Genomic DNA, 60,948 nt, shown 5'->3' on the forward strand with positions numbered 1-60,948 from the left:
TGTACTGAGTGCACATGATATGGCCAGCCACTATGCTGAGTGCTTTCCATGTGTTAAGTCCTTTAATCCTCCTGAAACCTAGGAGGCAAATCCTGTTATTAGCATCCCCGTTTTACAGATGAGAAAGCTAAGGCATGGAGACTAATTTACTTGTCCAACATCACAGAACAGTGATAATGAGGATTCGAACTAGGCAGCCTGGTTCCAGCGTCGAGGTCCTTAACCCCTTCTTAGTTTTGTGATAATAAAACCCAGCTGTGCTCAGCAGCCTAAATAAAGAGCAGAGAAAATGCTTTATCCTTCAGAAAAGAACAAGACTAATTTTTTCTGGAAGCATGTTTGTGAAAAGGAGTGATCAGTCTCTAGCTCTAGTGCCTGCACAGTCACTGCCTCCTAGTTGAACAAGGAAACTGAGGGAATTGGGTGTGAATTCCACTGGCTCCCACCTGCAGACATCTCCATTGGACCACCCTCACCTGCCTCCTCGGGCTCAGAGAACTGGGTATCCCCTCGCTTTAGGTGATCTGGGTCCCTCTGGCATGCTCCGGGGGCTGGCCTCATCGGATGCGTGAGCCAGGGTCCTGGCAGAGGGAGCTGGCCACTGAGCACCGCTAGGGCTTGATGGAGAGACCGTCCCCAGGGATGTGGGCAGGGTAGGAGGGGGCACCTGGGCACAAGCAACAGCAGGGAGCCGTGGCTTACTCTAGGCTGAGGGGTAAGGGGCGTGGGGAGAGGTGACACTGTGAGGAGGGGCTGCCTGAGAGAAGGGGGGCCTTAAAGTCAGGCGGAGCAGAGCTGTGTTTGGGGGCACAGAGGACAGAGGAGGGAGGGTCTTGGATAAATGGAGGAGATATTCCTTCACTCCTGTATTATCAGCCTCTCCCCTTTCTTTTTTTTTTTTTTAATTTATTTTTGGTTGTGTTGGGTCTTCGTTGCTGCGCTGGCGATTTTTCTAGTTGCAGCGAGCAGGGGCTACTCTTCGTTGCGGTGCACGGGCTTCTCATTGCGGGGGCTTCTCTTGTTGCGGAGCACGGGCTCTAGTCACGCGGGCTTCAGTTGTTGTGTCTCGCGGGCTCTAGAGCGCAGGCTCAGTAGTTGTGGCGCACGGGCTTAGTTGCTCTGCGGCATGTGGGATCTTCCCGGACCAGGGCTCGAACCCGTGTCCCCTGCATTGGCAGGCAGATTCTTAACCACTGCACCACCGGGGAAGCCCGAGGGAAGTGTTCTTGACTAGTGGTAGTCACACCAATTGACCATGTGATAAAATTGCACATATCTAAATACACACATACACACACACACAAATAAGTGTGTGTAAAATTGGTGAAATACAGATAAGTTTGATGGATTATATCCATGACAACTTCCTGGTTGCAATATTGTACTATAGTTACTTAAAATGTTACCATTGGGGGAAAATGGGTGAAGATCTCTCTGTATTATTTTTTAAATCAGTTTTATTGAGCTATAATTCACATCCTATAAAATTCACCCCTTTAAAAATATTTTTATTTATTTACTTATTTATTTATGCATTTTGGCTGCGCCAGGTCTTAGTTGCAGCACGTGGGATCTTTTTAGTTGTGGCATGTGGACTCTTAGTTGCGACATGCATGCAGGATCTAGTTCCCTGACCAGGAATCAAGCCCAGGCCCCCTGCATTGGGAGCGTGGAGTCTTACCCACTGGACAACCAGGAGGTCCCAGAATTCACCCTTTTAACATGTACAACTCAGTGGGTTTTAGTATATTCACAGAGTTGTTCAACCATCACCACTGTCTAATTTTAGAACATTTTCATCACCCCAAAAAGAAACCATGTACCCACTGTAATCACTCCCCATTCCTCCTTCCTTCCTAACCCCTGACAAGCACTAATCTACTTTCTGTCTCTATGTATTTGCCTATACTAGATATTTCTTTCTTTCTTTCTTTCTTTTTTGGCAGCACCACGGCATGTGGGATCTTAGTTCCTTGACCAGGAATCTAACCCGTGCCCCCTGCGGTGGAAGCTCGGAGTCCTAACCACTGGACAGCCAGGGAATTCCCTATACTAGATATTTCATAAAAATGCAATCATAAAATGTGTGGCCTTTTGTGTCTGACTTTTTTTACTTAATGTGTCCTCAAGGTTCATCCATGTTGCAGCAGGTATCAGCACTTCGTTTCTTTTTATAGTCGAATAACATTTCATTGTATGGATCTGTTTCCACATTTTGTTTATCCATTTATCAGTTTATGGACATTTGAGTTGTTTCCATCTTTTGTCTATTATGAATAATGCTGCTATGAACATTCATATGAGGTTTTTTTCTTAATTTTTATTTTATTTTTGGCTGCGTTGGGTCTTTGCTGCTGCGCGTGGGCTTTCTCTAGTTGCGGCGAGCGGGGGCTACACTTCATTGCGGTGTGCGTGCTTCTCGTTGCGGTGGCTTCTCTCGTTGTGAAGCACGGGCTCTAGGTGTGTGGGCTTCAGCAGTTGCAGCACACAGGCTCAGTAGTTGTGGCGCACGGACTTACTGGTTTCGCGGCATGTGGGATCTTCCTGGACCAGGGATTGAACCCGTTTCCCCTGCATTGGCAGGCAGATTCTTAACCACTGCACCACCAGGGAGTTCCCTCATATGAGTTTTTGTGTTTGCAGTTCTTTTAGGTACATACCTAAGGAGTGGAATTGCTGAGTCATAGGGGAACTCTACATTTGACCTTCTGATGAACTGCCAAGCTGTTTTTCAAAGGGTCTGCTCCATTTTACATTCTCATCGCCATACGAAACTTCTGATTTTGTCACATCCTTACCAACATTTGCTAGTGTCCATCTTTTTTATTATGACCATCCTGAGTGTGATGTGGTATCTCATTGTGGTTCTGTATTATTTGGCCTTCTATCTTCCACTGTCATTCTTTTCCCCAGCCCCCATCTCCTGTCCTTTGTCCCCCACAGTCCCATGTGCATGTAGGCAGCTATTAGAGCACTCAGGACACCGTGTGTCACCTGTGCACGCACTGGACTCCCCTACTAGGTCCAAGCTCCTGGAGCATAGGCTGCCTCTTGCCCACGTGCTTGGTCATCCATCACATTGCTCAGCACACAGCAGTCACTTTAGGACTGTTTGTTAGATGAATGCATGGGCGAACCTCCCCAGAAAGGAACACCGGTGGGGTAGGAAGATAAGGAGCCTCACCTAATGGCAGGTGGCCTCATGGAGGCTACATGGAGGTGGAATGGAAAGTGCTTTGTGAGCAGCAGAAAGAGGGACAGTTGGAAAAGAAGAGGGAAGAGAGGAAATGCCTTGGGGCTACCGCCTGGGGACTGAGAGCCTCAGGGACTGCAGGACAGTCTTCCTCCACTGCTGTCCCGGGTGAAGAAGGAAGAAAGCGGAAAAGTAAGGGAAGATACAGAGAATGCAGTCTGCCTCTGCTGTTCCTCCTTTGCTAAACTCAGCACCTAAATTCTAAATTTGGAAGCCCTTTATTTACTGAAAAGATGTTCAGGAAGAACGGCCTCAAACACTTGGCACTTCTTTTCTCCTTGGATGGAAGGAGAATCCCTCTGAGCAAAGGTTGGACAATGGCTTTGCTGTGTCCATGGAAACCTTTCCCTCTGGGAATAATGCGTCTTCCCGATTACATGGGTATTTTGAGTGTTCTCCTTTTCGGAAAAGTTTAAGAACAATTCATATAAATGCAGTCTTTTCTAATTATAACTTTATACTTGGGTAAAAGTTCATTCATAGCAGAGCTGAAAAAGAATAAATTATAGGACTCAAAGACAGAGAAAACTCCCTGAAAGAAAGTTTGAACTTACTTAAGAATAGTTGAGTGAAATTCATTAGTTTTCTTTTTGCTTATATCTATTTTATAAATGTTTTAGAATGAACATGTCTTTTTTTTGTAATGAGAAAAAAAAAAACAGTACTCTTTTTTAACTAAAAGAATTGCTGATCAGTGAACATGGAGTAAAGATTATAAGTAAAGCAGAGGAGCTGAGGCCACCTTACCCAGATTGGGGGCTTATAGGATAAGGGAGTGTGTGTTTTCTATGCTGCATAACAAATGACCACAAACTTATAGTGGCTTAAAACAACTCCCATTTATTATCTCACACCCTGTGGGTTAGGAGTCTGGGTGGGCACGGTATAGACTTGACCCTCTGCAAGGCTGTCATCATGGTGTCAGCCAGGCGTCGGTTCCTCTGGAGGATTAACTGGCAATGGATCTATTTTCAAGGTCACTCACCATTAGCAGAATTTAGCTCCTTGTTGCTGTAAGCCTGAGGACCCAGCTTTTTGCTGACTGTAGGCTGGAGTCCATGCTCATCTCCAAGAGACTGCTCACAGCTCCTTGCCACGTGGGCCTCTCCACAGGGCCTCTTACAACATGGCAGCTCACTTCTGCAAAGCCAGGAAGGGAAACAGCTAGCAGGAATGGAATCTTACATAACATAACCTGATCAGAGACTAACATCCCATCACCATCATATTCTAGTGGTTAGAAGCATCCCACTCAGGAAAGGGGATTGTACCAGGAAGTGGGAATCATGGGGATGATCTCAGAGTCTGCTACACAAAGCTCAAAAATTTTTGTGGGAAACACATCCCCTTGTCACTCAGCATTCTGGTACATTCCAAAGGCTGCTACTGTAAGCACCCATGATTCTCCGCCTGACAACTTTCCTTCCATACCACCGACAGACATCCTGGGGAATTAATGTCGCTAGAAGCCAATGACGGATGGGAAGTGGAGGCTCCCCCGCTACTTTTTTTTTTTTTTTTTTTTAGATTTTATTTATTTATTTATTTATTTATTTATTTATTTATTTATTGGCTGTGTTGAGTCTTCCGTTGCTGTGCGTGGGCTTTCTCTAGCTGTGGCGAGCGGGGGCTACTCTTCGTTGTGGTGCAAGGGCTTCTCATTGTGGTGGCTTCTCTTGTTGTGGACCACAAACTCTAGGCACGCAGGCTTCAGTAGTTGTGGCTCACGGGCTCTAGAGCGCAGGCTCAGTAGTTGTGGCGCACGGGCTTAGTTGCTCCGCGGCATGTGGGATCTTCCCGGACCAGGGGCTTGAACCCGTGTCCCCTGCATTGGCAGGCAGATTCTTAACCACTGCACCACCAGGGAAGCCCCTCCCCCGCTTCTTAACCCCTTGGGTAGGAAAACCCAGAGGCGTGTTCAGTACTGTCTCCCAGAGTCCCCAGCAGGACTGAGCCCCAGTTCCAGTCACCACAGAGCTAACATGCTTGATAATGTTCTTTCCTTGGCTTCCCTCTCTTCCCTGCCTCCCTTCCCCACTCCCAGTCTTCCTCAGATCACCTCTTAAGTAAACTAGTTGCACTCAAATCCTGCGTCAGTGTCCCATTCTGGGACAACCCAACCCAAGACAGTGGGAGTCAATATTAGACTGGGTGGCAGAGGAAAAGAATCAGTTACAAGTTGAATTTAGTATTTTACCTGGAGTGTGTCGTAGTCCATTTGGACGGCTGTAACAAAATACCACAGACAGGGTAGCTTATAAACAACAGAAATGTATTTCTCACAGTTCTGGAGGCCAGGAAGTCCAAGATCATGGTGTGCACAGTTTTGGTATCTGGTGGAGACCCACTTCTGGGTTGCAGATTGCTGACTTCTTGCTGCGTCCTCACGCAGTGGAAGGGGTGAGCTGGCCCCCTGGAGTCTCTTTTATAAGAAAACTAATCCCATTCATGAGGACTCCATCTTCACAACCTAATGACCTCCCAAACGTCCCACCTCCTAATACCATCACCTTGGGTACTGGGCGTGAACATGTGAATTTGGGGGGAGGGACACAAACATTCAGACCGTGGCAGAGTCCAACAAAAGGGACCTGAAATCAGCAAGGACTTGGAATTAGAGAAAGAGCCTAGCGGGCCTGGGGGTGGAAAGGAGGAAACTGAAAAATCAGACACAATCCTCAATAAGTTAGTGCAAACATAACTAAGCTGGGCATGGTTACCTTTCCCATCTAGAGACAGAAAATATCTAAGATTCATCACAGTGTAATAAAGCAGGTTTTTGCACCCTAAACCGCTGCTCCTGAATGGGGCAATCTGGACACATCACAGAGGAAGGGCACAGAAGAGACAGCCAGGTTTCGGTCCTCTGACAATTAGCAAAGTATTGCCACTTCCTTGTTAACTGTACCCTGATTTTCCTTGCAAGTCTTAAAGATACCTCAAAATCAATATGTCCCAAACCAAATCCATGATTCTCCTTGCTACACTCCTGCTTTTTTTTTTTTTTTTTGGCTTGTGGAATTCCAGTTCCGCGACCAGGGATCGAACCCCAGCCCCCGGCCCTGAGAGCGCAGAATCCTAACCACTGGAGCGCCGGGGAATTCTCACCTGCTTCTGTCAGTATTCCATATCACGACCCACCCTGTTGCGTGGGCTAAACACTCAGGCATTGGTCTGGTTCCCTCTTCTCAGAATCCATCACCAAATCCTGCCCTTCTACCTTCTCAATTTCTGTTGAGTCCGTCCATTTCTCTCCGTGCCCACCACTCCGACTGCCTTAGTCCAGCCCTGCCATCTCTGGACTCCCAAACTGTGTCACTTGCTAATGGGCAATCCGTCAGGAAGGAAGGCCCCTCCTGCAGCCTCAGCTCCCCTCCTTAGGCCCCCATTCCACGCACCCAACCCCAAGATGCACACACTCTCACAGTCCCACAGACCATGTTAACTTTCTGCCATGCTTATTTCAAATCTTTTCCTTCCCCTTTAAAATAAATCAAACAGAAAACAGATGTGGTTGAAATTCTTTTGAACTTTTCCCCTCCCCCTCACCCCTATTCTCTTTCCCTTGTCAGAGGCACTACTATCAAGAATTTCATTGTGTTTCTTTCCCATTCATGATTTTATGCTTTTAATATGTAATGTGTGTTTAAAAAAAAATCAGTGGTTATGTTCCTTTTGTTTTTTGAAATTATGTAAGTGACACTGTATTGAGGCTAGAGGCAGGAGAAGACGTGAAGCTTTGGGGGCAGAGGATCAACGTGTCCCTGAGTTTTTACCACAGAATTAACTGGGTGCCCAAATGCCTGAGGCCTTCTTTGGGACATTTTCCCCCCTTACACCTTCAGCCTGTTATAGAGGAGAGGATATGGTTAAATCAACCTCAGCTTTGTTGCCTCCAGATACTGAGGGAGGGCATAAAAAGGATGCAAACTCTCTTCCAGGTGGTAATGCCAGCCAATCTATACATTCACTCCAGGTTGAGAATTATACCTTGCCATGATAAAGGGTCCAAAGAACATTGTCAAGGCAGTGTCTTTGGCCAAGAGTGAAGTTACTGAATCTTAAGGGGCAAGGGATCTTATGGCCTCATGTTGTCAACATACTTGTCAGCTCTACCTAGAACTGATTTGGTCCAATGAGCTCCATCACAGTGAAATTTAGAACCTGCTAATACCACAGTGGGATGGACAACATAGAATTGTTGTTTGTTTATCTATAGTATCTATACTTTTGGGGGGTGAGGGAGGGGTGGAAAATGAGGAAGTGGAAAGGACGTGACCTTTGAAGTCAGACAGACCTGGGTTCCCCTCCTGGTGCTGCCTCTTCCTGTGTGTTGCTTAAGCTTTAGTTTTCTCTTCCATAGCACAAGGAGGAAAATCCCATTATACGAAGCAGTAGAGAGATTTCAGTGAAAGCACTGAGCGCTCTGGGACATGATCGGATCTCTTTTATCTGAATTTGAAGAGAGTGAAAGTTCTGGTTCTGGGTTGTGCCTGCGAAGGGCAACATACAATGTGAAGGTCAAATTTGGGCGACCATTCATCAACATGGTCAGCTGGTCTCCGCCACCTTCTCACGGCCTGCCAACAGAGGGAGCTGGCTTTGTTTTGATCCTATGGAGTAACCACAATGATGGTTCAGCGTTTGCAAGTGGCCTCCTTTAGTCCTTCACTGTATCACCTTACCAATCCCAGACCCACAGGCTATCATTCACATGTGGAAGGAGAGCAGTTTTCTGTTTTCAGAGAGCCATGAATACCATAGGCTCCAGGTGACTATTCAGCTCTGAAGTGTCTAAGGTAGCCTGTTAAACCCTGTCCTGAGTGAAAGAGGCTTCAGACACTGCTATCAGACGTGTCAGGGATCTCTTTCTTCGTGTGAACTAGATTGGAGAATCAGAATCTCTTCTCCTTCTCCACAGCTGAAAGAGCAGTTCTGTCTACCGGCCTCCAGAGCCTGTCGTCAGGCTACAATTTGGCCTTTCATCTTAGGAAGGTCAGAATGGGTAGAACAGCTGGGTTCTGTAATTCCACCCCCTGCTCCATCTTCACTCATGTGTAACTTTAGGCTGGATAAACATTGCCAAAGGAAACATACATTATTCAGGGAATGTGAGCTTGTAGGTCTCACGCCCACAGCATGTATCTGTATCACACACTCACCGAAGAGGTGTGTTGCTGATGATGAGTCGGCCATCTTGTTTCAAACAGTAAGACGCTAACAATAATTGGAGGAAGATGCCCAAGTCAATTCTGTGGATTTTTCTCCTCCTAGGAAAACACAAAGACATTTTGGTGCACAGAGTTCAAGGTGATCACTTCTCCACCTAACCTATTCTTTAAGTCCTTTCAAGCTGGTTTCAGAAGGCTTTCAGTAAGTCACCCAGTTGTGGGTGGGACCTTATCTCCTGGTAACTACTCCCAGGTACCTGAAATACCGTTTGAGAGCAAGCAAGACATGTTCCCAAGCCCCAAGGGCTTCTTTGAGGCTACAGTTACACTTCACTATGTGCTGATCACACATGGATTTTGGGTTTGACATATAAACCTTAGCAGGCTGTTGGTTAGTGATTCAGAAATGTGAAATCATAAACTGTACGACATTTATCTTTCCCTTTTTGGTTATAGCACTGTTGCCCTGGAGCTAAGGTGGCAGATATCAGAAATGTTTTACATATAGTCCATGTCTTGTATTGTGTGCTCATTCTCAGATTCGGGCTTTGGCGCAGATTTGCTAAACACGCAGATGCCAATTAGGAAACTAAAATCCAGTCATTACTCAGAGATTAAATATTTCAACAGTGCCTCAAACTATAATTAAAGACAGTAAGCTTCGTTAATGGGAGAACAAAAACACAGAGAGGCAGACAACTATTTTTGGAATTGTTCTTATCTTCAATACAATCGACACTTTATCAACTTGTTTACAGTATTTCCAAACTTACAAATCAGTCTGAATAAAGTGCCATAAAATAACACATTTGTGAAATGGCCTAGGGAGAAGCAGGGAAGAAGCAGGCAGAAGAAGAGGTGATGAGAACAAGACAGAGGGATAGAATTCTCCCACAAACAAAGGTTAAGAAAGAAAATGAAATAATTAAAATCTGTCATCTGTGTTGAATTTTAAGGGGTGGTACAATTCAATTTTGACCCAGATTTACTCTTTGTATTTTGTTGCATCATCCAGTTTATTATTTTTTATTTATTTTATTTTTTAAAAAACATTTTTTTGGAGTATAGTTGCTTTACAATGTTGTGTTAGTTTCTACTGTACAGCAAAGTGAATCAGCTATATGTATACATATGTCCCCTCTTTTTTGGATTTCCTTCCCATTTAGGTCACCACAGAGCATTGAGTAGAGTTCCCTGTGCCATACAGTAGGCTCTCATTAGTTATCTATTTTATACAGAGTATCAATAGTTTTTATATGTCAATATCAATCTCCCAATTCATTCTACCCCTCCCTTTCCCTCTTGGTATCCATATGTTTGTTCTCTACGTCTTTGTCTCTATTGCATCATCCAATTTAAATTATAGTTGCAAGAGTATAAAGTACACATACAGTATGTGCATGTCTTGAGCATATGCTAATTAAATTAATTACTTTATAAATATCAAGATTTTATAAATGATGGGCCATATATAACAGAATATATATATAATCAGAAAAAAATGACAAGAGAATTAAAGTTAAAAATTCCATTTCTCATTACCTAAACATTTGGTCAACTGTCTTCTTATGATTTCATTTGTCTCCTTTTTATCCTGTTGTTTTGGCATCATTTGAGCCCTTCCTTAATGGCTTTTTTTAAAAATTAAGAGTTAATATAGGTAAAGTGCTTAAAAGCACTGTGTAAGTGTGCACAATTATTATTACTTCTAACTCTAGAAATTAAGAGAACTAAGAATATTTTGAAGGTACTGAGAATATTTTTCTATATATTTTAATACTCATACAGCACAGGTATTTCCAAAGCAGTGTCAGGAAACACCACACATTTCAATAACATTTCATACTTCTGACTCTACAGAGAGTGGAGCAAATAGATGTATGGCAGGAAATTGTACTTAAGCCAACTAAGATTCACCTTGGTTAATTACATTTTCTGACAACTAGTGTGATGTCACAGCATCCAAAATGGAAACTCATTTCACAGGTACTGTAATAATATCCAATCCACAGATACTAAGGAACTTCCCTCTAGTACTTACAAACATCTGTATCTAAAAGAAATATGCATTCTTAGAGATATTTTACAAAGAAAGATGTCTAAAGTACTTTCCCTCTTAGTCAGTTTCCCTCTAAAGTTTATTGTGGTAGGTGGGTATCATAATACAGAAGATAGCCAGTTACAACAGAATTAAATAGACTATTTCAACAACCAGAGAAATTTGATTATAGTCTGGGTATTAGGAGAAACCAAAGAAGTACAGTTCTTTCTGCTAGGTGTCATATTGACATTATGGTCATGTGAGAACATACATATATTTAAGAGAGGCACACTGAAATATGTAGCAGTGAGTTGAAATAATTTCTAGGATTAAAAAAATAATTCAGGGGCTTCCCTGGTGGCGCAGTGGTTGAGAATCTGCCTGCTAATGCAGGGGACACCGGTTCGAGCCCTGGTCTGGGAAGATCCCACATGCCACGGAGCAGCTGGGCCCGTGAGCCACAACTACTGAGCCTGCGCGTCTGGAGCCTGTGCCCCGCAACGGGAGGGGCCGCGATAGTGAAAGGCCCGCGCACCGCTATGAAGAGCGGTCCCCGCACCGCGATGAAGAGTGGCCCCCACTTGCCGCAACTAGAGAAAGCCCTCGCACGAACCTAAGACCCAACACAGCCAAAAATAAAATAAATAAATAAATAAATTAAAAAAAAAAAAAAATAATAATAATTCAGGGGGTTTCCCTGGTGGCGCAGTGGTTGAGAATCTGCCTGCCAATGCAGGGGACACGGGTTCGAGCCCTGGTCTGGGAAGATCCCACATGCCGCGGAGCAACTAGGCCCGTGAGCCACAACTACTGAGCCTGCGCGTCTGGAGCCTGTGCTCCGCAACAAGAGAGGCTGCGATAGTGAGAGGCCCGCGCACTGCGATGAAGAGTGGCCCCCACTTGCCACAACTAGAGAAAGCCCTCGCACAGAAACAAAGACCCAACACAGCCAAAAATAAATAAATAATAAATAAATTTATAAAAAAAAAAAAATAATTCAGAGAAAAAGAGAGAAGGGATAGTACAGCAAAATCTTGCTAATTGTTGAATCTGAGTGATGGAAATATTAAGGTTTATTGTTCTACTCTGTCCACTTTTGTGTGAGTTAAAAAGTTTACATAATAAAACTTACTTTAAAGAACGTTAAAATATTTGGTTTAACAGTTTATTTTTTGCATATGCAGGGCATGAATTAGATGGAGAGAGTTCTGCCATATTTGAGACTGTTAAAGGAATTTTTTTCTAGCTTACTAGCTCTCACACGAGTATGCATCAGAGTCCCCTGGAAGGCTGGTTACAACTCACATTGCTGGGTCCCCCCCGCCCCAGAGTTTCTGATTCAATAGGTCTTTGCAGGGGCCCAAGAATTTGCATTTCTAAAAAGCTCCCATTTGATACTGTTGCTGCTGGTCCACGGACCACACTTTGAGAACCACCACTCTAGCTAAACCATCTCTTCTAAACTATCTTGCTTCTTCTTTTTATTTACTTATTTATTTATTTGGCTGCACCGAGTCTTCATTGCGGCATGTGGGATCTAGTTCTCTGCTCCGGGAGCTCAGAGCCTTAGCCACTGGACCGCCAGGGAAGTCCCCTGCTTCATTTTTTCTGTCACCAATTCCATTCCTTTTTTATTTCATGTCAAGTATGAGCTTTAACTATTCACTTCGGCCAGTTTCTGATCCTATTTAATCTATTGTAGAATATGCTGAATGTCAAAATCTTAAGAATTTAGTATTAAGATTTTCACTGTTTGATCCCAATCTACTTAGCTTTCCAATCTTATCTTTCACTCTTCTCCCAATTCCAAAAATATCAGGCTACCTGACTTCTAAACAAATCAGTCATATTCCTACCTCAGTACCTTTGCCCATGCTATCATCCCCTTCTGGGATGCACTTGTGCACTTACACACATACACTTACACACTGAGTTCTGTCCAAATACCTCCTCCTCCATGAAGCTCTCCTGGGCTACCAGCATCCATGTTGATCTCTCCCGCTGAAAACCTCTCATTTTTCACTAATCATATCTTGTTTTGTAATAATTTTTAAATTATTATTGGTTATATGCATTCATCTTACCTCCAATAGACTGTAAACTCCATAAGGGCAGGGGCTGTGTTTTATACAGAACTTCTTTTTTTTTGGCTGTGTTGGGTCTTCCTTGCTGCGCACAAGCTTTCTCTAGTTGTGGCAAGCAGGGGCTACTCTTCGTTGTGGTGCATGGGCTTCTCATTGCAGTGGCTTCTCTTGTTGCAGAGCATGGGCTCTAGGTGTGTGGGCTTCGGTAGTTGCAGCATACAGGCTCAGTAGTTGTGGCGCACAGGCTTAGTTGCTCCGCGGCATGTGGGATCTTCCCGGAACAGGGCTCGAACCCGTGTCCACAGCATTTGCAGGCGGATTCTCAACCACTGCGCCACCAGGGAAGTCCCTATACAGAACTTCTTTGTACAGCTTACAGACTTTGGCAAGTTCGTTTACCCTAAAAAATGGGGGAGGGGGATACTTTCTTGCTAAAGTAAATAATGGGATGGAACCTGAAGTCTACAGATGTAGAATCGTCAGTGAAAGGCAATTGAATTCTAATATCTGTTTACCTCCGAGCAGTGTTATGAGAATAATTAATGTTTACACAGGACTTAGAGATGTTCAGCTGAAAGGGGCTTTAAAAGAGTTGAAATGATGATGATGACCCCTGGGACTCTTTCAAAGCCTCGTACCAAATTTCATAGCACCCCTCAGGTTTTCTCAGGCTGGGAAGAGGGTCGAGGGCTACTCCTCTGATAGTGGCTAAGAGGTGACTTCCCAACAGCGCTTGGGGTTTTCAGGGAACACAAACTTTAAGACTGGATGTGTTGAAAATCTCAACATAACAAACTCTTGGCTTCCTGAGCAAAACTGAAACTGGAATGCTCCTTTTCATCCTCCCGCAGGGATGTTGGACTCTAGAGCTGGTTCTATGCTTCACTTCTGATATCATCCCCTTTGTTGTTATCACTCTCAGCGATAACAGGATTGTGCCTGCAGGTACCTGGATTAGAACCTCCATATTTGTGTTATTACAGTTCAAAGGCATTTTTGGTCTGAGTATATATATGTCTGAGTTCTGCTCTTCAGGAAGCATCCTCTCTCTGTCTCTCTTATAGAGTATCTCAAGAGGTCTCTTGTTTACCAATTGAAAATCTGTTTGTGACCCAAGCTAGAGAATGTTGCATCAACATCTCAACTCAGGTTTTCTCTAGCCCTCATTTGCCTTGGTAAGAACTTTCCTCTCTCTTTTTTCTTTGCTTTATTCCTGCATCCTTGTTTAGGCTGACTTAGCTTGGTACCACTTTGGTTTATGGTTAATAATTCATTCACCATAAAAAAATATTTTCTCTGAATCTGTAACTATGACTGCCTATTATAGATGAAAAGAAAAGAGCTCCAGTTCTTTTACAGGCCCAGGCAGATGTGGATACGGTTATAATTAAACAGTAAATCAAAACAAGATACTGTCAGAGCATGCCTCAGATGTGTTGGGAAAAGTCAAATGTCCTCACCTGCCAGCAGGAAAGAAAGAAAGACGGAAAAAAAAAAAAAAAAGGCTAGCCCAGTCAAGCTTGACCAGACAGGGTTTATACGTGGTATGATCATAAAGCCACTCCTGGTCTGTATTTCCAGGAATAAAAAAACCAGTGTACAAAGAGCCAGGGTCATGTTCCATACCAGATGCTTATTCCTTTCTTAGCAGCAAGATCAGGTCAAACCATTTCCTGGTTGGCAAGGGGCAACTTTGGTTAAACTAATGCATGAGATTAGAAGTCCTCAGCCTGCTATGACTCGTGTGCCGAGAAAGTCTGCAGTTTAATTAAAACAACAGTAACAAAAATCACAGAAAAAGACTCCACTCCAGACCCTAAATTAGAAGGTGTTGGTTCTGAACCTGGATCAACCATCAGGTGAGCAAGATCTCAGGGCTACTTCCTCTGGCCTCGAAGGCCTATCGTTGACATTTGCCCTTGCACAAGGACATCAATGTGGGTGGCCCTTGATTCCTGACTCAGACTTTAGGAAAATAAACAAATAAGCAGTGGAGGAGGCCTGGATTCTCAGTCTCTAACTGCTCTTTGAGCCCAATCCAGGATATGCTTCTGTGAAAGAAGCATCTCTCTCATGGTCGATTGTAAACGAATGATAACTTAATGATGCTTCCTCCCTACATTACTGTTATAGGAAAATGTTTCCTGAGGTGTACACAGCTGGCTTATTACCTTTGGTACACAAATCTCCCAGTAAGTTGATGACTGTCTGTCCTCATCATAGGATCTGATTCTGGAAGAAACCTTACAGATAACATAGTCCGAACTCTAATTTTTCTATGCCTTCTTTTAGACTGCTCCAAGGTAAAGGGATCAAAGGATTTGCCACAGTTACAGACCCACAGTCTCTAACGTGTCCTCTAAGTGTGGCTCCCAACAATCTGGCAGCCACAGCATCGCCTGGGAACTTACTAGAAATGCAAATTCTCAGGCCTCACCCCAGACCTACAGAATGGGAAACCCTAGGGATGGGGCCCAACAATCTGTTTTAACAACCTGACCTGATGGTGCTGAAGTATGAGAACCACTGGTCTATAGGAAAAACATATTTATAGAGGCAGAAAATCGGGGTGGGGAGGGATGCTTTATTGTCCGTCTTGAGAGTGCTTAATATTTGTATAAATAGCCATTTTTCTCCTTCCTTTGCAACTCAGTTTCTTCGTGTGAAAATTTAAGATTACCTTATTTTGCTCTATTAACCAAGAGAGGGCTGACGATGTAATGGAAGAGCATTCTCTTCCTACCCGTCTTTCATCTCATGATGGAGCCAAGATTCTGCTCAGAGAGAGGCACTCCTGCCAGTACCAGCCCAGGAGGCTGCTAGGCAAAGAGCTTTCCTGTATGATTCAGAAGCAGCCTGGGCAAACTGAGGGAAGAGATCTGCAGGAGGACCGCCTGGTTAGGAAACACCTGGTAGAGAAGTCCACATACGATCAGAGGGGCTGAGGGCCTGGGGCCTCGCAAAGAAAGGACAGACGTCCCCAGTAACCTTCCATGGGCTGTTATCAGAATAAATGATGATAAGGTGGGGTGTGCCCAGAGGGCTCTGAGTTGTCAAAGAAAGGCATAGTATAAGGACTATTCATAGCGACCTGTATTTATTTATTACATGTGGGTGACATTTTCCTATTTATCTTTCTGCCTTGACAAATCCATCTGAGAATTCTTTTTTTTTTTTTTTGGCTGTGCCACTTGGCTTACAGGATCTTAGCTCCCCGACCAAGGATCGAAGCTGGGCCCCCAGCAGTGGAAGCGGGGAGTCCTAACCACTGGACTACCAGGGAATTCCCCAACTGGGACTTCTTGAGGAAGTCCATTACTTGGACTTCATAACCCTGCCACCAGGTACCTAGTGAAGTCCTTCAACACTGACCATGTGTGGAGACAAGTTAATTGCTTATTGAACTTGCGGCAGTATGGGCTAATGATTCGGCATGGGAATCAGACTGCTTGTCTTCTGCGTTAACTAGAGAGGCGGAGAGTTATTTAACCTCTTTGGGGGGGGGGACTTCCCTGGTGGTCCAGTGGTTAAGAATCCGCCTTCCAATGAAGGGGACGCAGGTTCGATCCCTAGTCGGGGAACTAAGATCCCACATGCCTCGGGACAACTAAGCCCACGTGCTGCAACTACTGAGCCCACGTGTCACAATTAGAGAGAAGCCAGCGCGCCGCAACAAAGAGCCTGCGTGCTGCAACAAAAGATCCCGCATGCCGCATCGAAGATCCCATGTGCCACACCTAAGACCGGATGCAGCCAAATAAATAAATATTAAAAAAAACAGGGACTTCCCAGGTGGCGCAGTGGATAAGACTCCATGCCCCCAATGCAGAGGGCCTGGGTTCGATCCCTGGTCAGGGAACTAGATCCCACATGCATGCTGCAACTAAGAGTTCACATGCCACAACTAAGGAGCCCGTGAGACGCAACTAAAGAGCCCACCTGCCGCAACTAAGACCCAGGGCAACCAAATAAATAAATAAATAAATATTTAAAACAAAACAAAACAAAACAAAAACTTCTTTGTGCCCCAGGATTTCTGCAGAAAAAAAAAAAAATCAGTAATAATAGTATCTACCTAGTAAGACTTAAAAGAGATAATCCATATAAGTGCCTGGTATGAAAGCATGAGTAAAATCAAAGTCCCCTGCTTGCACCTGCGGCTTTGGTTCTGCCATTCTGCTCTTCAGAGCCTCCCTGGGCCTTGCCCCCATCCGTCGCAGAGGTTGCCTGTGCCGCCTCTTTCTCCAGAGCGCGCCTCAATCGCCGCTCCTCCCAGAGCCCCTCTCGATCCCCCATCAGGCACACAGCACTGTGTTTTTATACTTTTATCGTATTCACCACATTTTCCCTCAGATTTTATAATGTACCAGGGACCTCAGCTTACTTGTTCTGTTTCATTTTCTGCATCCCTCTGACGTGCCGAGTGAGAGGCGTCCTAGACTGAGCATCTTGGTGTTACGAGGTTTTCCTGTCACAAGGCCTCAAAAACCCAGTTCAGGTTGGCTTACAAAGTAGAAGGACTTTCTTGCTCATGAAGCTGAAGATTCCTGAGGAAATACATTCAGACTTCATGGGTGGTTCCATCAGGGCTCAGGCTCTGTGTCCCGGGATTCCCTCAGCTCTGGTTTCTGAGGTGTCATCTCTGTTCTCAGTACAGCCAGTAGCAACAGGCTGGGCTACAGACTTCTCAGTTCAAGTCTGGGGGGGAGAATGCATTTCCCTAAACAGCAAATGAGTCTTTAACTTCATTCTGGTGAGGCCAGTTTACATCAGATACTCATCCCTCAACCCGTAAGGGATAACTGAGGCAGGGGGGTGGGATCACCCTGGTCAGTCAGAACCTGGCCGGGAATGAGGGGGCGTCCAACTCCTCCCAAACTCCCGCTGCTCCACAGTGGGGATGCTGAAGACAAGTTTGGGGCTGTTGACGAAGGCAAGGATGCTGGGCAGGAAACCCTTTATTACCCACCAGAGTACACAATCCATGCAGATTAAATAAAAGAGTGTGGAATAAATAGCAGTGTAATTTTTTTATCACACTCATCTGCTAGTCTTTACAATACCTTTGTCAGGCAGTTTCTGAGTAGCTCTTTAGATTACACTGAAGTGCAGCAGCAAAAATATTTGGACTTGGAACATTTAGAACTCAAAGTACCTTCTCAAAGCCCATTTCTATATCTTTTATTTATTTATTTGTTTGACTTATTTATTTTATTTATTTATTTTTGGCCGCTTTTGGTCTTCGTTGCTGTGCGCGGACTTTCTCTAGCTGCGGCGAGCGGGGCTACTCTTCGTTGCGGTGCGCGGGCTTCTCCTTCCAGTGGCTCCTCTTGTTGCGGAGCACGGGTTCTAGGCGCTTGGGCTTCAGTAGTTGCAGCACGTGGGCTCAGTAGTTGTGGCAAGTGGGCTCAGTAGTTGTGGCTCCTGGGCTCTAGAGCGCAGACCCAGTAGTTGTGGTGCACGGGCTTAGTTGCTCCGCGGCATGTGGGATCTTCCTGGACCAGGGCTCAAACCTGTGTCCCCTGCATTGGCAGGCAGATTCTTAACCACTGCGCCACCAGGGAAGCCCCTATATCTTTTATTTCATTTCATCTTTTAAATCTCAGAATTGGATTAAACATATCCTCATTATTCAAGCAAGTCTCTCTTTTATTTAGTTATGTTTATTCATGTAACAAGCACCCATAAACCCACCCCCAAGAGACACATGGCTTCCTCTACCTCAAGGAACCTGTCATCCTGAATCCTGTGTTCTCATTTATTTGCTTGTCTTTTCATATCATTTTATTTCATCTCTATGTATTCCTACAAAGTACCTTTTTATTCTGGTCTTTTTTGACTATATAAAAAGGGTCTTATAATAAATGTAATTTTTTGGAATTTAGTTTTTTCACTTCATATATTGCTAAGATTCAACCATATTGTTACATGAAGCTGTAGTTCATTTGTTGTAACTGCTGAATCACATTCCATTGTGGGAATAAAATAGAGCTTATCCATCTATTCTCCTTTTGATTGGCATTTGAGTTGCTATGGAGTTTTTTGTTACAGTGAAGAGCAGATAGGATACTTGTGAAAGAAGATCAGCAAGGAGAAACTTATGCTGTAGATAGCAAAAACTATTGTGAAGCTATAGTAATGAAAGCAGTGTAGTGCTGGCCCAGGGATAGACAAATTGACCAACGGAATAGAATGGGATGATATGAAATGTTTCTGTGTGTCAGAGGTGACATTTAAGACTAGTGGGGAAAGGAGAGACTACTCAATAAATGGAGTTGGATAAAATTATTATCCGTATGAAAAAGGATTAAGTCGAATCCCTACCTCAGACTATAAGTAAAAATTAACATTAAATGGATTAAGATCTTATGTATAAAAATACACGTAAAAACTCTAATTAGAAAATGCAGGTGAATCTTGTAGAACCTGGAGTTGGAAAAGACTTCTTAAGACACAAAAAGCATTTAACCAGAAAGGAAAAACTGATAAATTTGACTACATTCAAAGTAAGAACATTTGTTTGCCTATAGATTATAGGCAAACAATTTCCAGGACTAAAGATTATTCTGCTGTTTTAAACTCCACCCCCATGATAAACATTTTATAATTTGAGATTAGATATGAATATAAATAAAACTGCAGCTGACTTCATAGTCTTAAAGAGACCCATTGTTTCCTCCAAATTGCAATAGTCTTACTGTAGCCAAATCGCCCTCTTCACTGGATGTGGCTCTGCTTAACCAGGTGTTCGCCTCTTGCTTCCTGATTGCTCTCTCACTCCCACTTGGAATATAAACATCAGAGTCTTTACACGCTGGAAATAGTGTTGGGAGAAAAAGGTTAAAATCGTCTGTATTAAAACAAATGGGATATTATGCCTACCCCAACGTAAAAATTTGAAATTCCTAAAAATAAACTTTCCAAAGAAGGTAATAAAAATTAATAAACATTCCTTCCTCAAGAAATTAAAGATGATACAAACAGATGGAGAGATATACCATGTTCTTGAATTGGAAGAATCAACATTGTGAAAATGACTATACTACCCAAAGCAATCTACAGATTCAATGCAATCCCTATCAAAGTACCACTGGCATTTTTCACAGAACTAGAACTAGAACAAAAAATTTCACAATTTGTATGGACATACAAAAGACCCCGAGTAGCCAAAGCAATCTTGAGAAAGAAAAACGGAACTGGAGGAATCAGGCTCCCTGATATCAGACTATACTACAAAGCTACAGTAACCAAGACAGTATGGTACTGGCACAAAAGCAGAAATATAGATCAATGGAACAGGATAGAAAGCCCAGAGATAAACCCATGCATATATGGTCACCTTATCTTTGATAAAGGAGTCAAGAATATACAGTGGAGAAAAGACAGCCTCTTCAATAAGTGGTGCTGGGAAAACTGGACAGCTACATGTAAAAGAATGAAATTAGAACACTCCCCAACACCACACACAAAAATAAACTCAAAATGGATTAAAGACCTAAATGTAAGGCCAGGCACTATCAAACTCTTAGAGGAAAACATAGGCAGAGACATATATGACATAAATCACAGCAAGATCCTTTTTGACCCACCTCCTAGAGAAATGGAAATAAAAACAAAAATAAACAAATGGGACCTAATGAAACTTAAAAGCTTTTGCACAGCAAAGGAAACCATAAACAAGACCAAAAGACAGCCCTCAGAATGGGAGAAAGTATTTGCAAATGAAGCAACTGACAAAGGATTAATCTCCAAAATTTACAAGCAGCTCATGCAGCTCAATATCAAAAAACCAAACAACCCAATCCAAAAATGGGCAGAAGACCTAAATAGACATTTCTCCAAAGAAGATATACAGATTGCCAACAAACACATGAAAGAATGCTCAACATCATTAATCATTAGAGAAATGCAAATCAAAACTACAATGAGATATCATCTCACACTGGTCAGAATGGCCATCATTGAAAAATCTACAAACAATAAATGCTGGAGAGGGTGTGGAGAAAAGGGAACCCTCTTGCACTGTTGGTGGGAATGTAAATTGATACAGCCACTATGGAGAACAGTATGGAGGTTCCTTTAAAAACTAAAAATAGAACTACCATACGACCCAGCAATCCCACTACCTGGCATATACCCTGAGAAAACCATAATTCAAAAAGAGTCATATACCACAATGTTCATTGCAGCCGTACTTACAATAGCCAGGACATGGAAGCAAACTAAGTGTTCATCGACAGATGAATGGATAAAGAAGATGTGGCACATATATACAATGGGATATTACTCAGCCATAAAAAGAAACGAAATTGAGTTATTTGTAGTGAGGTGAATGGACCTAGAGTCTGTCATACAGAGTGAAGTAAGTCAGAGAGAAAAACAAATACCATATGCTAACACATATATATGGAATCTAAAAAACAAAACAAAAAAATGGTCATGAAGAGTCTAGGGGCAAGACGGGAATAAAGACACAGACCTACTAGAGAATGGGCTTGGGGATACGGGGAGGGGGAAGGGTAAGCTGGGACAAAGTGAGAGAGTGGCATGGGCATATATACACTACCAAAAGTAAAATAGATAGCTAGTGGGAAGCAGCCGCATAGCCCAGGGAGATCAACTTGGTGCTTTGTGACCGCCTGGAGGGGTGGGATAGGGAGGGTGGGAGGGAGGGAGACTCGGGATGGAGGGGATATGCGGATGTATGTATATGTATGGCTGATTCACTTTGTTATAAATCAGAAACTAACACACCATTGTAAAGCAATTATACTCCAATAAAGATGTTAAAAACAAAAACAAAAACATTCCTTCCTCAAATATTTGTTGAGCACCAACTATCCATCAGACACAGTGCTAGAAGCTACAAGTACAAAAATAAATAAGATGCAGCCCTGTCCTTAGGGAGACTACAGTGTGTCGGGGAAGACAAGGAGATGATAGGGCAATGAGAGTCCTTGGCTCTGTTAGAATTGTCGTAGGGTCCAGTAGGGCACCAGGGAAGAGATGGTCCATCCCACCAGAAAAGGCAGGGAATGTTGAGGAAAGGTAGGCATAGGAGAAGCTTGAAAGATGCAATTGAAGAAAAACGTGTAGGTGTGAATAATAAGGTAAATATAGAGAAACATAAGTAGCCAGCATGGCTGAAGGATAGAGTCCAATGGGGAAGGTTACATGAGATCATGATGCAGCATTAGGCAGAGGCCGGTGGGTGCTTGAACTTTTGCCTAGAAGCCCCAGGGTGCCACTGAAGAGTTTTGAACAGGGAGTGACATCATTAACTTTGGTTTCAGGGAGATCACTCTGGAGTGCGGGTGGAGGGACTGAGGATGGTGGCTGAGAGCCCACCCAGGCCAGAGACCATGACAGCTGAAACAAGGTGTTAGCATCAGGGGAGGAGGTGTGAAGGATTTGGACATTGATTTGATTTCAAAGAAAAGGTAGTGGTATTTCCAGGAAGCCACTTTTACCCTAAAATAAGTCCTAGATAGTGTCAAAATTATAGCACCTCTTGCCTCACGGACAGCAAACAACAATTTCAATGCACAAACAAGGTATGTATCCAACATTACAACAATCACACAAAGGAATGTAACTCAGGGTAACAGGTTCAGGCCTAACGTCTTTATCTATATCTGTATTCCATGAATATGCTAGGCATCCAGCCATTTTCATTGGGGTTTTCTACTTATGCAGATGTATTCGGTTGGCCAAAAGTTTCCTTCGTTTTTTGTTTATTTATTTATTTATTTTTGGCTGCGTTGGGTTCTCATTGCTGTGCGCGGGCTTTCTCTAGTTGTGGCGAGCGAGGGCTACTCTTCGTTGCAGTGCGCGGGCTTCTCGTTGCGGTGGCTTCTCTTGTTGCGGAGCACGGGCTCAGTAGTTGTGGTGCACGGGCTTAGTTGCTGTGCGGCATGTGGGATCTTCCTGGACCAAGGCTTGAACCCATGTCCCCTGCATTGGCAGGCAGATTCCTAACCACTGCGCCACTAGGGAAGTCCCTCCTTCGGTTTTTAAGTAAAAATAAAAGACATATTTTTCATTTCACCAACAACTTTATTGAACAACGTATTCACCCTTTTGTTCCACTACCTTCTGCCATTTTTCAGGCAACTTCATAATTCCATCTTTCCAAAACTTTTTACCTTTTTGAGCAAAGAACTGTTCCAGGTGCCTTTTACAGTCTTCCAGGGAATTGAAATTTTTTCCGTTAAGAGAATTCTGTAAAGACTGAAATAAATGGAAATCCGAAGGTGCAATGTCTGGTGAATACAGTGGATGAGTCACAACTTCCCAGCCAAGCTGTAACAGTTTTTTCGTGGTCAGCAAAAAAAATGCGGTCTTGCGTTATTCTGATGGAAGATTATGTTTTCTGTTGACTAATTCTGGACGCTTTTGTCGAGTGCTGCTTTCAGTTGGTCTAATTGGGAGCAGTACTTGTTGGAATTAATCGATTGGTTTTCCAGAAGGAGCTCATAATAGAGGACTCCCTTCCAATCCCACCATATATACAACATCACCTTCTTTAGATGAAGACCGGCCTTTAGTGTGATTGGTGGTGGTTCATTTCACTTGCCCCACGATCTCTTCCGTTCCGCATTATTGTACAGTATCCACTTTTCATCCCCCATCACAATTTGTTCTAAAAACGGAACGTTTTCATTATGTTTCCGTAGAGAATTGCATGCGGAAATATGGTCAAGAAGGTTTTTTTTCCTCTTAACTTATGTGGAACCCAAACATCAAAGCCATAAACATAGCCAAGTGCGTGCAAATGATTTTCAACGGTTGATTTGGATATTTTGCATATGTCGGCTATCTCCCATGTGGTATAACATTGATTGTTCTCCATTTGATCGCTATCAACTTCAACTGGTCTACCTGACCGTGGAGCATCGTCCAGCCAGAAATCTCTAGCACGAAACTTCACAAACCGCTTTTGACACGTTCGATCAGTCACAGCACCTTCTCTGTACACTGCACAAATCTTTTTTTTGCGTTTTGGTTGCATTTTTACCGTTCGTGAAATAATAAAGCATAATAAGCCAAAAATGTTGCTTTTTTCCTTCCATCTTCAATATTAAAATGGCTACACAAAAATTCACCAATTTTGATAAGTTTTTTTTTAAATGCATGCTGATAGGACAGCTTTCATAATACAATCTAGCAAAATTGTTTTGAATGAAGTTAAAGACAATTAACTACTACTAGAGCCATCTTACGGAAAAAAAACAAACGAACTTTTGGCCAACACAATATGATGCAAACACACAAGCATTTTCCAGATTCATGCAGATAATAACAGAATATCATTATGCATTCATAACACAGACATTGACAGGCTGCACATGGAACCCAGATATGTAAAACGAAAGGCAAAGAAAAGGGATCTGGCAAGAAGTGCATTGAAGATAAGACACAACAGAAACGAGTCCCTGAGTTTCCCTGCTCAGCACTCAACAGCCATCTTGAGGCAGGAAGAAGATGCTCAAGATTCACCAAATGTCTTCCTGTTTCTTCCCCCATGATCATCTCTCTTCTAGATGGTGGTTTCTCTGTGAGGATGCCACGTCATGGTGAATAGGCAGGGAACAAGCTAGCCATTCTGCTTCCTCAGTGTCTCCCACCTATTCTCTTCTTTTCGCTGTCACTGCCTGCAGGCCTTCATTCCCTTTGACCTTGGCAACAGCCTAATGTAGGACCTACTGGTAGGTCTTGATGCTGTGGAATCAGCTATCAGTAGGGAGAGCTACTCACTAAAGTGTGGCTCTTGTGATTGCTTACGCCTCTGATCTCTCCCCAGATTTATTTTTCTGAAATATAGATCTGATCATGTCTCTTCTGTTCGAAACCTGCTGTGGTCTCTCCCTCCTTCCTTGCAGATTGAGGTCTGGATGGCTCAGCCTGGAGGTAAAAGCCCTATCCACCCCTCCAGCCATTCTCTTCTACGGTTTCCACCCTCTTCCCCCACCTTGCATGCTCTTGCAGTAACTCAGACTTCTTGCACTCCTGAACCCTGTGCTCTCTTCTTCTGTGCCTTTCTATCGTGTGCATGTGTGTATGTGTGTGTGTGTGTTTACCTAACCAGCCTATACAATGCATAGCCATTCAAAACCCAAATTCTTTGTCTTTCTCTCTCTCTTCCCCCTATATGCCTATAGGATGTAGTTCGTATTTGTTAGAAGGCCTATTATAGCATCTATTGGTCTGAGCTGTTTTAAGAACGATTTTTCATTTATTACGGTTTTAGAGTGTCAGGAGAGTAGGCCCTTAACTTTTTTATTTTGGTGTCTCTCTGTCCAGTCCCCTCTCTCTCCCTTCTCTTCTCCTGCACTTAAGAGGTAAGAAATAAGCGGTTGTTAAATTGAATTGAACAATTCACTCACACTGCAGGTCTCTAAATCTCCAGTATGAACTATGAAGGTAATGGAGGCTCATCTTGACACAGTAAATTCCTTTGTGTTTATTGACTCTGCATGTGGGCATGAAGAGGACAAGGAATGTCATTGTGTTCACTTATTACCTTATCCCCCAAGAGGCAGAAAGAAGACTTAGCTCACCAGCATAGGTCCTAACAATTTAGAAAAAATATATATGGTAAAGCCTATTTTGATAGTGTGTGGAGGGAAAAAATGTGTTTGTTTTTATGAATTAAAATGAACTGAGCTCTATAATACCCTGAGGAATTGCCTTTGTGGTCAGCGTCTCTGGTTTTTTTTATTTAGAATCCCCATAGGTTAATATCCAAGAACTCATACAACTCAATAGCAAAAAAAAAAAAATCCCAAATAATCTAATTCAGAAATGGGCAAAGGATCTGAACAGACATTTTTCCAAAGAAGATATATGAATGGCCAACAGGTACACGAGAAGGGCTCAACATCACTAATCATAAGGGAAATGCAAATCAAAACCACAATGAGATATCACCTCACACCTATTAGAAAGGCTATAATCAAAAAGACAAGGGAAAACAAATGCGGGCGAGGATGTGGGGAAAAGGGAAATTTTGTGCACTGTTGGTGGGATTGTAAATTAGTACAGCCATCATGGAAAACAGTATGGAGGTTCCTCAAAAAATTAAAAATAGAAGTACCACATGATCCAGCAATTCCACTCCTGGGAATATATCTGAAGGAAACGGAAACACTATGTCGAAGAGATAACTGCATCCCCATGTTCGTAGCAGCATTATTTACAATAGCCAAGACATGGGAACAACCTAAATGTCCATCAGTGGATAAATGGATAAAGAAGTTGTGGAATACATACAATGGAAAATCATTCAGCCATGAAAGAGAAGGAAATCCTGCCATTTGCAACAACATGGATGGATCTTGAGGGAATTATGCTAAGTGAAATAAGTCAGACAGAGAAAGACAAATACTGTATGATCTCACTTATATGTGGAATCTAAAAAACAAAACAAAAAAGTACTCACAGAAAAAGAGATCAGATTTGTGGTCAGCAGAGGTCAGGGAGTGGGGTGGAAGAATTAGATGAAGGTGGTCAACTGTTCAAATTTCTACTTATAAGGTAAATGAGCACTAGGGATGTAATGTACAACATGATAGCTGTAGTTAATACTGCTGTGTGGTATATTTCAAAGTTGTTAAGAGAGTAGATCCTAACTAAGAGTTCCCATCATGGGCTTCCCTGGTGGTGCAGTGGTTGAGAATCTGCCTGCCAATGCAGGGGACACGGGTTCGAGCCCTGGTCTGGGAAGATCCCACATGCTGCGGAGCGACTGGGCCCGTGAGCCACAATTACTGAGCCTGCGCATCTGCAGCCTGTGCTCCGCAACAGGAGAGCCTGCGATAGTGAGAGGCCCGCGCACCACGATGAAGAGTGGCCCCCACTTGCCACAACTACAGAAAGCCCTCGCACAGAAACGAAGACTCAACACAGCCATAAATAAATAAATAAATAAATAAAAATTAAAAAAAAAAAAAAAAGAGTTCTCATCACAAAGGAAAAAACTTTTTTTTGGTACCTCTATGAGTTGATGCATGTTAACTAAACTTATTGTGGTAATTGTTTCACAATATATGTGAGACAAATCGTCCTGTCCACTTTAAACTTATACAGTGCTGTAGGTCAATTATATCTTAATAAAACTGGGGGGAAAAAAAAGAAACCCCACAGTTAACCATACTTCAGCCTCAGCCTTTTAAAAATACTAATCCTAGGGCAAGCTAATAGGTGCATCTAGAAAAGAAGTTCCATAGTCAAATAAGTTTGTGAAATATTGGATTAAACAAAGATAACAATTTCTCAGGGCTTTTATCATGTTAATGAACTTTGTGAATCTCTAGGAGCCAGCATATGGTATGTGAGTGTTCCCAAATTTATTTGAAAATAGAATTCTTTTATAATAGTGCATTGTAAGAACCTAGCGTTTCATGGAACACACTTTGGGAAACACTGCTCTAATTTAACACTAATACCTGAAGACCGTATATGAGTTTTTTGCATCTCCTAATAGCAGCACATAATATGCATTACTCCTCTCCTTGTTCCAAGGTCCAGAGGATTTCAACAGTGATTACAGGAGAAATATGCATTTCATATCCTTTATAGATCCTTTAGCCCAGATACATGGGTTGTAGATTTTTAGTAAATATTCAAAGGAAAGCCCTGTACTAATTTATGGAAAATGAGAGAATTTTTGTATCATTTCCAACCTTATCTTCTTACCCAGAGTGGCACAGATTGTCTTTCAAGGCACTGGGTAATTAAAAGAGAAGTTATGTGTTGAAATCACTGTCATATTATAGTAACAAGGAGAAAGTTGTTTATTTGTACACAGAGCAGTCTGTCTTACCCTCTATTTGAAATATGTTAGAAGACAAAAGTTATTTGTGGGGAGAGCCTAAACAGCTAAGACTTTCACTATCTGGAGTTTTCAGGAAACATGCTGTTCTGGATAGCTGAGTTTTCTTTATTGCTAGAGTTTAACCTATATTCTCATGAGTTTTCAAAATTCTACCTTTTGGGTAGATCTTTTCTAAAATGTGTATCATGCCACCTTGTCATCTTAACTAGGGTACACTCCACATAACTGAGTCTTTCCTTCAAGGCTTTCACTCTGCTGTGATATAGGAAGATCTCTAGGGTCTATAGTGGTGTGTCACGCTGTTTGACCCATCACAAAATCTTCTCCAAATCTTCCCTGGCATTAGTTTTGTCTTTTATAGCACTCTGGCCAGCAACTATTACTTCTCATTCTTGTTCCCACACCAGACTCTTGCAGCCCCCATTTCGCTCTTCATTCTTGCCTCCCCGTTTCATAGAATTTACTTCATATTAATTTACTAATTTTCCATAGCAGACCACCACCCTTCTTAGAATCCTTTTTATTTTTATTTTTTTAATTTTTCGTCACGCCACGCGGCTCGCTGGATCTTAATTCCCCGACCAGGGATTGAACCCAGGCCCACGGCAGTGAAAGTGCCGAGTCCTAACCACTGGACCACCAGGGAATTCCCTTAGAATCCTTTTTAAAACAAAAAGAGTCTAGGGTTCTGTTGTTACAAATTATGCTGAAAATCTCTTCATGTTTATTGACTATTTGGCTTTCTTTTTCTATATCATTTGCTCATTCTTCTATTGGGTTGTCTGTCTTTTTCTTTTTGATTAGGAAGGGTTTCTATATATTCCAGATACTAATCCTTTTTGGTTGTGTGCATTGCAAGTATCTTCTCCTAGCATTGTCATTTTGCTGGTGACATCTTTTGTCCTTTAGAAGCATTTCCATTTTCATGTAATTAAATATATTATTCTCTGCCTCTACGGTCCCACTAGAATCGAAGTTCTCTGGGATGAATAATTGTCTATCTTATCCTCTTCTTGTTCTCAGTGCCTGGCATCTAGTAGATTCTCAGTAAATATTTGTTAAATGAATGAATAAGTAAATTAATGGATAAAAAAAAGAGTCTAGGGTTTTATGAGATAAATTCACAGACGTTAGCTGTGTAGAGACTTTTGGGCTTATTTTAATTTTTACTTTTAAAAAATGTGTTCTTAGATAGGTGAGTTAGGCAGACAGCTGAGTTATTAAAATAAATTTAGCTTATTTAACCTAGAATCCTAATTCAGTTGCCCCATGACCCCTGACATTTTAATTAATAAGGTACAACACCTTTCATTCAAAAAATCTCAAAGGATTTCACCACGTGAACTTTGACCACACCCTGTGGTACAAAGATAAATTCTAACAACAGTTGTAGTGTAGTTCTTCAGCCATTCAGAAGCAGATACACAGAGCAGTCAGATGAGTTTCCTGAGTCCACCCAGTGAAACCTCTGGGGAGTAAGAAACATCTGATTTTTTCTCAGTCTCTCTATTCACCACATAACATTTCCTCTTCAGGTGCAAAGTAAAATTAAATAGCAAAGGTTATTTCTTTACTAAAGATAACTCCAGTTAGTGGACATGATGGTTAATTTAATTTAATTTAATTTAATTTTTACTATTTATTTTTTTAACATCTTTTCTTTTAAATTTTTATTTATTTTATTTTTTGCTGTGTTGGGTTTTTGTTGCTGCGTGTGGGCTTTTCTCTGGTTGCGGTGAGCAGGGGCTACTCTTCATTGTGGTGTGCAGGCTTCTCATTGCGGTGGCTTCTCTTGTTGCAGAGCATGGGCTCTTAGGCGCACGGGCTTCAGTAGTTGTGGCTCACAGGCTCTAGAGCGCAGGCTCGGTAGTTGTGGCGCACGGGCTTAGTTGCTCCTCGGAATGTGGGATCCTCCCGGACCAGGGCTCGAACCCGTGTCCCGTGCATTGGCAGGCGGATTCTTAACCACTGTGCCACCAGGGAAGCCCTATTTTTTTAACATCTTTATTGGAGTATAATCGCTTTACAATGGCATGTTAGTTTCTGCTGTATAACAAAATGAATCAGCTATACATAAACATATGTCCCCATATCTCCTCCCTCTTGCGTCTCCCTCCCAGATGGTTAATTTTAGATGTCAACTTGACTGGGTCATGAGGTGCCCAAATTATTTGGTCTAACGTTATTCTGGGTGTCTCTGGATGAGATTAACATTTGAACCAGTAGACTGAGCAAAGCAGATTGCCCTCCCTAATGTGGGTGGGCCCTGTCCAATCAGTTGAAGGCCTGAATAGAGCAAAAAGCCCAACCCTCCTCCCAGTAAGGGAGAATTCCTTCTACCTGACTGCTTTCAAATTGGAACATCAGCTTTTTCCTGCCTTCAAACTCGAACTGAAACATTGGCTCTTTCTGAGTCTTGAGCCTGCTGACCTTCAGACTAGAACTATACCATCAGCTCTCCTGGGTCTCCAACTTGCCCACTCGCCCTGCAGATCTTGTGACTTGTCAGCCTTCATAATTGCATGAGGTGTGAGCCAATTCTTTATAATAAGTGTCTCTCTCTCTCTCTCTCTCTCTCTATATATATACACACACACACACACACACACACACACACACACATATATATATCTCCTATTGACTCTGTTTCTCTGGAGAACCCTGACTAATGTAGTGGACATACTCTAATGTCAACTAATTAAAGGAAAAAATACTCCCAAAGACTTATCACTTCTCCAGCAGGAAAATCCCCTTTTGAAAGGCTTGGCTACGCAGAATTCATAAAGGATTGTGGATTTCTATTGACTAGCGAGAAATTAAATTTCAGTGTTGAAAAAATTCCAGTGCTGAGATAGTAAATTTCTGGAAGATAGGTGCTTTGCCAGTTTTGTTTTATAGTTCTAGTACACTGAACAGCACGGCAGAAAATTTTAATGTAATGACATTATTTGATGGTGATGTAAGAATGATGATACCAAATAAGCCTTTGGAAACTACTGTTGGCATGATGATGCAAACAAGGTAATATTGATGTAAGTCCACCCTAAGTGAAGATGCTTTCTTCTTGCTGATACTACAAAGAGGTGGGCTTCTACATTCAGCACTGACTGTGGGTCCAGCTTTTTATCTCTGCTCTGCGCTTCTACCCTACTCTCCTCTTCTACCCTCTCCAGATCCTTTCCAGCATCAGAGCTAAAAAAAAAACCTCTTCTACCTCTCAACTCCATCTCACCCTTGACGGGTCCTGTTTTCTTCCATCCAGTAAAGGAAGGAGGGTGGAGCTGTGCCTTCATTGGCAGCCAAACATCTTGGGTGCGTGCTTCAGGCTCCACCTCCCACACCAACCACCACCCAGTGTGGACTACACAGCTCTTACCCAGAAGCTGTTTTTCCGTCCTAGGAGCTGATCTCATTGTTCCTGGGTTGGGAGCCATCTACAAGGCGACACTTACCAATTGGGGAGTCTAGAGCAGTTTTGCGTTTGTGGCACTGGAGGAGTCATCTTGTCCCATTGTCTTTTGTCATAAAGACAGCATTAACAACCTCCTTTCGTCTTCTCTGAGCACGAACATGGCTGAAAACACGGAAGGGCCACTTGCATGTCACACGTGGATATAGTCTGTGAATTCACTAGTTCAGGAGCCTTGCTGTCATTTATGAAAACTTCCAGAGTTGTACGGCTCTGCTTCCTGTTCTTACAGACCAGCAGGACATTCTGGCTCAGTTGAGCCCCTGTCATGGGCTGCCACACAAACGTTGTCTGGTGCTGTCATTTCCTGGCAGTGAACAATATTCCCCATTGCCTCAGGATGCTCTCACAGTGTCCTTCTTGTGGCAGTTGAACCAGTCTTCAAAAAGCAAATGTATAGCTAGAGTCAATCTTTTGGAGAAGATGGGCAGAAACAAGGCCAGTGTGGTTTATTGGAAAGAACACCAAATACAGTTCTAAAAGCACAGCTACACTCTTTTGATAGTAGAGGAACTAGGCCCCCACCCACTCACCACTTAGTGTCACAACCCTACATGTGTCTTCCTGTCCCTTCCCTACCTAACACCATGAGGTGGGAAACGTGTTAGCGGTTGTCTCTATTTTATCATAACCACTGACCAGCCTGGCCACACAACACCGTCTACTGGACACCACCACACACTCTCAGCCATCCAGCCAGTCAGCTGTGTTTCTAGATTTTTTTCCACTGCTGTGCATTGTTTTCTTGGCCACAGCCCTAACTTTAGGTACATCAATTTCCTCATTATTTAAATGTATTCAGTAATGATAACCCAAGTTGAATCTGCATCCTTAGGAGAGAAAGCGTTCTATTAGTGCAAGCTATGTCTCTTCAGATGTATACTGGGAATAGTTAGACTTACTACCTTAGTAATTCATCAAATATCCAGCTAATATTGATTTAATGTCTACTTTGTGTGTGTCATAGTGCTAAGTGCTTATTGTGAAGATTTAACAACAGATTATATACTGCTCAGGAGATTTTTGTCTTTGAAAAGTTAATAATAGTTATTTCATATATTATATGACAAATGCCTTTTCAATACTTGGGATTTTTTTTTAACAATAGGAATTTAAATGCAACAAAGGGATAAAGAGTGAACAATTTCATTCAGACTTCAGGTTTTGGAAGGACTAGATATGTTAGTAATAAACAATGTGGACTTCCCTTATTAGAAAGATACATACTTAGTGAGACATTTACTGACTCCAGGGTCACCATGTCACCCTCTTTGCAAAACACTGGTCTCTAGCACCGCATCTTTGTTATTTTGTGTAATTTTTCTTTATTTCCTGGCACCCCCGTGGAGCCACTTTCTCATTTTTCCTCCTGTGTAAGTGAAATAAAGGCAACAGAGTCTGTAACTTCAGAGGCCTTGAAATTTTATTGTTGCTCATACCGCCAGTTAAAATTATTTCTGAATTTTCTGTTGCTTTCCCTTCAGCAGAGTTTCATTTGCCAAGTACCTGAGCGGCAGCGAATTCGATTCTGTGGGCGGATATATTTGTGTTTAACAGGCAAAGATATCTCCTAAGAACCCTCCTATCTTCACACTCGTCGCCTTTATATTTTTCAGGATTTTAGGAATACCATAATCTCAGCATATTAAATATGAAGGGGCTCCTTCGGATTCCCAGAGCCTTAAAGTTAGGCTATGCAAATGTGTGCGAGTGTGTTTCCATGGTGCGGAATGAAAGTTATGGCAGGGTTTTTCGAAGCAGCATTTCTATAAGCGTCACTCCTGCCACTGCCTTTCACAAGGGCCCACTTGCTGTGAAATATTTTGAAAACAGAGCTGAAGTGAAGCTAACGCAGAGCGCAAACAGGCGGAAGTACGAATAAACTGAGCGTGGCTGGCAGAAACCGAGAGGTTGGCAGTTTCCGCAAAGGAAGAGAATGCTTGGTAAACCAGGAGGAAAAAACCGCCCAGGGCTGTTGTTTAGAAACCTCCCGACCTCCGTTTCCCTTGCCCCTAGGGTTGGGGGAGCTCCCCAGAGCCGAGGAAGCAGCCCCCCAAAACCGCTTCCGGGACTGAAGCTTCCCTCCTCACGCCCCCAGGGAGCAGCGCCTTCTCAGGCCACGATTCCCTGCGACCCAAAAATAACTACATAGACTTGAGGAAAAGGGCCAAAGCCTGCGGCACAGTGAGGTGCTTAGTTACCGACTTATCGCTTACAGCCAGAACGCTCGAAACCTAACCCCTCGCTAGCCTTTTATAGAGAGTCCCTCGAGCCCCGCCCCAGCAACTTCTCCTAGCAACGCCTCGCCCGGGTGCTCCGCGGTCTTATCGGCCTCTGCCAGGCTCTTCCTGTTCCCCTCCCCCAGGCCGCAGGCTCGGGCGCCCCAAGTCACGTGACTATCCCCAGGGGAGGAACGGGACGAGCGGAAGATGTGAGGGGCGGGGCGCTGGAGGGCGAGCGTAACGTCATCAAGATACGCCGAGCTGGTTGTGGCGCTTAGCGCTTCTGGGAGTCTTGAGATTCGGCGACTGGGTGAAATGGCGGAGGCTGCGGCCCTGGTGTGGCTTCGGAGCCCCAGCTTCGGATGCAAGGCGGTGTGGTGTGCCTCCGCCCCGCGCTCCGTGCGCGATTTTATCCACCTACACTGCCAAGATCAGGTGAGGTTTGTGGTTCCTGGAAGGAATGGGAAAGCAGGACAGGGGCAGGATTACGTGCGGTGAGGGTCTGTCGGGGGCACGTCTATTCTTTGGGGTTCTCAGTTTTTGAGGCTGAGGGTTAGGGTTTTAAGGTGCTTCAAACTGATGCTGAGGCCTGCCTTTGCTTTTGTTTTGTGGTGGTTTTGTCTCACAGAAGGGAGAAAAACCCCTCCGCTCACGGGCGTTTAGTCCGGCCCTCAGTCTGGACTAACAGAATACACTTTGGTATTTATCCGTAAATGAGGCAGTTGGACCAGATGATTTTTAAGGCTCATTTCCTTACGTTCACTCTGTGCTTATATGACGTGCATTTTTTGTCCACTGATAACACAGCCCTCTTAGCTCCAACTTAGAGAAGTATGTCATATCCAAACCCAGGCCAAAGGATGGTTGGGAAGGAAATGGATTTGTCTGGTCACTGGTCGGGGCCAAGCGCTCACATAGGTCATGTCGAGGGCATGATTCTTAGGGCCTGTCATGTAGATGTTTTCACTAATCATTATGATGCTCTGATTTGCCCAGGCATATTTTTGAAAACCTATCATTGACTTCTAAAGTTACATGTGTGATTTACTTAATTATCAAGTAAGCAAGCTTTTACCAACTATAAGATATTAAACCTATTCAGTTATTTAAAGAATATGCTGGTCTCGCTGAATCTAATTTTAATTTTGACATTTGATCTCCTCTAAACCAAATCTTTACTTGGATTGGTTCCATGAAGAAGTAATGTCTGTTTGCAAATAATGTGGTTTTTCAGTTTCCCCATTTTTCTTCCTAGACTTCAGTCCAGTTTAAAAACTGTCAGAAATGTTTTTACCATCTGAATGGGGAAATATTTTCCAAAATAGTTGGATTTTAATATCTCTGAAAATAACTTTTATCTGATGACCAGTTTTCAAACTTACTGACAGTTGATCCAAAGTGAGACCAGAAAAAAATAAGATCTTAATTATGAGGAGTCTTGGAAAAAATAATTTAAAATAAGCAAGAAATATAAACGAATGGATTCATTCATATACTTAAGACACATGGCCATAACAAATATGAACAAAAACACAAAACTTATAAAAGGGCATTTGATGAGATACTGGAACGAATAAAAATAGCTCAAGTTCATGCTTATGCCTTTTAAAACAGAACTATTCTGACACATGATAAAGTTAGTGTTAGCTCTCCCTGAGAAAGTAAAAATCAGCCTGGCCCTTCAACAGGCTGGGATAACACACAGATAAAGCTAGCTGCAAAGTTAATAGGAAACAGTGTTTCTCCCAAGGACATGGTACAGTGATGAAATGTCATAATGACTTCCTTGAAAGTCTGCTTCTTTTTTAGTCTTTGTGAAACCTTACCTCAAAAATCATAGACTATAAGAATAAACTGCTGTTGGAAGTTATATCAGTAAGAAGCATCCCACTCTTGCCTTGAGAATCTAAGTCACTTTGATGTAGAGAAGCACTCTTGATTTCCCAGGTGCAGAGCTTCAGATTAGTGGTTTCTGGACACAACATTCCACATTTATCTTAACTTTGTAGTTTCCAAGGAAACAGGAGCCTGGATCTCCTTCACAGTCTAGACCTGATGTTGACCCTTATACACACAGCCCTGCTTTATTGTGAGCCTCTCAAAACATTGTTTCATTTAAATTTTACCTAAATTCCATCCGCCCCAAATCCTATAACTATATCTTTTTATTTGTTGGTGAGACACCTCATAATTCCTCTGGTGTGCAGTCCCTCTCTTGTTGTAGTGAGTCAAGAAATTTGAGTTGTTGAACTATATGTTGTCTCTGGTGGCCTTCGGCTGATTGGCCTAAGACACACATAATACTTTGTGCTTGAAATGCTTTATAATGGTTAAAAACAGTTAAACTGATTCTAAATTTTCTTTGTTATTTTGTTGTACTAGTGATTATTAACTGACAAGAATCTTTAACAAGTAGAAAATGCAGTTTTGTTAATCAGTTGTCTCGTTAAATAAGCAGTTCTGTTTGGAAATGAAGTATGATGCATGATGTATAATCTTTCAGCCTTCATGTTAAAGTCTTTTAAAGTTATTTAGGATTTTAGAAATACCATACCCATTGGATATATAAGATATTAAAAGAAACTAAAATAACTTTTAATTTATAAACATTAAACATATAGTAGGTATATTACATGTCTCATTTAATTTTTACAACTCTTTAAAGTGGACAGTATTTTATAGGCAAGAATAGTCCTTCATGTTAATCACATCATTGCATATAGCCTGAGCTCCCTTGCTCCTCTCTCCTGATATCATGTTTGCCTGGGAAAACTCCAGTCAATTTAAATCCAACTCTCCACCTATTCTCCCTGGCATCTGGGCAGTGACTGTGGTAGGGGAACTAATCACGCAAACCAGTCTCACTACAAATTCACAAACACCAACCTTAGTGGTGCTTGGCAATTCTACTGTATTTCTCTAATCCAGAGCATGCTTCCACTGGGTTGCAGGACTGCTGAGAATATTGATCTAAGTAGTCCTTGGGCAGCTGGACAGAACCCAGGATCTCAACACATCTTTAGTAGCTTTGCTCATTTTCCCTAGAGTGTCATCCAGATATTATTTGTGTATACCATGGTGTGAAAAGGGTTGAGAGGCACTGCTCAGTTCATCACTCTTTCACTCTCCTAGATTACTTTTTCACATCTTCTCTCTTTAAATCTCCAAGACTTCTTCCATCCCAAGGACCATACTTTGTACTCAAGCGGTAAGGAGAGAATTTCTGCATCGTCACACCAGTGCCTCTGGTAGGTACCCGCTGTATATTCAGCCTTCTTGTCTGTTACTGTGGATGAACGGTCATTATTTTACAAATAATTTGCAATTATCTTCTACTTTGTACAGTAACCCCTCCCCCTCACCTACTGAAAGACTTATTTTGGCATTAGTTCTTTCTCCCCTGTATTTTCCAGTGTTTTCCCTTTTTACAGCATCATTCCTACCAGTGCACAAACGTGAGCCCACATCCCTTCTAGCTATCACCTTATTTTCTCTGATTTTCTTTAAAAAAAATATTCTTGAACATAAAACTTTTCTCCTTTAGAACCCACTCTAGTTAGGCTTTTTTGTTCCCATCACTCCAATAGAACAGCTCTTTGTCTTACTGGTCAATATCTTCTATGTTGCCATATCCAGTGATCAGTTTGCAGTTTTCATCTTGCTTTGTCTGTCAGTGCCAGTTTGCACAGTTGACCATTCCCCGCCGGAGTACACTTTTCTCACTTGTCCAGATATCACTCTCAGTTCTCTTCCACCTCACTGGCCTCTCCTTTCCAGTCTCTTTTGCAGCTTCCTCCTCATCACCCTGAACTCTAATCTTGGAGGGGCCCCTCCCTCATCCCAGTGATTTCATCCATACTCCTGGCTTTAACTACCATCAGTATGCTGACAACTTTCAAATGTAAATCCCCAGTGCAGACTTCTTCCCCAAACTCCAGCCTTGTATAGCCACCAGTCTACTCGGCATCTCCATCTGGCTGTGCAGTAAACATCTCAAAGTAAAATATCTGAGATGAGACTAATTTTCTCCCTCAAACTTCCTTTTCCCTCTTAATGAATGACAACTCCGTTTTCCCATTTATCAAACCAGATTTTTGGAATCATCTCTAATTCTTCTATTGATCTCACTCCCTTTACCCAGAGCATTAGCAAATCCTGGTGCCTTTACCTTCAGAGTATCCTCAGAATCTCACATTTCTCATCATCTCTGCCACTACTGCCCTGGTACAAATAGCCTTCATTTCTCACCTGGATTATCACAATAGCTTCTCAATGATCTCTCTGCTTCTATAATCTTACTTTCAATTTAACAGCTAGAGTGATACTTTAAGAGCATGACTCAGATCTCACTTTGTTCAAAACTCTACAATAGTTTTATTCAGAGTAACATCCAGAGTCCTTACAATGGTTTTGAAGGCCTTATCACTCCCCTTTTGTGTACTTCATTCTAGCCTCATTGGCTGTGTTGTTGTTCCTTGAATGCTCGAAGTTCATTCCTGTTGCGTTTTCTCTTGTCTCTGTCTAGAATGCTGTTGCCCCAGATAGCCACATGGCTCATTCTCTCACTTTCTTTAATTCTCTGCTCAAATGTCACTTGATGAGAGAGGCTCTCCTTGACTGTGTATATTAAATAGATTACCACCACACCCATCCGCATATCTTATCCCGTTTACCCTGCATATCACTACTTGACATAATATATAATTTGTTCATTATTTGTCTTCCCCCACTAGAATGTAAGCTTCATGAGGCAGGATCTGTATTCACTGTAGTATTCATGGTAGTATTCCAACACTTGAAAAGTACCTGGCAAATAGTAGGTACTTAATATTTGCTGAATGAATGAATGGGTCCCATTGAAATAGCTGTATGATGTGGTTCAGAATGAATGTTCATAGTTTCCATTTCAGGAAGATGCCGGCAATGCATTTTTCCTTTCTATTCCTATTTAGGTCTCTCTTTTCTTCATGTTGCAGATTTAATTGTCAACCTCCTAAGTTCCATATAACTTTGGAGAATACTACTCTCTTGTCTCATTTTATGGCATTAGAAACTTGTTTAGAAAGACTTACAGTTTTTATATTTTCTTTTCATCATTTGATCTGAGAATTTTTTTGAAATACATAGAGTGGGTTTGGGGGAGTGTACTTGGGCTTCTGCAGTGATTGGCTGGAACTCAGGGGGATGCTGGCAGAAGAGATGAGGCACCAGCTGCCAGCTGGTCCTAAAGCTGTTAAAGCTTATGTAGGTAGTATATTAAAAATCATACTTTTGTCTCCTCCTCTCCCCTCTTCTTATCCCTATCTACACTTTTCAAGATGTCACTTTTAAACTTGGGGCCACTCAGTGTTCAACTTGATGCTACCTGTTTTAAAAAGTCAGAGGAAATGGGACCTTCAGAGTTACTAGATCTGAGCCCTGAATAGTCTTCTACCTTGACCCCTATTTCCTATTAGAGAAGGAGAAAGAGTAGGTTTTTTGTTTCTGTTTTTGTTTTTGTTTTTAACATTTATTTATTTATTTGGCTGTGCCTGTCTTAGTTGCAGCACGTGGGATCTTCATTGCCGCGTGCGGGCTCTTGCAGCATTCGGGATCTTTTTTTTAAGTTGCATCATGCAGTATCTTTAGTTGTGGCATGCGAACTCTTAGTTGTGGCGTGTGGGATCTAGTTCCCTGACCAGGGATCGAACTCGGGCCCCCTGCACTGGGAGTGTGGAGTCTTAGCCACTGGACCACCAGGGAAGTCCCGAGAGCAGTTTTTTTTTTTTTTTTTTTTTTAATTTTTTAGCTACTTTTTATTTTTATTTATTTATTTATTTTTGGCTGTGCTGGGTCTTCGGTTCGTGCAAGGGCTTTCTCTAGTTGCGGCAAGTGGGGGCCACTCTTCGTCGCGGTGCGGGGACCGCTCTTCATCGCGGTGCGCGGGCCTTTCACTATCGCGGCCCCTCCCGTTGCGGGGCACAGGCTCCAGACGCGCAGGCTCAGTAGTTGTGGCTCACGGGCCCAGCCGCTCCGCGGCACGTGGGATCCTCCCAGACCAGGGCTCGAACCCGTGTCCCCCGCATTAGCAGGCAGATTCTCAACCACTGCGCCACCAGGGAAGCCCCCGAGAGCAGTTTTAATTTTCACCCAAAAGGCAGAAAGTTCTTCTGTATATCATGATTAAGTATTAGGAAGAAATCGTACCTAGAATACATCATATAAAATGAGTTTTTTCTTTTAGTAGTTTCCATTTTTGCAATTCAACAAATATTAATTGAACACATACTATCTCCTTGTAACTGGAGTAATAAAAAGATAAGCTAGGTCTCTTCCTGCAAGAAACTTGTATTGTCTCATAAACAGTATTGAAAGAACCCCAAACTTGTCTCTAGGATGTTCCAGTGGAATGCTACTTTGTGAAATGCAATGGATCACTCGTTAATACCAGTGACACAGTGCAGCATGGAGCTGTTTATAGTTTGGAACCCAGACTTCGTGGTGGAAAAGGAGGTAGGACATGAATGTTGATGGCTTAGTTGTGACACATCTGCGTTCTGTAGCCATATGTATTAAATTAACAAACTCCTTGGTGTCTGTAATGTACCATACTCGATTTGCCTTGTGAAATCCTTTGTTTGCTCATCTAATTTTGCATATTTTCTCTCTTATTCTTTCTGAGGTAGATACCGTATGATAAAATTCCCACCTTCTCCAGCTGGGTCGCTCTTAGGCACCCTAGGCTCTCAAACTCTAGGGAGGATTAGATGAAGAGAGGTGATTGTTATTCTGTCCAGTTTGCAGATGAGTGTCAGAACAATCAAATCTCCTTGTGCTTTTCTCAAGATTTTTGCCTAGTTATTATAGTTCCAAGGGAGGTCTAAAGTCACTTTATGAAATACAGCGGTTTACAGATTGAGGTAGATTAAGGTCCTGGTTGTAGTAACTCATCTTAGAAGAGAAAAAAGAAACTAAAAGAGCAAAAACTGAATATGAACAGTTCTTGGTATTTCTCCTGATGCACTAACATATAATCCTTAGGCTTTCTCAAAATCTGTGGTGATTCGGTTTGGTTTTCAAAGAGCTAACATTTCAGATTATAATCATCCTGCTGTTTGAAATTGTGTCAATAAGAATGAAGCTGCTTGTATCAGCCAGTGACAGATTAAAATTGCCTCCTTGCAAAATCTCACCATATAATTTTTAAAATTCTTAATCGTGGAATCTTGGGATTTCTGGCACTGGGTAAAGCCCTTTAAAATAGCCCAGTGGTGCAGGTATTGATACAATATTGCAGAAGTATAAGAGGAAATGTAAAAAGCATGAGATTGAATCAGATTTATCAGTACTCTTACCTTTGCTACCTGGGTTAGAATCTTGATGTACATTTCCTTTAAAACTGAAAAGAAAGTAGAGATCACCTGTAGTCTTGTGATATAATACTATTTTCACAAATTTGGCTTTTGTCCATCCTTGAACACTTTTTTAACCTGCTTTCTCCAAACATATTTGCTCAGGTTTTGGCTCTATGCTCCGAGCACTTGGTGCTCAGATTGAGAAGACAACCAATCGAGAAGCTTGCCGGGATCTCAGTGGAAGGAGACTGCGAGATGTCAATCACGAAAAAGCGTAAGATGCCCATCTGTTTTTATTTTTTTTTAAGAAACATACTTTTCTATCATTAGTGATTGTACACATGCCATGCATATCAGAAATGTAAACTTGAAATACTTATGCTCTAATTTGTTGTTATCAGATTTAACTTTTTCTGTAATTTAATAGTTATCTTTGGCTTTTAGTCAAGCCCATAACAGTATGCTAGTAGTAAGCATGGCACACCTTTCTGAGGGAATATCACAGTATGAACAAGAGTGCATTAATTTGTCTGGGTGGGGTGTTTTATATATAAAAATACATGTGCATAATATAGCCATTCACTTACATCTCTTCTCTCCCATCCCCAGAATGGCTGAATGGGTAAAACAACAAGCCGAGCGAGAAGCTGAAAAGGAGCAAAAGCGCCTGGAACGATTGCAGCGGAAGCTTGCAGAACCCAGGCACTGCTTCACCAGCCCCGACTACCAGCAGCAGTGCCATGAGATGGCCGAGCGTCTGGAGGATTCCGTCCTCCGAGGTGAGAATGAGGATTCCGTAGTGCCATCAGCAGGCGTCCCTGAAGCCAGCTGTTCCACACAGAGGGCAGTTCTTAAGCCTTTTTGGGTTACAGACTTCTGAGAAACTGATGAAGCTGTGGAATTCCTCCCCTCAGTAATGAATACAGTATATCTTACAACCCAGGGAAAAAACCCATACACTCACACAACATTTGACATACTTGACCCCTGAACTCTGTGGGCTCATGGGCCCCAGGTAAGAATACTTTTTGTGCTTCGTGGGAATAAGCTAAGTCTTCAGGAGGTGCCTAGACCCCAACATTTTGCTTCCAGTTTTAGGTCCCTTTTTTAAAAAACGGTTTTTAATGAGAATGATTTTCATTAACTTTTATGTTTTTAGCATCCAAAGCATTATGCTAGGGCTATTGTGCATTCAATTGAATAAGGAGTCTTTTCTATCAAAAGGGTTATGGCATAACAGGGGAAAGACAGTTGTATGCAAATAACAAGCACAAGGAGATGAATCGTTAGGTTTGAGGAGAGATAGGTATGAATCTGTCAGCCTCAAAATTACAAATTGGACATGGTGCTTTAACAATGCGGTTCAAGAGCCGGAATGCTTATCTTAAATCTGTGTAAATCTGAGATGAGTCTCATTTTAACTGGATTAAATTTTGGTATGTTAAGAAATTTAAACCTAGAGCTTTAGGTTGCAGCTGTTTTGCAATCCAGATTATTTATAAATTCTTTAATTGAACCTAGTCCTGGTAGTAGAAGCTGAGTTGTTAACATGTCTGGTTAGGCATGCAGGCTGCCTCCAGCAAGACGGTATCGGCAGGAATCCGTGAGGGTCGGAAACGGCCTGACCCATCAGAGGCAGACGGAGCAGCCCGCGCAGAGAAAAAGAGATGCTTTTGGTGAGTGTGCTCATTTTCATTTCAAACAGATCTTTGAGGACTGAGGAAAAAATTATTTTTTTTCCTTCTGTTTACCCCTCTGGAATATCTTGTTCTGAAACTTACCTACTCTATTTTTTTCTTATCTACCTGGAATAAACATACTACTATTAAGTAAAGTCTGATGGAAGCTCAGAAATTTTCCAGAGTGCTTCAGTTCAGGTTTCAGTGATTCTCACATTGTACACATTAGTAATGGTTTCTGCCATAAGTGCCATTCATAGAATCTAAAGGATAATTTTTTTCCTTACAGTAGAAAATCACATATTTATACTTGAATTACTGTTAGGTGTTGAAAGAGTTAACTTTCAAAAATTCCAGGTGGAAGCCATGGCTTTACTTTCCAGGTTGTTCTCTTTTCTCTGTGGTTTTTCGTAGTCGTCACTGAGGTCTTTGGTCACTTTGCCAGACCTCTCTTCACCACTTTTGCACTTGCAGGTGAAAAGCACAACAGTACTTTTTCTTACCCATTCTTCTTACAGTTCTCCCACCCTTCCCAGTTGGTCCTCTGGTTACCAGCTCAGTTCCCTTGGGCCGAGTTCTAGAATATGATAAGTGCAAATGGATCTTGGTTTCCTTGTTGGCCTCCCCTTTGGGGATAGAAAAATAATTATTAACTAAACACCATGTAACTCTTGTGAGTCCAGCATAGAATTTTTTGTGTTCTTTCTGAAATGTGAATTAAATGTTCCTGAGAGAAAAGATAGTAGTATTTCCTGTGGGTTTCTCTTTTTTAAGCCAGGTTTATTGTGGTATAATTTATATATGGTAAAATTCACCCTTTTTGAACAGTTCTACAAAAAATTTTATAATATACAGTCATGTAACTATCACCAAAATCAAACTATGGAATATTTTCATCACCCTAAGAAGTTCCCACGCGTCCCTTTGCAGTTAATTTTCTTCCTCCACCTCCATTCCTGGCAACCCCTGATCACTGGTGTGATGTTTGTTCATATGGTTTTGTCTTTTCCAGAATGTCATCATGTCTGCTGCTTTCACTTACAATAATGCTTTCGAGATCCACAGATGGTATTATATGTATCAGTAGTTCGTTCCTTTCTTTTTTATTTATTTATTTATTTATTTATTTATTTATTTATTTATTTATTTATTTATTCATTCATGGCTGTGTTAGGTCTTCGTTTTTGTGCGAGGGCTTTCTCTAGTTGCGGCAAGTGGGGGCCACTCTTCATCGCGGTGCGCGGGCCTCTCACTATCGCGGCCTCTCTTGTTGCGGAGCACAGGCTCCAGACGCGCAGGCTCAGTAATTGTGGCTCACGGGCCTAGTTGCTCCGCGGCATGTGGGATCTTCCCAGACCAGGGCTCGAACCCGTGTCCCCTGCATTGACAGGCAGATTCTCAACCACTGCGCCACCAGGGAAGCCCAGTTCGTTCCTTTCTATTGCCAAGTATTGTTGCCTGGTGTGGCTGTACCACAATTTGTTTATCATCCATTCTCTAGTTGTTAGAGGTTTGGGTAGTTTCCAGTTTTGGGCAATTATGAATAAAACAGGATTTTCTTTCTTTTTTTTTTGGCCGTGCCATGTGGCATGTGGGATCTTAGCTCCTTGATCAAGGATCGAACCTGTGCCCCCTGCAGTGGAAACTCGGAGCCCTAACCACTGGACCGCCAGGGAATTCCCAGGATTTTCTTTTAACTGTTTATTATTTTATCTAATTTCCAACAGTTAAAATTCATACAGTATTGGGGGAAAAAAGTTTTAAGCAAAACCAGTTTGTTTTAAGAGAGTCACAGCTTTTAAAAAGAGATCCTGTTGGATCTTTGGCATGTTGCTTCCAGTCTCACTGAAGTTTTTTCTCCTTTTATACCTCTGGAATATCTTGTTCTGAAACTCACCTACTCTCCATCTCAAGCTAGCCGATACCTTTATTCAGAGTCTGTTTCCTGGACAAACTGCAACTCTTTTTTTTTTTTTTTTTTTTTTTTAAGTAGAAGCTGTAAGTGGTGTTAAACCTTTTTGTTGCTTCTAATAGGTTGGGCATGGAAGGACTAGAGACTGCAGAAGGGTCTGGCTCTGAGAGCTCCGATAATGACAGTGCAGAAGCACCTAGTACTTCAGGAGTGAGCTTTCACGTTCCCCAAAACGGCAGTGATGGTGTTGAGATGGCAGCCGAATTTCCTAGTAGCTCTCAGCAGGCAAGAGTATTGAGTGCAGACTCTAGATCACGAGAAAAACTACAGACCCCTGTGACGGACTCTGGGAATGATATTTCAGAAGACTTGTATGCTGAGCTGGGAGAGGCATCTACCCAGGAGTACATGGAAAGGAAGATGGCTATAGAAACAGAGAAAACCCAGGAGAAAAATGAGGCAGAGAGTAAAGAACCCTTAGAAAAGGAAGCAGCTGGAGTTGGACTGTATAAGGAGCAGGAGACCAAAGAAATGACTGATGGGGAAAGAGCTGCCAAGGGAGCACCTGGAGAAGATAGGGAAAACATACCTGTTGCCAAGCTGGAGGAAAGCCAGTCAGGAAACACAGTAAGTAAATTTGGAGGGTTGATGTCTAAAGCCAAATCAGTTTAATCTCTGTAGTAAGTCATTAAAATGAAAAGATGTGCTTTTCCCCATCAGCTGCTTAGTGGAAAGGCTTGTTTAATAATCAGAAGTACAGATGATGGTGAAACTTGCCATGTCCCCCCAAAAAATCCTTAGTTTTTATTTTTTTTTAAAGCTCTGGAATTGGTACTATTTTGCCACTAGGTGGTGTCCTTGGTTCCGTGTTTCATCAATTCTAAGATGCACGTTTTTCACGTTTTAATACCTCTGAATTTGGATATATATCACGGTATAGTTTAATTGGTATTGTTATTCTTTCTTAATAACGCATGCACTAATAAGGCATATTATGATAGATGGCATTTTTAGCTTTGATAAAATTTACTTATTTTCCTATCACTAAATTTCTAGTTACTTAGTTTTTCTTTCTCATGTGAGTTACTGTTTGAACACAGTTGTCAGTTGGATGTGAAGATCTTTCCTGTAGAAGAGGAGCAGCCCCTTTTTAATTTATCATTAAATCTTAAGCCCCACACTCAACATTTTAAAAATTTATTTTCATTGTGCATGCTTTTCCTTAAATAGTTATTTGCCGCCTTTAGTGGACTTAACTTCCAGCAAAAATCTTTAATGTTTACTCTTCAGTCTAATGATTTGCCTTTTAGGATAGATGAAACCTGAACTACTTGGCTTCTTTGGTAAACACAAAGCTTATCATTATTTATTTAACCAGCACCTTCCCTACTTGTGCTGGTTAAACAAGCAAAAATGCACGTATTGCCCTTTCTAGGGAAGATAGTGACATTTTTTATGCTAAGGGCTTTAAATTGACCCTTACACCACCTCTGGAGTTATAAGCATGTAGCTTTTATGTTACTCATATATGCTAGGAGTTTATCCTAACCAAAGTCTTGGAAAAATGAAGAAAGGAAAATAGAATAAAACCTGATTTGACTTTCAGTCTTTGAGCTTTTAACTGTGGAAATTTTGTTCTTGATGTAGTTGTAGCTGTTGTATTCATAATAATCATGTACAACCATGTGTGATTCTCCAAAGACACATAAGTGGTGGTTTAGGATTTGGCCATATGTAAAGAAGCCAAGATTCACTCCAGATATCTTAACAAAATGGGCTTTTTTTTAAAAAAAATAAAGATCACCTAGAAAGATAGTTTGTCCCTAGAGCTCTTCAATATTTTTAAAAAACAACTTACTGTGAGAGCAAATTACTGACCTTTGAATATGTTTTTTAAAAAAAACCCCTAGGTGGTGAATGTTTTCATTCTTTGCAGAGCACCCGTCATTAGAAGTATTTAATTTAAAAAAAAAAAAGTATTTAATTTTGTCTTAAAGTCTATAAAGGTACTTGGTGGATAGAACAGTTGCAAGTCTTTTGAACAGCATTTAAATTTGTCAAGTTATATAAGTGAGAACTTTGATAATCACAGTTATTTGATTAAAATGGAAAGCTTAGGATTATGGGGTTAGTAGATTCACAGGCATAGGAATCTCATTAAAATGAGGCTTTATAGGGTGCTTTTCTCTGGTCATAGTATGGGGGTAGGTGAGGTACATTTTGCTGTTTGAATTTTTACTGGAAAAATCAAAAAAGAAAAGTAATATTAATCTGTTCAAGAATTCTGTAACTTGTTACTCTTCTGAATACTTGTTTCTAAGTATATAGATAAAAAATTAATATTTATTAATTATATGTATTGACAATGTGTAGAGAATAACATGATTATTAAAATTCAGTAGTAAGATATGGCATAGTAAATGAAAATTTCTTGAAAAACAGAAGGTCGATGACAATTGAAGAAAGTTTTGTTCAGAGGAATGGACGTATTTAAGATTTTTCTTTCTTTTTCTTCTCAGAATATCGGTCAGGAAACTGTAGATTTACTGGCATTCAGCTCTGTTGCAGAAGTGGAGTTGCTGGGTTTGGAGAAGCTCAAGTGTGAACTCACGGCCCGGGGACTGAAGTGCGGGGGCACTCTCCAGGAGCGGGCGGCGAGGCTCTTCTCTGTCAGAGGACTGGCAAAGGAGCAGATAGATCCAGCTTTATTTGCCAAGCCTTCGAAAGGGAAGAAGAAGTGAATTTCATCGGAGCTGATTTCCTGCTTCTTTATAGGCTAGCACTTACAACCTGTATAATGTTGACTCTTGGACATTATTCTTGTTGCTATTAAAGGTGACTTTTTAATAACCAAATTCTAACTGTCCTCTTTTTCATTATTAGATTTATAGAATTAATTTGTGAAACCCTCTGGGCTTGAAGTTTTTTTTGTGGGAAGGTTTCTTATAACTTATTTCTTTAATAAATATAGGGCTATTCAGAGTTTGGGTTTCATCTTGTGTCGTTTAGGTAAATTATAATTTCAAAGAATTTATCCATTTGACCCCAGTTGTCAGATTTGTGGACATAAAGTTATTCATAATAGTCCTTTCTGTCCTTTTAACATCTTGTAGGAGCTGTAGTGGTAACTTCTTTTTCATTCTGATACTGGTAATTTCTGTTTTCTCCTTCTTGATCAATCTAGCTAGGAGTTTATTGTTTTGTTGATCTGTTTTCAAAGAGCCAACTTTTGGCTTTGTTGATTTTTAATTGTTTTTAATTTCATTGATTTCTGCTCTTTATCATTTCCTTTCTTCTACTTAGGTTGGGTTTACTTTGCTCTTTTTTCTTTATCTTCTCAAGGTAAGTCCTAGGTCATTGATTTTAGACTTTTTTTTCTAGTATAAATATTTAAAGCTGTAAGTTTTTCTTTAAGCACTGTTTTAGCTGCATCTCAAAAATTTTAACATGTTGTATTTTCATTTTCATTCAGTTCCAAGTATTTTCTAGCTTCCTTTTGAATTCTTTGACCCATGGATTATCTAGAAGTATGTTGTCTAATTAGCAAATGTTAAACTTTCAGTTTATTTTAACTAAAAAAAAAAGTTCACCCATTTCTCCCACCCTGTACCCCCCTGCCTCTGACAACCACCAATCAGTTCTCTGTATCTATCAGCTTGAGGGGATTTTTTAATTAAAAAAAATTTTTTTTTAATTCCATGTTTAAGTGAGGTCATACAGTATTTGTCTTTATCTGACTTATTTCACTGAGCATAGTGCCCTCAAGTTCCATTCATGTTGTTGCAAATGGCAAGATTTACTTCTTTGTTACAGCTGAATAATATTCCATTGTATATACTTACCACATCTTCATTCATCTATCATCCATTGATGGACACTTAGGTTTTCATATCTTGGCTATTATAAATAATGCTGCAGTGAACATGGGGGTGCGTATAGCTTTTCAAGTTAATGTTTTCGTTTTCCTCAGATAAATAGCTAGAAGTGGAATTGCTATATTGTATAGTAGTTCTAGTTTTAATTTTTTGAGGAACCTCCATACTATTTTCCATAGTAGCTGCACCAATTCATATTCTCACCAGTAGTGCATGAGGGAGGGTTCCCTTTTCTCCACATCCCTGCCAACACTTGTTACTTCTAGTCTTTTTGATAACAGCCATTCTAATAGGTATGAGATGATATCTCACTCTGGTTTTGATTTGTATTTCCCTGATCATTAATGATGTAGAGCATCTTTTCATGTACCTGTTTGCCATCTGTATGTCTTCTTTGGAAAAAAGTATTCAGATCTTCTGCCCATTTTTATTATCAGATTTTTTTTTGCTGTTGGGTTATATGAGTTCTTTATATATTTTGGTTATTAGCCCCTTATCAGATACATGATTAGCAAATATTTTCTCCCATTCAGTAGACTGCCTTTTCATTTTGTTGATGGTTTCCTTTGCTGTGCAGAAGCTTTTTAGTTTGATGTATTCCCATTTGTTTATTTTTGCTTTTGTTGCTTTTACTTTTGGTGTCAGATTGAAAAAAAATCATTGCCAAGACCTATGTCAAGGAGCTTACCGCTATGTTTTCTTCTAGGAGTTTTATGGTTTCAGGTCTTAAGTTCAAGTCTTTAATCCATTTGAGTTAATTTTTATGGATGGCGTAACATAGAACAAATGTTTGTTTTTTCTCCTAAATATTTTATTGTTACTGGTTTCTACTTTTAATTCCACTGTGGTCAGAAAATAGACTGTTTATGATTTCAATCCTTTTAATTTTATTGAGACTTGTATTATGACACAGTGTATGGTCTGTCTAGATGAATGTTCCACGTAAACTTGAAAAAGCAGCCTTAGAATCCTTGTCTGCTTGTTCTGACACTTGGATCATCTCAGGCTCAGTCTTTGTTGATTTCTCTTGAAAATGGATCTCATTTTCCTGATTGTTCACATGTCAAATAGTTTTAGGTTGTATCTTAGATATGGTGAATGATGTTACAGAGATTCTGGATTCTGTTATATGCCTTCAAGAGGATTGCTCTTTGTTTCCTATTAGGCATTTAACTTGGCTGGACTCAAACCCTAAACTCTTTTTCTAGGTGGGCAGCACCTCATATCTCAGTTGCTGCTTAGAGTCTGCCCTGTGCCTGTGTGGTTCAGGGGGCAGAGTTATGTAGACAGAATTTTTGGCTTACCTACTCTGGCTCTGCCTTCCAGGACCTCCTCCCTCACTTTCCTGCAGCAGTGATTTCCCTGAATTCTTATCAACAATACTCTGCAATTTTTCCATCAGAGTTCTAGCTGCCTGGCAAGGTATAGAGTAGGGACTAAAAACTGTAAAAGTGGAAGACTTCCGCAGTGCTTTTCCTTTCTTTGAAGTGTGAACTCTGCCTGCTCCTGGTCATTCTCCAGTGTATTCAGTTAGTTGTTTTTTGTATTTTGTCCAGAGTTTATACCTATTAACAACAGGAGGGTTGGTCCAAAAGAAGCTGCTCAGCCGTATGAGGAGCAGAACCTCTAGTACTGCATTACAGATGTGTGTGTATCTATATCTTTATAAACTGAATTGCAGGAGTCCATATATTTTGAGGTATGAAGGGATGATTTTATGTGGTGAAATTGTTCATACACATGTATTAATGGTTCCTAACAACTCAGTAGGGTTGTCTATAAAACTACAAGTAAAATTATATGCACAATTTTGTGTGTATGTGCTTTTATTCTGGAGAAAATGAAGCATTTTAGTGTAGTGATGGAGAACTTGGATTTGGAGATATTTCCAGTCCTAGCTCATACACTTCACAAGCTATGTGGCTTTGGAAAAATTATTTAACCTCTCTGGGAATCAGTCTGTTCAACTGTAAAAGGAATAATGGTAGGGTTGTGAAGATTACATAAGGCATAAATGTAATGGGCTAAACTCTGCACAGCATTTATTAGATGTGCTTAGCTATTGATTTTGTCTGATTTTTCAAACGGTGTTCCTGTAAAGGAGAAAGCCACTGCCATAATTCCCTTCACGGTATTACCAGGGGCTCTCTGTTTATATAGAAGTGTGGTTATTACACAGAAAACAGCTGTTCAATGAAATGCCTTGGGCAAAACTGGACAGTAAATAGTTACCTAAGGAATCAAAAAGAAGTGCATTTTTTTTCTTTATTCTTTCAGGAATATTTTGGACATTACCTTGTTTCATGATGATAGAAACAACCTTACAGAGACACCACTCTGTTTTCCTGGTTTCCATTAGTTGCTATTTTTTTACTGTATCTTCACTGCACTCCCTTCCCTTCCCCTTGTAATGTGTCAGTTTTTATTTGGGCCCAAATTAATGTTCCAGTATCGTACTACATAGTCTGGCCAGTTCTTTAATTATTACTATTTTTTTGTCTTCTGCTGGTATTCTTAATTTCTTTCTTTCTTTTTTTTCTTTAAATAAAGAGTATATGGGTGGTGCACTTTCTGAACCCTCACATACCTGGCAATGTTTGTCTGTTAACTTTGCATATGTGATACCGTGACTGGATGTCAAATCCTTAGTTTACAATCTTCTCCTTTAATTTGCTTTTGTTTTCTGGGATAGAGTATTGCAGAAGAGAAACTTTCTGTCTGATTTTGACTTTCTTTTGTATTGTGTACAATGTGAATTTTTCTCCTTAGATAGATAACCTCTGTATCTTTTTCTTTATCCTTTAAATTTTAAAATGTCACCATGTTATTTCTAGGTGTGGTCTCTTCCTTAATATTTCATGGTGTTGGGTAACCTTTTTGAGGTCTGAAGACTAGCCTTTTAATTTTAGACCATTATTTTCCTATTATTTGATTCTTGCCTTTATTCTCTGCTCTGTTTCCATGGAACCTGATATTTTGCCACATCCAATCTGCTGTTTACCACTCCTCCTGTATTTGTCAACAATTAGGTTTTTCCCTTAGAGAATCTTTCTCACTCTCAGATTAGTCCCTCTTCATGCTTCTGTTTTTAGGTATGTTCTCTTGAAACTCGGTATGCATATGCTTTAGGGTCTTCTATGTTTACTGTTTCTCTTTCATAAGGGCACCTTTCCTCTAATCCCTCAAATTGATTTCTTTACAATTTTTTGATTTTTTAATATGTCTGCATGTGCATGCATTTAGGTCTGCTAGGATGGGATTAGATATACAAGAGATTCATTGAGGGCTGGGGATGGGGGCTGGTGCCAGAGAAGGTAGGGAGAGGCTTCAGATCTACATTTGACACCCATGGAAGGAGAGGGAAGAAAGGAGATAGGAAGAATCTCGGATTACAGTTCCAAGAAAGATTTGGCCAGGCGGATGGAGAGTGCTCAAGCCAAAGTCATCTGTTGGAATCCAACATCTCGCTGAATGGGCCTGCCTTAGTACCCCACCATGCTCATTGGCTAGAAAGAGTCCCCGGGAAGTGTAGGCTGGGGTGAACTTGGTGGATCCAGGGGGCAGCCAATGGGACCATCAGTCAATGATGCTCTCCACCGGGGGATCTGAAGGGTATTTATTCGTGTTTGCCACAGTATGTTCTTCTGTTGCTTAGGATTATTTTTCTAGTTCAGGTAGTTGAAATCCGTTTTCTTCAAATTATGTGGGTACCTGTGCAAATCTTAAAAAGCACACTCACAGGGGGAAGGGAGAGTTTAGATTTAGTGGAGGTTTACTTTGTCAGATTAGAGGTTCTTTGACGTGTGCGAGATTTGGGCAGCCATGTCCAAAGAAATTTCTGTTGTGGCAGCATGAAGTTGGCTGGATCGGTGCCCCTTTCCCAAGTGACATGGTGATGCCCTTCAGATGCCCTCGAGCTGTGCCCTGCTTCACTGAGTGTGGAAGTGTGAGCAGCCCTCACCCTGCTCCCCAAAGCAAAATGACCTTGACTGGCAAAGTAAGAAGATCATAATTCTGAAATTGCCCCTTGTAGCATTAAAGACCGGAAGTAAGGAGGTTCACAATGAACAGAGACTGACCATCTTGACATCATTATATGTGGCTGTAGTTTGTCCAGCTCTCATTGGTCCACGGGTGGGGATGTTAATGAGCTTCTGCTGGGGTCCATTCCAATGGTTCACACTTTTATTTTTCCCGCTTTATTGAGAAATAGTTGACATACATCACTGTATAAGTTGTAGACGTACAGCATGATGATTTGATTTACATATATTGTGAAGTGATTACCACAATAGGTTCAACTAACATCCATCTTCCCAAATATATACAATAAAAGGAAAAGAAAAAAGGAAAAAAAATTCTCTTTGTGATGAGAACTCTTAGTATTTACTCGTAACAACTTTCCTACATGCCACGCAGCAGTGTTGGCTATAGTCCTGTCATACGTTACATCCCTAGTACTTAAAAAAAATTTTTTTTGATTTTTGATTTACAATGTTGATTACTTTCGGGTGTACAGCAAAGTGATTCAGTTATATGTATACATTCATTCTTTTTTAGATTCTTATATAGGTTATCACAGCCTAGTACTTTTTAATCTTATAAATTTGTACCTTTTAACTATCTTCCTCCAATTCCCCCTCTCCCACCCTCCACCTCTGGTAACCACAAGTCTGATCTCTCTCTCTCTCTCTTTTTTTTTTTTATGAACTTGATTTTTTTTCCTTATATATAAGTCAGATTGTGAATTTGTCTTCCTCTGTCTGACTCATTTCACTTACTTGCTCACACTTTGATTTGAAGGTAGCAGCCTTTCTCCTCAGTTTCTAGTACTAATACAGAGTTTTCTTGTTACATTCCTTTGGTGACTTAAGTGGGAGTTTGCAAGAAGGAGTGAAATGTATGTTCTCAGATTACCATCCTGAATCAGCCCCTGTTAGTGGGTTTTCTAAATTAAAAGTGCCTCCCAGAAAGTCCAATATTTTAATAGCAGTTATTAACAAGTCTAGGCTGGCTCTGATCAAAATCAGGAAGGTACCAACTGTTAAACTTCATGACACTCCTTGTGTGTCTGAACTAGAACACGGGGAATCCAGGTGTCACTGTGTCACACAGGCCCTGGCTCTAAGCCATCTGTCTGTCAACCTGTTTCTGGGGAGAAGTCTGATTCAGGTAAGGAATCAGGACTAGTAAGGAAGAGAGTGAGGAATTAGGAGTGTAGACAAATACTCAATGAAAATGGGCATTCAGTACGGAGAAGGCCCCCAGTGCTGGATACCTCAGTTAACCAACTAGATCACTTGCTACACTTCGAGGTTTAGCATAGGAATGACGATTAGTCTAGGAAGGCCTGTCATGTCTGCTTGTTGAAGTTCTCATCTTTCAAGACAGCTCAGGTTGCCTCCTCCAATGTGGGTCTCAGTGAAAAGAAACGGTGGGCTGATTTTAGAGTTCATTCTGCAGACCTATAGTTTCCAAACATTAATTGTGCACGTCTATCAGTAAAACACTTGGGGGTGTGAACCCCAGATCATGTCACTTATCTATTTAGAGCCCCATCTGCCTCTGAATAAAAAGCCCAAGTGCTTGCTTACAATCCCCCGCAACCCCTTCACAGTCTGTGCCCTCGCCCCTCTCTGACCTCATCTCCCTGCCTCACTCCACCTCAGCCAAGGAGGCGTCCTTGCTGTTTCTTGGACAAACCCAACACACCAAAGACACTCTGCTTCCAGAGCTTTGCACTAACTTCCCTCTGCCCGGAACAGTCTATCTCCAGATATCCACAGGTGTGGCTCCACACTTCTCTAATTTAAAAAGGCAACTACCCCTCCCCCATACACATCCCTACCTTTCTTTCCTGCCTATTCTTTTTTGTACTACCAATTTCATGCTATTTATTTTACTTGTTTATTAAATATCCCTCTCCCCCCTCCCCCCATAGAGAGAAGCTCCATCAGGGCAGAAATATTTGTCTGTTTTCTAGTACCTGGTACATAGAACCTGCTCAAAAAATATTTATTGAACGAATGAATGTACTACTGCCCTAATATGATGTATTTTATAAAAACAATAAGCATAGAATTCCGAATATATTCATCATCCATCACATGGCATATCCCATGGAGTGCCTTTGAAACCTTTGCTTGTAAACGTAGGTGCCTTTGAAGGTCGCTGTGGAAAATGACTGGAACTTAATATTTTATCAAAATAAAATCTGAGAGCAATCTGAAGTTGGGCAGGAAGGGCAACCCTACAGAAAGGGATTCTGTTGCTCACCGCCTGCCAAGCAACAAAACACTGCCAATTTCTGGAGGAAGAAAGACTTTTCTTGTTGCCAGTAGGGGGTGCTGGGCACCAACAAATGTGAGCAGGAGCAGGGGCAGGATGGGAGCCTGCTCCGAGGTGAGGTGACGGACAGAGGGTCAGGTGCAGCTGGCCTGGATTTGGCCAGGCTCTATCCGTGCTGATTCTGAGATTCCTGTATTGCATTTCAGCTTTCACTCTACCAGGTGTTAATAAATCATTTACAGGCTTGCTGAATATCCCAGAGCTACTTCTCAACAAACAGCTCTCTCCTAATCATTTGCTGTTGTTTTCTGCCAGAGGAATTGGAGTATCCTTGTGTAACAATTGCTTTATTTTTGTGTTATAAATCAAATTAGGGGAGGCGGGTACAGCTGTATTTTGTACACCTCTGACATATTTATTTCTGCCTGGTGCAGAGCCGGCCTCCTGTCCTGAAACGCAGAGACACAAGAAAATATGCCATCCTCTCTTCCTTCTCTCTCATCTCTGCAGAAAGGTTGTTGGAAGGTTCGACCACAGATTTTTTTTTTTTTAATTAAATTTTTTTGTAGCATTGGGTCTTTCTCGCTGCACACGGGCTTTCTCTAGTTGCGGCGAGCGGGGGCTACTCTTCGTTGCGGTGCTTAGGCTTCTCATTGCAGTGGCTTCTCTTGTTGCGGAGCATAGGCTCCAGGCGCGCGGGCTTCAGTAGTTGTGGCACGTGGGCTCAGTAGTTGTGGTGCACGGGCTTAGTTGCTCCGCGGCACGTGGGATCTTCCGGGACCAGGGTTCGAACCCGTGTCCCCTGCATTGGCAGGCAGATTCCTAACCACTGCACCACCAGGGAAGCCCTCAACCACAGATTGAGTGAGAGGGGACTGCAGGAGAGGGACAGAAGGGAGAAATTAGGCTGGGGGTGGGGAGGACAAAATCCCAGCCTCTGCCCTGGAAAATCAGAGATAAGTGGCTGCCTTTGTTTAAAAGGTAATCCCCCAAGTCACCCTATGTGAGTGTTGAGGTAGATAGGGTTCCTCAGAGACGCCTCTTCCTCTCCTCCTTTCACTTGGCGGAATTAGGGAGGCTCCTGGAACTGCCTGGAAATCTTGACTGGTCACAGCCCGGCATGGGGAGGGAAACCCATCTGCCAGGCTCCTGGGGAGCTGGCAGGTCTGTCCCCTTCTCTATGGAGCTGCCACAGAATCCCAGGGTGTTCAGGGTGCTGTGATTCTGTGGGTGTGGCTCCTCAGAGGCTGTAATATGGCCCCAGGCTCCAATTTTGTCTTCATCTAAATAGCCTTAGTGTGCGAATTGACTGACGTTACCACAAGCAAATACCAGGCTTTTGACTTAGAAAATGATTTTACTTGAATAAAGTGTTATCTCTTTGTATATTGGAGTTCTATATAAGATTCAATTTATAAAAACAGGGTTTATTGTTAAAGCAATTTTGAAAGCTTCAAGACATTAATTCTTTATATTGTTATTTTGGAAACATGACTTTTGGAAAAATGGATAATCCAGAACAAAGTGGGAAAAAAGAATGAAAACTGACCTTGAGATTTAAGAATGAAATATTGTAACAGTTGTAATGTTAAAAGAGGCCAGATTTAAAAATTGCATGTATAAATTACAAAATCGTTATGTAAAAACAGAGCACATCTAGGAAAAAATGACTGGAAAGAAATACAGGTTGGGACTTCCCTGGTGGTCCAGCAGTTAAGACTCCGCCCTCTCAATGCAGGGGGCCTGGGTTCAATCCCTGGTCAGGGAACTAGATCCCACATGCCACAACTAGGGATCCTGCGTGCTGCAACTAAAGATCTCGTGTGCCAAAACTAAAGATCCTCCACACCGCAACGAAGATCCTGCGTGCCGCAGCTAAGACCTGGCACAGCCAAATAAATAAAAATAAAATAAATAAATATTAAAAAAAAAAGAAATACGGGTTAATGTTTACCAAAATTATCACTGGGGGATGTGAAAATGGATTACTCCCCCTTCTTCCCAATCTCATATATTCCCTAAATATTCTATGATCTATGATAAGGTTACTTTTTTTTTTTTTTTTGGCAACTACTAATCTGTTCTTTGTACCTACAAGTCGTTGTTTTATTTTGTTTTAGATTCCATATATAAGGGAGATCATACAGTATTTGTCTTTCTCTGTCTGACTTATTTCACTTAGCATAATGCCCTCAGTGTCCATCCATGTTGTCAAAAATGACAGGATTTCCTTCTTTTTTATGGCTGAATAATATTCCATTATGTATATATGTGTATATGTATATAATTTTTTAATATAATTTTTAAATTTTTTATTTATCTGTTTTTGGCTGTGTTGGGTCTTTGTTGCGGTGTGCAGGCTTCTCATTGCAGTGGCTTGTCTTGTTGTGGAGCACAGGCTCTAGGCATGCGGGCTTCAGTAGTTGTGGCATGTGGGCTCAGTAGTTGTGGCTCATGGGCTCTAGAGCGCAGGCTCAGTAGTTGTGGCGCACTGGCTTAGTTGCTCCGTGGCATGTGAGATCTTCCCGGACCAGGTCTCGAACCCGTCTCCCTGCATTGGCAGGCGGATTCTTAACCACTGCGCCACCAGGGAAGTCCCATGTATATAATTTTTATAACAATGAAACATGTTATGGCTCCTTTGCTGGAACGCCACTTTGGTTTATTTCGATTTTATTTAACAAATACTTGTTGAGCACCTGCCCTGTTCTCTACTCTCCCCGGCCCTGGGGATACCTTTCTCACAGAGCTCAAATCCAGCAGCCAAAGTAGGTGTCTATAACATGGTTTAGTAGTTTTTTTGTTTTTTTTTTTTGGTTTAGTAGTTTTTTATCAGTACATAGAAGGTGCAATAATGAAGCGTATTCATAGGCGACACAGCACGAAGAAGGAGGACTCATTCCATCCGGTGGAGCGAGGCCAGGTCACTGGGGAGGCAACTGGGGGCCTGGGTTTTAAAAGATCTTCCACGCCAGACAAAAAATGGGTATAAAATGACAGCGTTCTTACTAAGAAGTAGCACGTGCATGCCACACAATTATTCATAAACTCCTTCCCGTCCAGTGGTAGTGACAAGGCTGGCTGAGGTGGGGACGCTTAGCTGCTGTGCTCTGCCCCCGTAACCTCCAGCAGACCCTCCCAGGCCTTCCCAAATAAAGAGACAATCTGAGTTGAAAACGCTGTTCAGATGCTTTTATTTGCTCCTCACCACAACCCTTCAAAGGATATTGTTATCATCCTTGTTTTACACACAGGAAACTAACGCTTACAAATACAAAAGGCCCAGCCCCAGGGCACACAGCTTTGAGACACCCAGCCCCAGGGCACACAGCTTTGAGAATGCCCAGCCCCAGGGCACACAGCTTTGGGACGCCCAGCCCCAGGGCACACAGCTTTGGGACGCCCAGCCCCAGGGCACACAGCTTTGAGAATGCCCAGCTCCAGGGCACACAGCTTTGGGACGCCCAGCCCCAGGGCACACAGCTTTGAGAATGCCCAGCCCCAGGGCACACAGCTTTGGGACGCCCAGCCCCAGGGCACACAGCTTGGAGAATGCAGAGCCGGGGATGAAGCTGAGGACTTTGAGGCCACGCTCTTTCCACCCACCTTCCGGCCTCTCCTGTTGACCCTCCCCGCGCCCAGCCTGACGAGGTGGAGCTCCCTCCGCAGAGCGGCATGGAGCGTCACTAAGCCAGGCCAACGCAGCTTCGCCAGACACACCCACCAGAGGAGAAGGTGCCAGAAAGGCCCAGGCCCTCAGGACCCCTGATTACTCTCTGCCCCTGTTGGGCCCAGAGGGTTGCAGGGTGAGGCCCCGTCCACACCTCCTCCCCCTCCTCCTTTGCTATGAGGTGGCCTAGTGTCCACCTGCCCCGCTTGCCCTCAGGATCCACCTTGTGCCACTGTGGGACAGAGTCGCATTTAGCTGGTGAGCAGGGCCCATTCTGCCAGCTGTAGACAGCAGAGATTCACCGCTTATTCAACCTCTAAAGGCTCAATCCCTTACTTTAAAATAGGGACTGTAGTCCCTGCCTCATAAAGTGGTCTCCAGGATTCAACGAGATCATCTCCCTAAAGCACCCGTCACGGTGCCTCGTGTTTTCTAGTGCTTGGGACTGCACTTGCTCCCCTCTGCTGTCAGACAAAAGCCGGGAGTCAGGAGATGCTGAGCTCCTGAACCAGACCGCACTGGAACACAACCCTGCGGACGGGGGTCTGATGCAGTGTCCTGCGTGCTGAGACAGGCCGGGTTTGGAGACTGTAAGTGGCCTTATGTGTGGGTTTTAAAATCTTGTTGAAAAAAAGATACATCGTTTTTGAATACAACGACGTTAAAGACAATTCTGAAAATGAAACCATGAAATACTACGCTAGCACAACTTATTTTGGAATGCTTTCTTGTTACTGCTTTTCGTATTCTGTTATTGTCATTTGTTGTTAGGTCACAGACATATTGACCTCTCCCTCCCCTTTTCCCCAGTCCAGTCCATGGCCAAGTCCAGAATGACCTGGACGGCACATCTGCCCGCTCCTCTCACCCCCATTGGCCACTGCCTAGTCAGGCCTCCACCCTTCCGACAGGCTGCCCTCAGCACTTTAGTCTTCGAAGGCCTCTCAGCTTCGTCTCTGAAGCCCCAACCCTGATGTTCATCCTCTACACAGCAGGTAGAATTATCTTTAAAATGTTTTTCTTTTATTGTGGTAAAATATACATAACATACAATTTACTATCTTAAGTATTTTTAAGTGTACACTTCACTGGCATTAATTACATGCACATTGTTGTGCAACTGTCACCACGGTCCGCCTCCAGAACTTTTTCATCTTCCCAAACTGAAACTCTGAACGCTTTGAACGGTAATTCCCCATCCCCCCTGCTTCCAGCCCCTGGCAACCACCATCCTACTTTCTGTCGTTATTAACTTGATGACTCTAGGTACCTCCTGTAAGTGGAATCGCACAGTAGTGGTCCTTTTGTGACTGGCTTATTTCACTTAGCATAATACCCTCAAGGTTGTAGCATGTGTCAGAATGTCTACCTTTTTTAAGGCTGAATAATATCCCATTGTATATGTACACCACACTTTGTTTACCCATGAGAATTATCTTTTAAAATGCAAATGAGATCGTGTCCCTTTTTTGCTTAAGACTCCTCAGTGGTTTCCCATGGCTCTCAGTCAGAGCCTTCCCACGGCTGGGATGCCCTCCTCCAGCTCCCTCCCCTCGGCCTCCGTGCTCTGGCCACGCGGGCCGCTTCCTAATCCCGGAACATGCCAAGCCCTTGCCCAGCCCCACACTCACGTTGCCCTCCGCCTGGAACCATCTTCCCTGCTCCCTTGGCGCTGGTTCATTCTCATTCCAGATGTTGCCTCCTTGGTGAGGCCTCCCCAGTCACTCTCTCTTTCATCACCCTGTTTACTTCCTTCACATTATCTGGCTTCTTTGGTGGCTTGTTTATTGTCTGTCTCCTCTCCTTGGAATGGGAGCTTCACAAGATGTAGGCCTGGCCGTCTGCGTCACTGCCGTGGGCTCAGTAAAGATGCTCTGATGAGCGCCTGGTTGAATGGGTGCTGTCGGGCTGTCTGCAGGGGGCGTGACCTGCCGTGATTTAGTGTCACTTGCTCACTTGTCCTAAATGCGCTTTTATAAAAGTACTGATATTAGAAGGTGGTTGTGACCTTGCAAGGGGATGCACTTGACTGTTAGGAACCCAGGTTTTCTCCCTCTCTTCCTTGTACCCACAGCCTCCTGATCATGTAGCTGGACTGAAGGTCTCAGTTTCTCCTTCTGTCAAATCAAGGTGGGGCATGCTGACAGCGTGTGTCTCCTCCTGACTTCCTAGCACTTTGTGACGATGTAGGGAGGGAGAGAAGCTGAGAATATCGGGTAAAGAGCTTTAAAAAGAAATATATCAAATCTTTTAACTAGAGGAAGAAAGAAACCAAGAACAACATAAATAAATTATTTGAAAAATTTCCCCAGAGAAAGAGCAGAATTCCCACTCATCTGCATTTAAAAGTTTGTAATGAGGGAAAATCTGTTCAATAAACACAAAAAATAATTTATTTTCAAATTACACATATCTATAGAAACACATAAAAATGCATAGTTAGAGAAGGATGAAGAGATCTTAAAAGGAAAAGCCCTTAATTTAACATGCTGGCAGAGTTAAGTGATATATGTACCGGCATATTTTTTTCTGTGTTGCAAATATCTCCTCCTACTCTCAGCTTGCCTTTTCATTAATGGGGTCTTAAAATAAACATACATACATTATTCATACATTATTGAATATAACATACATACAAACAGAACAGTGAATACATCATACAGTACAATGTGAATTTTTTACAAATGAACTGTGTGACCAGCATCCAGATTGAGAATCAATATCACCAGCATCCCCAAAGTCCCTTTATGCCGCCTCTGGTCACCACCCCTCCAAGGTAACCACTATCCTGACTTACGTACATGGGAGATGAGGAAAGTTCTCTTTGGTGTGTGCTTGTGTGTGGGATTCAGTGCATTGATTTGGGCAGTTGTTATGAACTCATGTTTGTTGCATTATGGCAGTCTATTACATGACAGTTTATCCATTCTATGATTGATGGACATTTGGATAGTTTCCAGTTTGGAGGCATTACAAATAGTGCTGCTGTGAACATTCTCGTACGTGCTTTTGTTGAGCACCAGGACACATTTCTGTTGGGTATACACCTATGCTGGTCACAGGATGTGTATATCTTCCTCTTTAGGAGACACTGGGAGAAATACCAACACTTGG

General features: G+C 42.0%; 1 protein-coding gene and 1 non-coding gene across 3 annotated transcripts; one reads left to right on the top strand and one right to left on the bottom strand.

Annotated features, from left to right (window-relative positions):
• Nucleotides 1-27,958: 27,958 nt before the first annotated feature.
• On the bottom strand, nucleotides 27,959-28,031 carry TRNAE-UUC. The gene has a single exon. It is a non-coding gene; the product is annotated as a tRNA-Glu (tRNA).
• Nucleotides 28,032-33,321: 5,290 nt separating this feature from the next.
• Nucleotides 33,322-46,988, top strand: SDE2 (SDE2 telomere maintenance homolog). Of its 2 annotated transcripts, XM_036828879.1 has the most exons (8): nucleotides 33,397-33,511; nucleotides 36,246-36,324; nucleotides 39,451-39,568; nucleotides 40,573-40,684; nucleotides 41,020-41,189; nucleotides 41,972-42,086; nucleotides 44,124-44,628; nucleotides 46,521-46,856. In XM_036828879.1, exons 4-8 carry the CDS (start codon nucleotides 40,584-40,586, stop codon nucleotides 46,740-46,742), a joined length of 1,113 nt encoding a protein of 370 aa, XP_036684774.1. In that variant the 5' UTR covers nucleotides 33,397-33,511; nucleotides 36,246-36,324; nucleotides 39,451-39,568; nucleotides 40,573-40,583; the 3' UTR covers nucleotides 46,743-46,856. The 2 variants fall into 2 exon arrangements, with proteins under 2 accessions (XP_036684766.1, XP_036684774.1); XM_036828871.1 differs by lacking the exon at nucleotides 36,246-36,324 and having other exon boundaries at nucleotides 33,322-33,511; nucleotides 46,521-46,988.
• The last annotated feature ends 13,960 nt before the right edge of the window (nucleotides 46,989-60,948 follow it).

The sequence above is a fragment of the Balaenoptera musculus genome, chromosome 1 (genome assembly GCF_009873245.2).
Source record: "Balaenoptera musculus isolate JJ_BM4_2016_0621 chromosome 1, mBalMus1.pri.v3, whole genome shotgun sequence".
In the NCBI taxonomy this organism is placed as follows: domain Eukaryota; kingdom Metazoa; phylum Chordata; class Mammalia; order Artiodactyla; family Balaenopteridae; genus Balaenoptera; species Balaenoptera musculus.

Bases quoted from the DNA above. Each gene is read 5' to 3' on its own strand.
- SDE2 (XM_036828871.1), top strand. From the start codon at position 33,392: ATGGCGGAGGCTGCGGCCCTGGTGTGGCTTCGGAGCCCCAGCTTCGGA. The intron at 41,190-41,971 runs GTGAGAATGAGG...ATGTCTGGTTAG, and splicing joins GGAGGATTCCGTCCTCCGAG to GCATGCAGGCTGCCTCCAGC. The intron at 44,629-46,520 runs GTAAGTAAATTT...TTTTCTTCTCAG, and splicing joins AAAGCCAGTCAGGAAACACA to AATATCGGTCAGGAAACTGT.